This window comes from Salvia splendens, chromosome 18 (genome assembly GCF_004379255.2).
Source record: "Salvia splendens isolate huo1 chromosome 18, SspV2, whole genome shotgun sequence".
Lineage (NCBI taxonomy): Eukaryota > Viridiplantae > Streptophyta > Magnoliopsida > Lamiales > Lamiaceae > Salvia > Salvia splendens.
The window spans coordinates 13,909,372-13,980,691 of NC_056049.1; the positions used below are offsets into that span (position 1 = coordinate 13,909,372).

The 71,320-nt window shown below is 38.8% G+C and overlaps 4 protein-coding genes and 1 long non-coding RNA gene across 13 annotated transcripts in view; 3 read left to right on the forward strand and 2 right to left on the reverse strand.

The window, feature by feature from the left end:
* Window positions 1-1,017: 1,017 nt before the first annotated feature.
* Window positions 1,018-8,706, forward strand: LOC121777130. Of its 3 annotated transcripts, XM_042174274.1 has the most exons (3): window positions 5,654-5,796; window positions 6,795-6,914; window positions 8,291-8,706. In XM_042174274.1, exons 2-3 carry the CDS (start codon window positions 6,812-6,814, stop codon window positions 8,623-8,625), a joined length of 438 nt encoding a protein of 145 aa, XP_042030208.1. In that variant the 5' UTR covers window positions 5,654-5,796; window positions 6,795-6,811; the 3' UTR covers window positions 8,626-8,706. The 3 variants fall into 3 exon arrangements, 1 of the variants encoding a protein (XP_042030208.1); XR_006045375.1 differs by lacking the exons at window positions 5,654-5,796; window positions 6,795-6,914; window positions 8,291-8,706 and adding exons at window positions 1,018-1,176; window positions 2,208-3,291; XR_006045376.1 differs by lacking the exons at window positions 5,654-5,796; window positions 6,795-6,914; window positions 8,291-8,706 and adding exons at window positions 1,018-1,176; window positions 2,379-3,291.
* Window positions 8,707-28,470: 19,764 nt separating this feature from the next.
* Window positions 28,471-29,710, reverse strand: LOC121776764. The gene is made up of 2 exons (XM_042173933.1): window positions 29,056-29,710; window positions 28,471-29,009 (listed from the first exon to the last, which is right to left on the reverse strand). The coding sequence occupies exons 1-2, from the start codon at window positions 29,708-29,710 to the stop codon at window positions 28,471-28,473; spliced, it is 1,194 nt and encodes a 397-aa protein (XP_042029867.1).
* Window positions 29,711-48,643: 18,933 nt separating this feature from the next.
* Window positions 48,644-50,754, forward strand: LOC121776396. Of its 3 annotated transcripts, none has more exons than XR_006045284.1 (3): window positions 48,867-49,156; window positions 50,188-50,367; window positions 50,508-50,754. It is a non-coding gene; the product is annotated as an uncharacterized LOC121776396 (long non-coding RNA). The 3 variants fall into 3 exon arrangements; XR_006045283.1 differs by having other exon boundaries at window positions 48,869-49,589; XR_006045282.1 differs by lacking the exon at window positions 50,188-50,367 and having other exon boundaries at window positions 48,644-49,156.
* Window positions 50,755-50,942: 188 nt separating this feature from the next.
* LOC121776395 lies at window positions 50,943-53,477 on the reverse strand. 4 transcript variants are annotated; one of them, XM_042173571.1, is made up of 11 exons: window positions 53,417-53,477; window positions 52,848-53,103; window positions 52,709-52,783; window positions 52,570-52,628; window positions 52,344-52,479; window positions 52,167-52,263; window positions 51,920-52,085; window positions 51,757-51,846; window positions 51,533-51,687; window positions 51,358-51,459; window positions 50,943-51,292 (listed from the first exon to the last, which is right to left on the reverse strand). In XM_042173571.1, exons 2-11 carry the CDS (start codon window positions 53,098-53,100, stop codon window positions 51,163-51,165), a joined length of 1,263 nt encoding a protein of 420 aa, XP_042029505.1. In that variant the 5' UTR covers window positions 53,101-53,103; window positions 53,417-53,477; the 3' UTR covers window positions 50,943-51,162. The 4 variants fall into 4 exon arrangements, with proteins under 4 accessions (XP_042029505.1, XP_042029504.1, XP_042029506.1 ...); XM_042173570.1 differs by having other exon boundaries at window positions 53,355-53,453; XM_042173572.1 differs by lacking the exon at window positions 53,417-53,477 and adding an exon at window positions 53,261-53,401 and having other exon boundaries at window positions 51,393-51,459.
* A 4,679-nt stretch (window positions 53,478-58,156) lies between these two features.
* LOC121775920 (DNA topoisomerase 3-alpha) overlaps window positions 58,157-71,320 on the forward strand; it is an 18,597-nt gene continuing 5,433 nt past the window's right edge. For both annotated transcript variants that reach the window (XM_042173013.1, XM_042173014.1), the window contains exons 1-14: window positions 58,157-58,463; window positions 59,015-59,193; window positions 59,286-59,358; window positions 59,600-59,722; window positions 59,885-60,006; window positions 60,084-60,156; window positions 60,243-60,359; window positions 60,979-61,062; window positions 61,584-61,763; window positions 61,855-61,983; window positions 63,923-63,997; window positions 68,640-68,729; window positions 68,869-68,973; window positions 70,448-70,482. In XM_042173013.1, coding sequence (XP_042028947.1) covers window positions 58,164-58,463; window positions 59,015-59,193; window positions 59,286-59,358; window positions 59,600-59,722; window positions 59,885-60,006; window positions 60,084-60,156; window positions 60,243-60,359; window positions 60,979-61,062; window positions 61,584-61,763; window positions 61,855-61,983; window positions 63,923-63,997; window positions 68,640-68,729; window positions 68,869-68,973; window positions 70,448-70,482 — 1,685 coding nt within the window. In that variant the 5' untranslated portion in view covers window positions 58,157-58,163. The remainder of the gene's footprint in view (window positions 58,464-59,014; window positions 59,194-59,285; window positions 59,359-59,599; window positions 59,723-59,884; window positions 60,007-60,083; window positions 60,157-60,242; window positions 60,360-60,978; window positions 61,063-61,583; window positions 61,764-61,854; window positions 61,984-63,922; window positions 63,998-68,639; window positions 68,730-68,868; window positions 68,974-70,447; window positions 70,483-71,320) is intronic.

A 71,320-nucleotide genomic window follows, 5' to 3' on the forward strand; every position in this document is an offset into this window, starting at 1 on the left:
ATGAAAAAAGTAAATATGGACATTATTTTGTGGACAGACCAAAATAGCAATTGTGGACATTATTTCGTAGACTTGTTTTATTAATTTTCATGATTTAAAATGCCTACAGGCTTATAATGTAAAACCTCAATTGTTTATTGTTGAGCATTTGTTGTGCCTATGGCAACTCAAGAAATGTAATACCCCACCCTATTAATAACGTTTGACGTTTGTCAATATGTTCATTTATCAAGTAAATGCTATATTAAAGTAAGTAGTACTTCAAACTACTATCTTTTGTTACTTTAAATCCTTTTGGGTTTTATTGATCAAGTGCCAACGTGAGAAAGTATTTATGCTCAACTAGTTTGACGTGCAAGGAAATACTACAAGTTAGTGGAGAATGCTCCAAGTATAGAGCTCAAATAAATGTTAAATGTCCATTTACAAAATAGAGCTATTCCTCTATAAGTGGAGAATGCTCCAAGTATATCTATATTATTACAAAGACGAGTTGTACACAGTTGGTGCTCTATTATTGGAGAAACTCCAATTCTCGAAGCATGCTCCTGCGAATGAAAAGACCCGTCAGCATGTAATAATTTAGACACGGTAAATGGAACAGCGTGAATAATGTCTTGTGTGACATTTTCTTCCTGCATATATCAAAGGGACGAGGTGAAATTCTTTTTCAAACTCTTCATGATGAAATATCCCTAATATCATGCAAAAGACGTGTTCGAGTGGACTTGCTACAATAATGAATAGTGTTGAATAGCATGCATAGTGCCAAATAGTGTCATAAATAGTATGGATAGTGCCAAATAGTGAATGAGTAGTTGTGCGTGCATATCAGCAACATGTTATATTTTTTCCATCATGTTGAAAAATGATTTCAAATCCTATAGTTCCAGCTTCCGAAAGATTGGTCAAGGATTCACAGTAGAATCCTTTAATGCATTCACGACATGTCGGGAGAAATCTTAGTATAAAAAGAGGAGTTATTTTTCTTCACCATCACACAAAAATGTAGTTTCACAACACCTCCAACATACAATCTTTCACCAAATTACTGCACACTCAAAATCTTCCAACCCACTTCAACCTTTTCTCCTTCAAGCAAACCAGAGAAGGAACCGTGAAGATAGTAAAAGGATTCCTTTTCCAATTCATCAAGTTTTGCCATTTTTCCTCTAAGTATGTTTCACGCTAAATTCATTCTTTTTCAAGCGTATCTTTTAGCATGTAGAAAAATCATACAGAACATCGATCAAAGTAAAGCATGCTCCCTTTATTGTCAAATATGCCATATTTTTATTCCAAATTCAAGAAACCTCCTCTCCGATCATTACAAAACCGACATTGCTACTGTTGAAAACGACAGCCACTTCGGAAATTAATAATGGAAGATCTAACTGTTAAAATTAGATCTCCTTCGGTAGGAATGATGTTTTATGATTAATCCACCTTTGGTTAAATTTTTGTGATGATCGGATATTATTTGGACCTCCGAACGTGAAGAAAACCGAGACTATCTATCTCTTGTTTGGCGGAAAAGAAAGAGAAAGAGAGGGAGAGAGAGGGATATGTTGAGAGACAATGAGTAATAAGAAGATGGAAGCGTGAGCGGTTAGTGCACACTCTTTAAAGATAGTGGGCTTGGATGAATTAATTTATTGGACTACAACTATATAAATCTTGGGCTAGAATAAGATATCATGTGAGCCCATATCTTTAATTAATTGTTTGGGCTTAAGTTTCTTTCGACTAATTTAAATAAGTGAGCTTGCATGATTTGATTCAAGTAAATCCTCGGATTCACTAAATAATTAATCTCTCGATTAGTTAATGTCAATAATTAAATCTCCGGATTTAATTAAAGCGATTGAGACCATGAAAGAAAGAAGAAAAATAGGATGCATATCATATGTGAATATCATCCACTTGTATTTATTTCACTGAGCTAAATAGATTATTATCTTTTATTGGACAAGGTCCATCGTAAGGAATTTAACTCCAAGTGAGTTAATATTGTTTTACCGAGTTTGGAAGCATACGAGGTGTACTTTTCTATCCTACATACAAATGTGGATAAAAATATGAAGTATATTTGAGATAATTTATTTATTCAATTGATGTCGTCTTGCCATAAATGATTTGTTTTATGAGATGTGATCCGTTTTGGTTATACCGAATGTGCTATGCCAAAATTTATAAATCGAATTCAGGTCCAGCAAGGGGAGAGTCCCTACTCGGACTAGTTTACACGTGGATTGTGTGTCATCGAAAGGGTTGGCTGGTCTGGTGACCGTGGAAAGTGGCCACTTTCCCGTCACAAGATGTTTCAGATACGATGAATACCTTTGTACTCAACCCTGCATGTATTTCGAAATGTGCAGGTTGAGTTGTGATGGAGTAGAGGGTGATGATTTAAGTGGGGCTTACTCTTGTGTCTATACAGTACTCTCGGAGGTTCATGCCGTCACAATATAATTTTTTTCTTCTTTTAATTATGGTTAAGTTTTTTTTTTTTCCCCTTTTTTCTCACTCACGTCCAAGCCGCCGCCTCCTTCCACCTGCCACCGGCGACGTCTCCACCCCCTACCACACCACACCACACCACACCGCTCCACTTGCACCTTATAGTATATTTTTATTCCACTGTATTTCCATTGTTCATAGATCTACTTTTCATTCTTGATTTTTTTTCTGTATTGATTTCAAAAATTGTTAGAACAATTTTTTCCATTATTTTGTGTATATTGTCAGTAAAGTGTGGGTGACAAATTTTGTGGGACACGAAAATGGAAAATGCGACAAACTAGCTGGGGCGGTGGGAGTTTATTATTTCTAATGGTTTTTATAATTGAATAAATATGCTTGAGTATCTTACATACCTCAGTCGTAGTCCGATGGAGAGTTATGGCTGTTTTATGGAAGCCGTGTAGTGCAGAAAAAGTTTCACCCGGACGCGTGACTTTTGATCACTAAAATTCGCCCGGTCGGGTAGCTACCCGAAAGCACGGTTGAGACATCAAATCCCACCCGGACAGGTGACTTTCGGTCACCAAAATCTACCCGGTCGGGTAGCTATAAATAGCACTTCTCATTTTTCAAAGAGATTTTGATTTGATTGGGCGCCCCGAGCGATGAGGGGGGACCCCGGGGCACGGGCTGATGCGGAGACAGGGCGAGAGACCCACGAATCGGGGCGCCAGAATAGCCAAATGATGATTATATTTGTGTCTCTTTTATAAGTTTGTTGATCTAAATATATCATTACTCCATATTAAAAAAAGATTAGATGAAAAATATAAATTTTTCAACAACATAACTAAATAACTGAATTTTATTATAAAAAATCATCAAAAGTTCCAAAAAAAAGTTGCAAAACATATAATAATTAACTAAATAATATCATCATCACTCAGAGGCAAGTCCTCTTTCTCCTTCATCGGATACAATTAAATTAATATCTTCACTGTCATCTTCATTATCCACAAGAGTACAAGCATGCATAGAGCTTGAGGCTTGTTCTCTTGTGCTTGTGCTACCTCTAGTTCAATCGTTCGTTGTGAAAAAACACTCCAATTTCTTTCACAGCCGGTAGCACTATAAGTTAAGCTCAATACTCTAATTGCAAAACTTTGCAAATTTGGTGCGTCATATTGAAAACTATTCCACCATTCTGCTGAAGTAAATAAAAAATATACATAATTATTATTACCATTTAAATAAATAATATGATGAAAAGATAATGAATAATTACCTGGTGCCATTTGAGTTCTGTTTCGAATAGCCAAAGGATGTGAAAAACAGGAGATAGCCTTCTTATATTTGGGCATTTCTTCCTTATTGATTTTGTCTTGAATGCTTTGGTCGGGGACCAACTTCTCAATACATGCAACCATACCATCCATGACCTCCGAACATTCATAAATACCTTTCACATTGGCATAAAAAACTTTCGGGTTCAAGTAATGACCCGCAGCATGTAACGGTCTGTGCAATTGATCATTCCATCGAGCATCAATGATCTCAAATACTCTCTTGAACTTCTCTTCTCTTCCATTGAATGCGCTGGATATGACTTCTTTGCACCGATCCATAGCCTCGTAAATGTAACCCATTGCAGGCTTACGCTCGACATCAACCATCCTCAACACTTTAATAAGAGGATCGGTCAATTTGAGAGCTTAGACAACATGCCTCCAGTAATTGTCATTGAGGACAGTAGCTGTTGCATTTTTGCTGGGTATCTCTTTATAACATTGGCTATTTCTCCATTCATCACTAGTAAACATCTTTATGAGGTTTTGTCGTTCGTTATGGATGGACCTCTGGGTGATGAAGGAAGTGGCAAATCTAGTGGTGGTCGGCCTAAGCAATTCCCTCTGGCTTGTATACTTTCTCATCATATTCAACACACTGGTTTTACTGTAAATAAAACCAGTCAAAGATATTGATTTTTTGATAGCTTCCTTGACAATTGGTATTTTACCAACATCCTCAAGCATCAAATCGATGCAGTGAGCAGCACAAGGAGTCCAAAACAAATTGGGCTTCTTAACTTTCAGCATCAGCCCAACTTTCTTATAATTTGAGGCATTATCTGTCACAATCTGAATCACATGTTGCTCTCCAATGTAATCAACAATCTCCTCAAACATTGGCACCAATGCATTTGCGTCCTTCACTATATCAAACACATCAGCAGACTTGATAAAAACCGAACCTTTAGGAGAGTTCACCAAGAAGTTGATAATGTCTCTTTGAGAAACTGAATCTCGCCCACTCTTCTCTATGGTTTTTTAGAATATCCTTCATAGCATTGACTTCTTTGTTAAGCAAAGGAACTCTTAACTCATGATAGCTTGGAGGCTTCATGCTCGGACCAAATTGCCCAGTAGATTCGATCGCAATCTTGAAACTATCATACTGTGCAGCATTAAATGGTATACCCGCATCATAAAACCGTTTAGCCCAGTTGATGCAAACCAATTCACGCAAATCTTTTTTGTATGCATCATTTAATGTCTGTTGCTTTTCCTTGCTCAACTTATGTGCTTGGACGACCTTTGCTCGATCAGGGTTGACCCGAGGCCTTTTCTGTTTGGTCGAGCTACTGCCAATAATGTTGTCTTCTTCGTCTTTCCCGTAACCTAAATCTTCAAACTCTTGCCTGCTTTGTGATGCTGCCACTGTAAAAACTTGCAGTATTTTAGCATCCTCTTTTTTCTTCATATAGTTGATCATTTCCTCTCTCACATGTGGTGGGCATTTAGTACATTTCGTGACGTTTTTAAATCCGCCAACGAAATGTTCTTTGAGCCTTCGAATTCCCGATGCAATCACTTTGTCGCAAAAGTTGCATGTAAGTTTATATCTGGTATCCGGATCAGCTCTTGCATATTTCCTAGCTGGGTCTTGAGACATTTTGTATAAAAATGATCTGTTGAAAGAAACAATGATTTATAATTAATCATAATTCACAATGTCTAAATTGCTATTGATGTGTCATGGCTATTCTAAGCATACAGAAAAACATATTTATATGAATTATGCACTGCATGAAATTTATTTGACACCATGTCGTCGGTGGTTATTTAACCTAAATCGGCTCGCTCCACGGCGACCCAGACGACCCAGACGCGCCCCACCGTCGCTCCGCGGATCTCGCACGACCCCGCCGCATCAGGGCGATTACAGTCTCGCTTTGATCGCCGCGCGCCCCGAGCGCGATTTTCACAACACTGGTATACTTTGAGGCTTTGTGGATTCCTTGAAGGTTTAACCATGGATACCTGTTAGCATGGTGTAAGTGCCTTTTACTTATTCCATCAATGACATTTATCTTCCTTTCCACATTATCTATTACTTGATCTTCCTTCTTTTTAGCTTAGATTCAATAGTTGTTGGATCTAGTTTTATCTTTTTACTTGCTTTGAGAAATTGAAAATTACTTCAAAAATAAAGTAAAATCAAACATCAATTTGGGTTTTCCTTGGGAAATAGATCACACAATACTTGGATTCATTTCATTTGGTATCTAGAGCCTAGTACTCACTATGTGTTTGATCTATTGTGCCTTTGAGTTTTTTTCTTTTCTTTTCTTTAGCCTTTGTGTGTTTCCTTTGTGTGTTTCTTTAGGCCTATTTGATCCTTTAAAATAAAACCCAATACTGAAGCTATATACAATGTTTTAGCCATTTTGGGGTTGGGGAACCATACAAAAAAAATTCCTAAAGTGCAGTCCATGTTTACTACATTTTCAGCTCATATATATGGCATGTGTGTGCTTAAGGCCTTGAATCCTACTTGCATCTTTCTATATGTGTTTATGTGTTATGTCGTCTTGGGTTTGTTTGCTAAGGGATATACCTTGATTGATCCACCTCAAACATCTATAACTTCGAGTTGGAGTTAGAGTTGCGAGTGTGAGTGAAACCACCTCTTACTATAATCTAAACCTTTCTTCCGAGAGATATTGGGGAGTGAATTTTGGGGAGTTTGGGACATCTTGGTTAATTTCACCTTCTTAAATCCTATTTTCTTTATTTTTGACTAACCAAACTTGGGTTGTCTTAGAGCCTGATAAAAGACAAAAGGGTGAGGTGCAAAAGTCAGGAGAGGGTGGTGGTGGTGAGAAAAAAGAAAAATACCACATGAGAGAAAATCCACAAGCACAGTGAGTCAATGGTGTTTGTTAGATTCTAAGGTCAATCCAAATGAAAGGCCTCTTGCTCTTAGTGAAGAAAATAAGTTTTTACCCACTAACACTTCTTGTATATCTTCTTGTGTTGATGACTTTGTAGTGAGTAAAATTGAAGACATGGAAGTGAAGCACCAAGTTGTACATGGCTTGGATACTATGCCCCCGGAGAAGGATCAAGAGGAACGAGGGCAAGTGGATGAACTCCTTGCCCAAGGTTCAGGTGCACTATCCTTGTCTCCTTGTGATGCTCCCTTCAATATGATTGTATTGGAGAAGCCCATTTATTTTGATAGATTTACCATTGTTGACATGTATGATACGTGACATCAAGAGCTTAAATTGTTGAAGCCTAAACTCATCTTCGCATTACCGTTCTTGGTAAATACAAACATTGATAAGCATGTTATTTCTCTTGTTGATTATAACTTGAATGATTGAATGACTTCCTTCCATGATAAGATGCCGAAGCTTTCAGTTGCTAGTAATTTTCAGCTTCATGAATATAGTAGGACCAAGAGAAGTGAAATCGTTGATTGCTTTAGAACTTGGTGTTTGCTATGTTTTCATTGCAAAATGGTAAGACCCTCCAATCGGATGGGGATCTTTTATGGTCGTTTTGTGAATAATTTTTCTACTCACATGTCTTTTGTAGAGTGTATTGTGTTTAATGGCATAAGGATACATTGTTCCAATAGTTGTGGCCGTGTTCTAAAATTATTTGAGCAATTGCGTGGGGTTTATGTTGAAAAGTTTTTAATGATACTTGGTGTTGCTTTTTTACAAGTTTCATATGCATGGTGTTGTGCTTTTGTTGTCATGTTGTGCATGAAGGTTTATGGACACATTGCTCCCTTATTTTTGATAAACTTGGTTTGTTGGTTGATACATCTTCTCGCAAATTTGATGTGAATTGTAATGAACCTACTCTATGTATTGAATATGAGCTTGTCAATTTGTGGAGTAGCTCTTATTTGAGCAAGGATGTGTATCAATAGGGATTTTGTTATTATGCCTATCTTGTTTAATTTCAACCTTGCACCATATGAGGACCCTTTCTTGTGTATGCCTAGTCTTGATGAAAATGTCAAATCTTTTGTGAAGATATTCAAGAATTTGGGTATCATTTGTATGGGGATGATCGAGCCAAATAGAAACAAGGTGCTTGGGGCATGTGTGCTTTGGCATGTTAATTGCTTTTATTGCATGTCAATCAAATTATTCAACAAAAATGGGAATGTTTTATGGTCTTTTTGTTAAGAACTTCATATCTGATGGCTTTGTTTGGAACTACATTGTGAAGGAATGCCTATGTTTATTTGCACCCACATCTCGTACTTATACTGTGAGGTTATTTAAGTTTTGGTATGAAGGATATCTTGATGAGTTTGTCTTGATTCCTTATGGGCGGGATTTGGACATGAAAGAATTCATCAATTTGTGTTCTCATATTTATTGTGACTTGGCCTTGAACTTTATGGAACATGAATTTGGAGGTCCACAATGCCTTTGTTGTAGTTTTGCCTCTTAGAGCCGTTAGTGGTCCATACCTTTTTCATCATACTTTGATATTTGATTTGCTCTCGTACTATTTTATAGGTGTGCAGAATCCGGATTTGAGGGCAAATCATTTCCAAGAAGGGTATATGACCACGGGTGTTAGACGTCAAGAGTTTTCACTTTTGCGTGAGCCAAGGATTGATTGGGGTTCAAGGATGAGAAAGAAGACATGCCAAGGATCCAATGAAGCTAAAGGGCCTCTCGAGGATGCGAGGAATAGAGAAGGCTCGGATTTGAGGACAAATCCTTTCCAAGAAGGGGATGATGATACAATCATGGAAGGCGTGCATCAAAGTTTGCAACTGCAGCCAGCTTCAATCAGTATTTTTGCTATTAATATTGTGAGTTTGTGTCCGTGCAATGCACTGATATGAGTCGAGAGTTAGAGCCGTTGAAGCTCGAGGAAGAGATCACGAAAGGTGCTCGGTTTGGTGAGCTGAAACTAGCTGTTGGGATAGGCGGTTATAACTGATTTTTGGTGAAGGAAAATTAGTTAGATTTCTTCTTCTCATTCATATATATAGCTTGATCATTTCAATTGTAAAGTGTAGACAGAAAATCACAATACACACACAATTAGAAGATTACTACTTTAGCTTGTGATTAGTTTGAGTGGGTGAATTCAGGTTCAATTTTTGATTCGAAGCCGATCTTGATTGAGGCACACCAACTGTTTGAGAAATGTCTACAGCCAAGTTTGAGGTGGAGAAGTTCACTGGCAGAAATGATTTTGGCTTGCGGAGGCTGAAGATGAAGGCCATCTTGATGCAGCAGGGGTTATGGGATGTCTTGAAAAGCAGTAGCAACGATGAGGAGAAGTCTGATGCCGATGAGAAGGAAAAAGGAAGGCTATAGGAGATGAAGTACAAGACCTACAGCACCCTGATCTTGAACCTCACCGATAGGGTGTTGAGAGAGGTCTCAAAGAAGGAAACAACAGCTGGTGTATGGTCGAAGTTGGAGTCATTGTACATGACTAAATCTCTTGCAAATCGCCTACGCTTGAAGCAGAAGCTACTGACCTTCATGTTTTCAGATGCAAGGAGTATTGCAGAGCAGCTTGAGGAATTTGGGAAGTACATTGATGATCTTGAGAATATTGATGAGGAAATCAAGGATGAAGACAATGCATTAATGTTGCCGAACTCCATGCCTAAGAGTTATGAGCATTTCAAGGATGCAATGCTTCTTGGAAGAGAATCCAAGATCAGCTATGACGAGGTTCATTCTGCCTTGAAGTTGAATGATTCTCAGAAGTCTATATCTAAACAAACTGATCCAGCGGCTGAGAGCTTGTACTTGAAGAACCATGAGAAGATAGGGTTCAAGAAGAAGTCTTAGAAGAAGCAAGATAAAGAGAAAATTGAAGGGGGAAAAAGACTAGAAGCTGTCACTATTCCAAGAAAGCTGGCCATTTGAAGAAAGCTTGTTTTGCTTGGAAAAGAAAGCAAGAGCAAGAGAAGGAAGGCTGGTAATGTTGAGACTGCTGACTTAGCTCAGGAAGTGGAGGCTCATGAGGCCTTGAATATACACTCGGGAGCTGTTATTGAAGAATCTTGGATTATGGATTTTGGTTGCACTTTCCACATTTGTGCTAGGGTTTGGTGCCCCTTGCACAGCGGAAGTCATGCATAAACATATAAATCATGCATAAAGGTCTATTTGACTGATTATGTGATTAATTGATTCACATGTTAAACACAAAATTGCATACATGAACGCAAATAATTCATGTAGAAGGAATTAAAATCCTAATTCATGAATTCCTACTATTTAGAATTACCGATCTGATTCTCCAAAGAATCGTCGATTGCTTGAGCCTTCTCCATGTGATGTTCTTCGTACTCAACCACGAACATTTGGGTGGGCAAAGCTCAAAAGAATCGAAAAGGGCTTGATTAGAAAGAAGATAGATTTTCAGTTCTGGAGAGAACTGAAAAAATCATTCACTCCAGAGAGAGGAACGAAATTTTAGAGTTAATTATTAATTAATATCCTTTCTAATCTCCTTTTATATAGAGTTATGATGGGCCAGATTAGGGATCCATGGAGGTTGGACTTGGACCAAACCTGTTGGACTTTTACGAATTAAATTGAGCCCCAATTTAATACAAGTCCAACATAATATTATTATCATCCACTATAGTATAATAATATTGACTGCCCATCTAATCTCAAATTACGAGTAATCCGGGCTTTACCTCTTTAATTTATTATTTGTCGTGTTTACGATATAAATATCCATTAATTAATTTAAGTCTGCTATTTGACTTTAATTAATTAATATCTTTTTCCAAGAGTTGTCTAGTTCAAAATCTTTTTTTATTATTCTGGAATAAATTCCAACTTGTCGGGTTTCTGAATAATAAAACCTTTTTCAAACACCTATTGAGGATATTATCAAACTGCACTCACCCAGCACACGATTCATTAAAATAACAATACTAGCACCTCTAGACATAGATCACCACTACCCAAGATATCATGATTCTTGGATTGCGAAAAATCCACACCATTTGATAAATCAAAGTAGTGCATAATCAATATCGTATGCTCAATGTTATGTCAACAATGATTAAGAAATAACAATCACCGAGACCTCGTCTTTCAGTAAATAGCAAGAAAGGCTTATCTCAACCGTTAGCAATGCTATACCACACCAGTGTCGTTTATTTCCTAAGGTAAGGAAACATGCGGACTAACACTCCAACTTTCATGATAGGTAGCCATAGCCTATCTAGGTTATGAAATTCTATTTTTCTTCTATAAAGGACCGACTGCGTCACCTTATATGAAAGTCGTTCACGACCAGTCTACTATGTAGAAGAATTAGACTTGTTTGCTTCTTATACATTTAAATGTTTGAGAAACATCTTATAAATGCATAAGCAAACACGAATGCGATAAAAGAACTTCTTCCTGCTTTTGGTTAAAAGTGGATTGCAGAGTTTATTGTATACAAGCAATTTTATCCGTGCAACATGCTAGAAATATGTTTTTCAGTATACCAATCCTTACAATTTTTTCTCACAGATCTTGGTTCTAGAGTTTAGCAAGCTGTCAGGGTGCATCAAAGAGCTTAAAGAAGTGTGAATCTTGTATTTTAGGAAAGGTAAAGAAGCTGCCATTTGCAAGTGGAAAGCACAGCTCAAGGGTTTAGGGGCCTGCTCACAGTGACTTGTAGGGGCCTGCTCATACTGAGTCCATAGGTGGAGGTAAATATTTCATCTCCATCATTGATGATTTTTTAAGAAAAGTATGGATCTATATTTTGAAAGAAAAATCTCAAGCTTTTGAAAAATTCAAAGAATGGCATGCTAGATATGAGAATGAGAGGGGGACTGTGCTGAAAGGTCTAAGAACTGATAATGGTACGGAGTTTTTATCTGCCGAGTTTGACAATTTTTGCAAATTAAATGGGTATTAGAAGGCATAGAACAACACCAAAGAACTTATAACAGAATGGGGTGGCAGAGAGAATGAATATGAAACTGCTTGAGAGAGTGGGGTGCATGTTGTTCTCTTCTGGTTAGCCTAAGAAATTATGGGCTGAAGCTATGTCTACTGCTGCAACACTCATTAATAAGTGCCCCTCATCTGCAATCTGTAATAAGACCCCAGATCAGAGATGGTATGGAAGTCTAGGAGACTATTCTTTTCTGAAGATATTTGGTTGTGCTGCATATGCACAAGTGAAGAAGAATAAGTTGGAACTAAGAGCAAGAAAATGTGTGATGTTAGGATATCAGGATGGGATGAAGGGCTAGAGATTATGGAGTTTGGAAAAAGAAGGCCAGAATATTATTATGAGCAGAGATGTGTTGTTCAATGAAGAGGAAATGACATTCAAGAAGAAAGAAGCTGCTGATGGAGGCAGTGATCCCAATCAGCAAAGTTTTGAAGTTGGCGAGGGCTTCACCAGATTAGATACCGATGAAGATACATAGATCAATGAAAACCTAGAAGAAGGTGGAGCATCTGATCACCAGCCATCTTAGAACATAAATGATCAGCAGCAAGCAACTGGAAATCAGGAAGCCAGAAGAAATCCAAGAAGAAATGCTAAACTGCCCAGCAGGTTTTCTGACTATGATACGAGTTTTTTTGCTTTATGTGTTGCTGAAGTGTTGATGTATTCATAGCCTTCAACATATAAAGAAGCTATAAACTGCAAGGAAAGTCAGAAGTGGATCAAGGCCATGAGAGAAGAAATGGAGTCTCTGCTCAAGAATGGGACTTGGATTTTGGTGATTGATCCAGGGACTCAGAAGTTGATCAGTTGCAAATGGATTTTCAAGAAAAAGGTAGAAGTGGGAGAAGTTGAAAGCATACGGTTTAAGGCAAGATTAGTGGCTAGAGGCTTCACACAAGTAGAGGGAATAGACTACACAGAGGTGTTCTCTCCTGTGGTGAAGTCTGTTGGCCATGACTGCTTATTTTGATAGGGAGCTGGATCAACATGATGTAAAAACCGCATTCTTACATGGAGAATTAGAGCAAACCATCTACATGGTGCAGCCTAAAGGTTTTGGGAAGCCGGGTGAGGAGCAGAAAGCTTGCTTACTGAAAAAGAGCCTGTATGGGCTCAAGCAAAGTAGTGATAAGGCTCGTTTCACACATTTTTTTGGGATAAAATTCTTTGTTTTTCGGGAGACTAATGTGTAATCTTGAGCCAGGTGTGTAGAGAGTCTGCCAGGTCCATAAGATTGTAAGAGTGACCAGGCTGACAACGGATCAAGGAGAAGTGGAGCAAATTACAACTCGCTGCCAAACTGATCAAGAAAAAATTAAGATGAAAGCAGCGATAGCAACAAAGGAGACAAAGAGAATATTCTAAGGATCATTTTACAAGGACACAACCGACCTTTCAAAGAAGGATTGCCCTAGGGATTAGAGCCTCAAACCTCCATATATAAAGGGAGGGGAATGAAGAAGGAGGCAGCTCTCTCTTAGCTCGGTCTCCGAGCTCACATTACTCTTCGATCCTTAGATTAGTCTCAACACACTTGGAAGATGGGTTAAAAATTCTGGCTATGGTGGTGATTTATTTTCGTTTAGCTGCGCAACACCGTCCTACGTGAGCGAAGAAACAATCTCTTTAATTTCCGTTTGATAAATTCTCATTTTGAAGTATTCTCTAGTTTTAAACTTCGTGGTTGTGAAGCTGATGTTGAATCTGTAATTTAGAATTTGTTCCTGATGCTAATGGAAGTTTTTGTTGCTTTTCCTTACTTGTCTTGCTGATGATGTTTGCGTTTAGCAAGTGACTGGTCGTCAGGAATTTGAATCGGTTGTGTTCGAGCTAGATTTGTTGAATCTTGACCACATCTATTTCGGATTTGTTTTCTATCAATTTTCTGTGGAGATTTCGTTTATGGATGTTGGACCTTAGCTTACGAATGATTCTTGAATGTCGGAGTTATAGGATATTTAGATCTAGCTTATTGATGCCTGATATTGCCGATCTGAGCTTGTTCGCACTTAATGTTGGGAGATTTGTGTTGGATTCGAGTTTAAGCTCGTAGATCTGGAGAGTTCTGTTTTCATTCTGCATGATTATGGTTTGATTCTGCTTTTACGTAATTCCATGTTGTCCGTTAGATTAGATCTGCAGTTTTAAGCTTTATTCTTTGTGTTTATGTGTTTTCTGAATTGTGCTCTGTTCTAATGACGTCTTAAATCCTGTTTATGCTTTGTTTCTCGTCGATCACATGAAGTAGTTATCAAACTTTTACTTTACAGCAGCTTTTGCATGGATTGTTAGTTGAGGGGATTGGTCCCCACCTTACTTTTACCTTTTGTTTAGCTATTTCAGGAAAGTTTCAGTATCACTTTCTCTCAGTTTAATCCAGTTGATCAGTTAGGAGTACAAGTGGTCAACCAGTCTTAGCATAATTTAGTTTAATGGATTAGTGAGTTTAGTTTCCTTAGTCCCCTTAGTCAAGTAGGATAAAACTTATCCCACCCAATATGCGTGGCAGCAGCCACCCTGAAGAGTCCGCAACTCATGTTTAAACCCTCATCTTTGTGGGATTCAACCCTTACTTCCCTTTGCTAATTAATAGTATCGTGGGTTGAGGTCTTGGAAGTCCTGGTTATGGTTCGCGCGCCCAGCGGCACGTAGATTGACTTCGTAGAGTCGTCTTGATCACCTAGAATTGTGCTACTTGTTCCGTGTGTGAGTTTTGCATAACAGTTTAAAGCACTTCTTCTGGATCAGTCGGCGTTTATACTGTTGATCAGTTTGCGTTAATTTTATTTCATTACATAGCGTGTGCGGTCGGAATGAAGAGACGTTTCAAATGGCGCCATTGTCGGGGATGAAGGCGTTTTACAAACATTTGTAGCATAACATTTTGGTGTATAAATTGTAATAATTTTTTCTTTTTCTCAGATTACGAGCATTAGAGACCAACAATCCTTCCACGATGAACTATGTCAAATTGGTCAGGGAGAGGAGTGATAAAGCCAGTCACCACCCATTTTGGATTGTCAACCGCCCTGCTCGTTGGTCTAGAACATAGTGGTGACAAGAATAGAAAAGCACTAGGATGGACGAAGTATCACGGGTTTTGTTATGAAAATTTGGTGTAAATATTGTAGATAAACTGCCAAAGGATAGCGAGTCCAAATAGCCAAAGGAAGAAGGGGCAGAGCCAGTCACCGCCCATTCAGAGCTAACCACTGCCTTACAAGTTGCCTTGAATGCGAGCGGGGAGGAAGATCATGACACAGCCATCGAGGGTTAATCGTGGTCAATATCCGCATCTGAAGAGGAGGAAACCAACAAGGTTGACGACCAGGAAGATGATTCCGAGATAGGCTCACTGTATGCTCATATGGATGGTGAACCACCGCATGCTATCACCGATACACCAGGACAAGAGGCAGTCTACGTGAAGCCCCACCTTTTAGCCATTTTGCCTGAATTCTTGGGGAGGAGCTACGACAATACATACGAATTCCTGCATGAATTTTGCAAAATCTGCAGGGTTCAGAAGAGGCCCACTGGATCAAGTGAGGATGACTTTAGGCTGAAAGCCCTTCCCCTTTCTCTTAAAGAGGAGACAAATACTTGGTTCTGGAGGCTACCATCCAATTCTATCATAACATGGTCCGATTTCAAGAGGATGTTTTTGGAGGAATTCTTTTCAGTAGCTAAGACAAATGCGCTCTGGAGGGAAATCCAAGGAGTTACACAAGGGTGTGATGAGAGTTTGAGTAAGTATTGGTTAAGATACATAGGTTTGTTAGACGCATGCCTAAACCACCATATGTTGGAAGTGGAAATTTACTCCAAATTCTATGAGGGGATGAATAAGGAGAGCAAAGACCTGGTGAACTTATCGAGTGGAAGAAGTTTTGCCAAACTACGGGTTAGTGTGGCCAAGAGAATTATGGGAAGACTTCTTTAAGCGAAAAGGGGCTTCAACGATCCACAAGTTTTCCTGCTCTGGAAAGATATGGTGAAAGCTGCAACGGAGGGAAATGACAATCAATTGGAGAGTCGGGTTGACAAGCTTGAGAATGCACTTTTGCCGGCAATTGAGAAGAATGAACCGCAAGCTCCCCCAGTCAGGGCCAACATGACAATTGATCAAGTGGATCATTACCCAAATACGACTGGACTTTGGAATGCAAATAGGAGCTTAAATCCTGGAAGGCAGGGAAACGTACCTTGGAGAGAACACTTGAACTACAGATGGGAAGAGGGCAATCCTGACCTACCTCATCCGAGCTGGTTAAGAAGAAACCAACCTGATCCGTACCCACCAAATCCATATCTAAATGCCACCTATGTGCCCCCTTATCAAATTAGATACCAAAGATACCAACACCACTCACCCCAGCATTACAAAAATTCCCCAGGTTATAATCCCAACCAGTTCAATCATTATCCTTCATACCAAAATCAACCCAGCCAGTCTTGGAATCATAACTGTGAAGACTACCTCCCAAAATGGTCAAGGCGGAACCACCAAAACTAGACTTTCCAACCTTACCAAAGCCAACCCTATCCCAGTCAGAGTCAATACCACAACTTTAACCAATTCAAACAATGTCTCCTTCATCAAAAGGAGTCAAAACCTTGCCCACTATCGACACCCTAACACTCTGTGCCATCAGCAAAACCTCGGTCGATTCCTATGTCCAAATCAGCATGTAAAATCTATGGAGGAAAAGATTGGAGAATTATTTGCCTCGCAACAAAGCTTCAGGAGTTACCTGCAATCAAACAATGAAGTTGCGCTAGGATTGCAGAATACCCATAAGGAGCACAAGGCAAGCATGTACAAAATGATCAAGTAAGTATCCCAACTAGCTGACTCCATAAGTGAGATGAATGGGAATTTAGTAAGGCTCCCATCGATAGAGCGTGTACATTACCAAGAAGGAAAGAGGGATGGCAATGGAGCAGCAAGGCAAATTATCATTAGAAAGCTGGAACGATGGCCCAAAATTGATTGAGAACAAGGATCCCTCTAACCATAGTCTGTGTCCCATGGAAAAGAGAAAAATTAAGGGGACTTTCAAGAATCATAAGAAAAGAATAGTGACAACCCTTATGACGTATCAACAAAGGAACCCATGGGAAGAAGGAACAAAGGAAGAAGAGGTTATTCCAGATGCTTTTTCCTAAGGAGCAATTGTATTATGTTGTGGCACCTCCCAAACTGATCAGTTTGGCGGGAAACTCAGATCCACATGATCCAGTGGAATTTGAAGAGGAAGCTGATGAGAGGAAAGCTGAGGCTAGTGAGGAGGAACTGCAACTTCATGAACCTAAGATTCAAGGGACTACAAATTGGGCACAAAGTACTACTCTTCCCGTCCAGATAGAAGCTGATGTCAGACAAGCTCAGGTCAAAAGGGATCGGCCCACACACCATTGTACCAGTCGTGATAATGAAATCGCGGAACTTCACGGAAGTGATCTGGATTATAACTCTTCTCTAGTAAATGATCATAGGGTCAAGTTGATAGGAAACGATTCAGGGTTATGCACAGTGGGAGAAATCCCATTGCACGTACCCAGTTTGCTCATTTAGTGGGGCAGTTGATGAATATCCCAGGAGATCCACTTGATCAATCGAATATAAATATGTTGGTTATCTACAAGGTCAAGTGAATCCCCAAGGTATTTACAACTTCTGTGAATAAGTGTAAATATTGTTTTTCGTAACTCCTTTTTAAGAAAATTCGGAACAAAGTGAATTTTAAAATCTAAAAAAATATATATTTTCGAAGTTTCTAGCCGAATATGGGAGAGAATTTTAAATTAGATTAAAAATTTTCGGATCTTAGACCATCTCGACCAGATTGCTTGGGGAATTTCTACTTTTCATTTTTTTACTAAGTGCTTACATAGGGTTAGTTCTTAAAAAGGGAAAGGATACATACCGTGGTGAAGGAAATGCGTTCTTACTCAAAGAGATCAAAACGGGGGGAGATTTTGAAATTCAAAATTCAAAAATTTCGCAGGAAGGCGTACGGTTGCCTACATCATTGTCATTGTTTCCCTTCCCTTTTCTCCTTCTTTGATTCTTTCTTTTCATTTCCTTATCCACAATTTCACTTCCCAAACCTTTCGATACTCTTAAATTCACGATGCCTAACTTTCTCTCTCTCAGTTTCCGGTGCAACCGAGCTCTGCTATCGTCAGATACCGACCAACATACCATGGATAAATCACTGGAGGGAAACCCTTCTCAGAGAGAGAACACGCAACAATCATCCACAAGACCCAGAGTCAAGAAAATTCCATCTACTCCGCGACCAGATGTCGCGGCACCGTCAACATCACATGCAGCGGTGTCGCTGACAACCTCCACAACTCGCCCACCAGAAGCATTCGTGAACGAGTCTTATCTGCAAATTTTGGAGGACTTGAAGGGGAGATTCTGATCAACGGGAAAAGTAAGTGAATTCCTCACCCATATGGCCGACGAACTCAATAAGGAGGAGGCCTATCCTAGCCCAATCCCTCCAGAATTTCCTCCCAAAACCGCAACCGAAGCTGAGACGCCCACTGCACAATCCCTCTTTGCACAGAGAGAAATTTCTGAAAACCTAACTACCTCTCATACCTCACTCACAAGAGAACCTATTGAGGAGGACGACAATGTCCAACAGAATAAGGAGATGGATACAAGAACATATGGTGAAGAGGGTAGCTAAGCGGAGAATGCAGAGGAGGGTAACGAAGATAGTGAGGTAAAGGGTGTGGAAGAGGAGAATCTAGAAGGGAGTGAGGAGGTGGAAGAAGAGGGTCATGAAAGAAGTGACGAGGCAGGGGAGACTGAGAAGGACGTGGAGAAGAAAGCCAAGAGTGAGAGCAATTCTATTGAGAAAGCAAAGGATGTTGTGGTTTTAGAGGAAGAAAAGTCAAGTGATGATGAGAGGACCTTGAACGAGAGGGTTGTGCGGAGAAGTATGAGTACACCCAGAAGACAAGAAATGGAGGAGACCAGGGGTACGCTTGAAGAGGCCGCTTCTATAGCAAGTGAGGAGAGGCATGCTACATAGAGAAGGAGGAAGGGGAAACAATTTGCAGTCCCTGACAAGAAGAGGAAGCCGCGACAAGCCTCTTTGAGTGTGGTGATCCAGGAACCCTCCAAGGATCCTATCTAATACCCTATGACCAGTCTGTTAGAGTTTGTATACTAGATATCACCTTTCAAGTGATTGAATACTGTAAAACTCTTTATTTTATTTTCCAATGGATGAAACAGATTATTTTTGTCATAATGTTGTTATATTTTATATTTAATGGATGTTTATTGCATGTTTAAATGTATAAGTAACTTAACAAAGTCTAAGTCTTTGTTTTAGTAGACCGGTTATGGGCGTCGTCCACTTTAAGGTAACACGGTCAGTTCTGAACAAAGAAAAATAAGAATTTCACAGCCCACATAGGCCTAGACTACCTATCGTGAAAGGTTGCAACGCCAGTCCGCATATTTCTAAGCCTTACTGAAATAAGATGACATTGGTGTGGTAGAGCACTGAATTGGATCTAACAGCGAGACAAGTCTTTATGCTATCTACTGAAAGACGAGGTCTTGATAAATTATTTATTTCTTAATCAATGTACGTTAGCATTGAGCATACGGTATTGATTATGCACTACTTTGACTTACCAAATGGTGCGGGTTTTTCGCAACCCAATAATCCTGGTATGTTGGGTAGTGATAATTAATATCTAGCAGTGCTAGGATTGCTATTATATTGAATCGTGCGCGAGGTGAGTCTCGTTTGATAACGTCCTCAAGAGGTGCTCGAAACAAAGCTTTATTATTCGGAACCTAGCTAGTTGGAGTTTGATTACTCTATAAATAATAAATAAGCGTTTCTTGCTAAGTCCACTCTTGGAATTAATAAGATGTTAATTAATTAAGTTCATAGCAGACACTATTTAATTAATGGACGTTTCTATCTTAGGCGCGAGAAATGAACGACAAACAAATGGAAACCCGGATTACTTATAATTTCAGATTTGGTGGGTGGTGCAATGCTTTTGTAGTGGTTGCTCGTAATATTCCAATATAAACTTGTGTGGGTTCAATTTAATTAGTAAAAGACTAATTGGGGGAGACCATATCCAAAATCTTCCATAGATCCCTGACTGGGCCCAATATGTGACTTAATATAAATAGGAGAATAAAGGAGATAGAAAATACACTTAAATATACTCATAATTTTCGTCCCTCTCTCATTCTCTGTTAGAGACGATTTTTTTCCTTAACTCTCCTCCGTGAGATAGAATTTTTGTCTTCTTTATTTAAGTCATAGTATTCTGGTGAGATCAGCCCACACTGATATCAGCATACAGTCTGGGAACCAGTCAGAAGATCTGTGGTTTAGTACTCAAGATCTTCACGTGGAAAAGGCGCTAGCTATCTTCAATTCTTTGGAGAATCCCCAAGGTAAAATGGCTAGTTCGTAGAAGCATGTTTTAGGTTTCAATTACGCTAAAGCATGATGAAATTCAAGTTATGAGCATGATACATGAGATAATTGCGTAAATAGATTTTGTCTAAATAATCTGCTAAATAAATCAGAATTATTATGCAAGTGATTTATGTACGCTTCCGTTGCCAACCCCTTCAATTGGTATCAGAGTCAGTCTTTGGCTCTGCTTATTTGGATTTAAATTTTGCAAAATTCATGTATGCATATGTTATTTGATTGTGAAGCATGTTCTAGGTGTTGTTATTATTTTATTCATGTTGAACTCAAGAACAATCGAATCAAAGATCTTAAATTATTCAAGCCCACGAGACATGCACACGAAGCGGGGATGCCGAAACAGTGGGAGCAACGGGCGGCGATCACGGGGCGACGCGCAGACGAGCGAGGGCTCGTTCGTGCCCTCGACCGAGACCGCACAAGCCCTTGTGGATGCCGAAATAGATTCGACAAACAGGTAGGCGCGGTGCGGCTGTTCGACCGAGAACTTGCCGAGACACCGCGAGCTACCGGCCTAAGCCCCAGGCAGAAGACCCGGCAGCAGCTTCCAGCGCTGGCCGAGAGCACCGTGCCCTGGCGCGGGTGCTGGCTGGTGCAGTGGGTGCGGCTAGGGACCGAGATAGGCGAGACGTGCAGCGGCTCACTGGCCGAGAGGATTCACGCCATCGTGCGTGCTCCTTGCCGAGAGCAGGCGCCGCCTGAAGTGCCGAGACGACGAGCCAGCTGAAACGAAATGGGGCCGAGAGCAGCAGCACCCTATGCGCAGGCCGCTGGCCGAGACGCGCCTGCGGCTGGGCTCGTCGGATACCGACGACGTGTTCGTAGGAGTTTTCATCGTCGTCGATTCGTGCGAACCTCGATCGACGAGATAACGAAGAAATATTAATTTATGATTATTCAATTCTTGAAATTAAAAGAAATCATTAAAATAATATTATTTAATTGAAATAAAATAATTTGGGAAGATTTCCCTAGATTTTAGGAACATTTTGATTATTGACTTTATCTGTGGAAATAAATATATTTTATTTACTCCTAGATGATATAGACAAGAATAATTAAATAGTTTCCTAATTATTATATATCTAGAATCCTAATAAGGATAGATATGTAGGAGTACCTTAAATAAAATAATTATTCTCTTCCTAATCTTGAACTAGGAATTAATTTAAGTTTAATTATTCATGTCAGTCCAAGATATAAATAATTCTATTTATTTTAAATAAATCTTATAGAAGACATGAATAAGAATTGAACATTAGTAAATTAATACAACTTCCTTAAATAAGATATTAAAAGATTATAAAAGTTTTAATTATCCAGTCAATTAAATCCCAACAGAATTTAATTAAGCCTTTTCTGCCTTAAGACTAAGGATAATTAATGAAAAACCATAACTAAAATATCTAAATAATTACGAACTATGTTTGTATATGGTCTTCATCGATTGGTCTGCAATTTGTGAAGCTAATTTCTAATATTACCGCCTCTCATTATGTGGGGACAATAATCCTACGAAATAGTAAGTTCATGAGGGTGGACTTCTCAAATATAAATAGTGTGAACTAGAATGTGGTTTCTAATATTATCGCCACAATAATCCTAAGAAATTACGAGCTTCAGGTGTTCACGCAGAATTTATGAGATAGCTTGATTTTGTTAGCACCACATGAGCATTGTAATGGGAGTGTGTTGTAGAAATAAACTTGCTTATGCAACATTAGGCGGGCCATGCCATTATGTGGTCTCTGGACTATTCGTCGGTGTTGTGACTAGTAAAAATGCTAAAATTTTAATGTGTATTGACCTCTTATGGGGGGTACAAAATTTTAATTTTACAGTTGTAAGTTTTTTAAAAGTTTTATGGTTAACCTATTCAAATTTATTACATAAGTTTTATGGTTAACCTATTCAAATTCATTACATAAGTATTGACCACTTCAAGGAACCAAAGAAAAGGAATGATTGTCCCAGGCGTGTGTCGAAGGGAAAGAGGTTGCACCTCCCATTCCTGCGAGGACTGGAGTCCGAGGATAAATTCCACTCTTATATCAAGGCAATCGGTTTCGAGTGGCTCATAGTGCACTGTATGGTGGAGGTCCTCGTGGACCTGGCGATGGAATTCTTCACCTCCTTCCAGTTCAAACCCACCACCGATCTTGATGCGGACTCTAAACGCTTCAGAGTATTTAATCAGGAGATGGTAATGAACCTACGAGAGTGGTCTTTAAGCATAGGGTTGTGATAAGGCTCATTTCATGCATTTGTTATGGGGTAAATTTGTGCGTTTTCGGGGAGCTAACATATTCTGAGTTCAGGTGCGTAGAATCTGTCAGGTCCAGGAAAAATATGCAAGTAGACCAGGCGGACGCAAAAGTGGCAAAATTTGAAGTGAAATACCACATGCCGCCAAACTGACCTAGAAGAATCATGAGGACAACGGCAGGAGCTTATGGGAGCAAATGAGTATATTTTGAAGATCCTTTTCGAGGGCATCATTGTCAAACCAGCAAGAAGGCGCCCTAGGGATCAGAGCCTCACCTATATAAAGGGACGAACATCCAAAAGAGAGGCAGCTCCATCCATTCTTAGCTTACCCTCCCGAAAGTTCACTTCAAAGTCTCATTTAGTTTCTACGTGCTTGGTGATGGGTGAAGTTCCGGTGCCGTGGTGGTGTTTTATCGTTTGTTTAGCTATTTTCCATCGTCCCAAGAGGGCGAAGAAACAATCATTTACTTTCCGTTTTGGATAATCTTTTGTTTTAACTCCATAGTTTTGGTTTCCGGCATTAGATCGTGTGTTTTGGAACTTATATCTATCTGATATGGAATTTTTGTTGCTGTTTCTTAGGATCTCATGGAGTTGATGTTTGGTTTTTACTATTTTGGATGCGTTTAGCAATTGTGGGTTGTTTGGAGCTTGAATCGGTGGATTCAAGTTGGTGTTGTGGATCTGAGTTGAGGAGGATGGATCGGTGGATTCAATTGTGTTGGGTCGAGTAGATTAGATCTGATAGTTTCATGCTTGATTTTTATGTTTATGTCTTAATCTGTGGTTCGATCTGTTCTACGCTCTGTTTGATGCTCTGTTCCACTCTGTTTTTGTGTTGATCTCGCGAAGAAGATGAAGTTTATTGGTAGTTAGAATCAAGATCTTCATCTACCATTGTTCTTTTCTGCTTTTCGCAGCTTTTCCTGTTACTAGGTTAGTTACAGAAACTGGTCCACACTTACTTTTGAACATTGTTTGGCTATTTCGGGAAAAACTCAAAATGAACATTTTGTTGCAAATGTTTTATGTTGCTAGTTTAGATTAGATCGTTCGTTTACGTTTGATACTCATGCATGCGTTCGTACAGTTTTTCGTCTGCTAGATCAGTTAGATAGAATATTCTTTCAATTTCTGCCTAGTCTAGGTGTTTTAAAACTTAAGCCCACAGAGTTGCGTGGCAGCAGCCGAAAAACCCTTTCCAAAACATCCAAAACACTTTTGTAACACATTCGTCCTCGTGGGATCAATCCTTGCTTCTCTATACTAGCCAATTGTATAGTGGGTTAGGGTTTTGATAGCAGTTCTGAAAGTGCACCCAACGACGCTCGAATAGGTTTAGAATCTGCTAGACCCGTTGGTTTAGTGAATTTCCCATATCTGTTTGCTTGCTTTAAATTAAGTGTGCGCACGTAGAAATATCTCCGAACAGTTCAGCTCATCAGCTCATCTGGCACACCGACAATCCTCCCCCGGAGTGGGGGCTAATCCCTTACTAGTTCCGTCACCGAAAAAAAGTTAGTGGAAAGAAGGTCCACTTTATAAATCGGTTTTATAATAAAATGTGAGTGTAATGAGTTAGTAATCCACTTACCAAAAATGAAAAAAGTAAATATGGACATTATTTTATGGACAGACCAAAATAGCAATTGTGGACATTATTTCGTGGACTTGTTTTATTAATTTTCTTGATTTAAAATGCCTACAGGCTTATAATGTAAAACCTCAATTGTTTATTGTTGAGCATTTGTTGTGCCTATGGCAACTCATGAAATGTAATACCCCACCCTATTAATAACGTTTGATGTTTGTCAATATGTTCATTTATCAAGTAAATGCTATATTAAAGTAAGTAGTACTTCAAACTACTATCTTTTGTTACTTTAAATCCTTTTGGGTTTTATTGATCAAGTGCCAACGTGAGAAAGTATTTATGCTCAACTAGTTTGACGTGCAAGGAAATACTACAAGTTAGTGAATAATTGTCTGAGTACAATTATAGCTCAAATAAATGTTAAATGTCCATTTACAAAATAGAGCCATTCCTCTATAAGTGGAGAATGCTCCAAGTATATCTATATTATTACAAAGACGAGTTGTACACAGTTGGTGCTCTATTATTGGAGAAACTCCAATTCTCGAAGCATGCTCCTGCGAATGAAAAGACCCCGTCAGCATGTAATAATTTAGACACGGTAAATGGAACAGCGAGAATAATGTCTTGTGTGACATTTTCTTCCTGCATATATCAAAGGGACGAGGTGAAATTCTTTTTCAAACTCTTCATGATGAAATATCCCTAATATCATGCAAAAGACGTGTTCGAGTGGACTTGCTACAATAATGAATAGTGTTGAATAGCATGCATAGTGCCAAATAGTGTCATAAATAGTATGGATAGTGCCAAATAGTGAATGAGTAGTTGTGCGTGCATATCAGAAACATGTTATATTTTTTCCATCATGTTGAAAAATGATTTCAAATCCTATAGTTCCAGCTTCCGAAAGATTGGTCAAGGATTCACAGTAGAATCCTTTAATGCATTCACGACATGTCAGGAGAAATCTTAGTATAAAAAGAGTTATTTTTCTTCACCATCACACAAAAATGTAGTTTCACAACACCTCCAACATACAATCTTTCACCAAATTACTGCACACTCAAAATCTTCCAACCCACTTCAACCTTTTCTCCTTCAAGCAAACCAGAGAAGGAACCGTGAAGATAGTAAAAGGATTCCTTTTCCAATTCATCAAGTTTTGCCATTTTTCCTCTAAGTATGTTTCACGCTAAATTCATTCTTTTTCAAGCGTATCTTTTAGCATGTAGAAAAATCATACAGAACATCGATCAAAGTAAAGCATGCTCCCTTTATTGTCAAATATGCCATATTTTTATTCCAAATTCAAGAAACCTCCTCTCCGATCATTACAAAACCGACATTGCTACTGTTGAAAACGACAGCCACTTCGGAAATTAATAATGGAAGATCTAACTGTTAAAATTAGATCTCCTTCGGTAGGAATGATGCTTTATGATTAATCCACCTTTGGTTAAATTTTTGTGATGATCGGATATTATTTGGACCTCCGAACGTGAAGGAAACCGAGACTATCTATCTCTTGTTTGGCGGAAAAGAAAGAGAAAGAGAGGGAGAGAGAGGGATATGTTGAGAGACAATGAGTAATAAGAAGATGGAAGCGTGAGCGGTTAGTGCACACTCTTTAAAGATAGTGGGCTTGGATGAATTAATTTATTGGACTACAACTATATAAATCTTGGGCTAGAATAAGATATCATGTGAGCCCATATCTTTAATTAATTGTTTGGGCTTAAGTTTCTTTCGACTAATTTAAATAAGTGAGCTTGCATGATTTGATTCAAGTAAATCCTCGGATTCACTAAATAATTAATCTCTCGATTGATTAATGTCAATAATTAAATCTCCGGATTTAATTAAAGCGATTGAGACCATGAAAGAAAGAAGAAAAATAGGATGCATATCATATGTGAATATCATCCACTTGTATTTATTTCATGGAGCTAAATAGATTATTATCTTTTATTGGACAAGGTCCATCGTAAGGAATTTAACTCCAAGTGAGTTAATATTGTTTTACCGAGTTTGGAAGCTTACGAGGTGTACTTTTCTATCCTACATACAAATGTGGATAAAAATATGAAGTATATTTGAGATAATTTATTTATGCAATTGATGTTGTCTTGCCATAAATGATTTGTTTTATGAGATGTGATCCGTTTTGGTTATACCGAATGTGCTATGCCAAAATTTATAAATCGAATTCAGGTCCAGCAAGGGAGAGTCCCTACTCGGACTAGTTTACACGTGGACTGTATGTCATCGAAAGGGTTGGCTGGTCTGGTGACCGTGGAAAGTGGCCACTTTCCCGTCACAAGATGTTTCAGATACGACGAATTACTAAAAGAACTTAGATCGCGCAATCGAACTTTTAAGTATGAGATTTTGGTAAGCTCGGGATTTTATGAAAAACCCTGAGTATTGTGATTGATGGCTTGACAATATTTTAAATGTATAATTGTATCTTTTGGCAATGTGTTAACTGAGTACCTTTGTACTCAACCCTGCATGTATTTCGAAATGTGCAGGTTGAGTTGTGATGGAGTAGAGGGTGATGATCCAAGTGGGGCTTACTCTTGTGTCTATGCAGTACTCTCGGAGGTTCATGCCATCACAATATAATTTTTTTCTTCTTTTAATTATGGTTAAGTTTTTTTTTTAATTTTTTCCCCTTTTTTCTCACTCACGTCCAAGCCGCCGCCTCCTTCCACCTGCCACCGGCGACGTCTCCACCCCCTACCACACCACACCACACCACACCACTCCACTTGCACCTTATAGTATATTTTTATTCCACTGTATTTCCATTGTCCATAGATCTACTTTTCATTCTTGATTTTTTTTCTATATTGATTACAAAAATTGTTAGAACAATTTTTTCCATTATTTTGTGTATATTGTCAGTAAAGTGTGGGTGACAAATTTTGTGGGACCCGAAAATGGAAAATGTGACAAACTAGCTGGGACGGTGGGAGTTTATTATTTCTAATGGTTTTTATAATTGAATAAATATGCTTGAGTATCTTACATACCTCAGTCATAGTCCGATGGAGAGTTATGGTTGTTTTATGGAAGCCGTGTAGTGCAGAAAAAGTTTCGCCCGGACGCGTGACTTTCGGTCACTAAAATTTGCCCGGTCGGGTGGCTACCCGAAAGCACGGTTGAGACATCAAATCTTACCCGGACAGGTGACTTTCGGTCACCAAAATCTACCCGGGTGGGTGGCTCATGCAGAGGCTAGATTTTGTGGGCCTTTTCTTGGAATTTTGATCAAAGCTATAAATAGCACTTCTCATTTTTCAAAGAGATTTTGATTTGATTGGGCGCCCCGAGAGATGAGGGGGGACCCCGGGGCACAGGCCGATGCGGCGACAGGGCGAGAGACCCACGAATCGGGGCGCCAGAATAGCCAAATGATGATTATATTTGTGTCTCTTTTATAAGTTTGTTGATCTAAATATATCATTACTCCATATTAAAAAAAGATTAGATGAAAAATATAAATTTTTCAACAACATAACTAAATAACTGAATTTTATTATAAAAAATCATCAAATGTTCCAAAAAAAAGTTGCAAAACATAAAATAATTAACTAAATAATATCATCATCACTCAGAGGCAAGTCCTCTTTCTCCTTCATCGGATACAATTAAATTAATATCTTCACTGTCATCTTCATTATCCACAAGAGTACAAGCATGCATAGAGCTTGAGGCTTGTTCTCTTGTGCTTGTGCTACCTCTAGTTCAATCGTTCGTTGTGAAAAAACACTCCAATTTCTTTCACAGTCGGTAGCACTATAAGTTAAGCTCAATACTCTAATTGCAAAACTTTGCAAATTTGGTGCGTCATATCGAAAACTATCCACCATTCTGCTGAAGTAAATAAAAAATATACATAATTATTATTACCATTTAAATAAATAATATGATGAAAAGATAATGAATAATTACCTGGTGCCATTTGAGTTCTGTTTCGAATAGCCAAAGGATGTGAAAAACAGGAGATAGCCTTCTTATATTTGGGCATTTCTTCCTTATTGAAATTGTCTTGAATGCTTTGGTCGGGGACCAACTTCTCAATACATGCAACCATACCATCCATGACCTCCGGACATTCATAAATACCTTTCACATTGGCATAAAAAACTTTCGGGTTCAAGTAATGACCCGCAACATGTAACGGTCTGTGCAATTGATCATTCCATCGAGCATCAATGATCTCAAATACTCTCTTGAACTTCTCTTCTCTTCCATTGAATGCGCTGGATATGACTTCTTTGCACCGATCCATAGCCTCGTAACTGTAACCCATTGCAGGCTTACGCTCGGCATCAACCATCCTCAACACTTTAATAAGAGGATCGGTCAATTTGAGAGCTTAGACAACATGCCTCCAGTAATTGTCATTGAGGACAGTAGTTGTTGCATTTTTGCTGGGTATTTCTTTATACCATTGGCTATTTCTCCATTCATCACTAGTAAACATCTTTATGAGGTTTTGTCGTTCGTTATGGATGGACCTCAGGGTGATGAAGGAAGTGGCAAATCTAGTGGTGGCCGGCCTAAGCAATTCCCTCTGGCTTGTATACTTTCTCATCATATTCAGCACACCGGTTTTACTGTAAATAAAACCAGTCAAAGATATTGATTTTTTGATAGCTTCCTTGACCATTGGTATTTTACCAACATCCTCAAGCATCAAATCGATGCAGTGAGCAGCACAAGGAGTCCAAAACAAATTGGGCTTCTTAACTTGCAGCATCAGCCCAACTTTCTTATAATTTGAGGCATTATCTGTCACAATCTGAATCACATGTTGCTCTCCGGTGTAATCAACAATCACCTCAAACATTGGCACCAATGCATTTGCGTCCTTCACTATATCAAACACATCAGCAGACTTGATAAAAACCAAACCTTTAGGAGAGTTCACCAAGAAGTTGATAATGTCTCTTTGAGAAACTGAATCTCGCCCACTCTTCTCTATGGTTTTTTAGAATATCCTTCATAGCATTGACTTCTTTGTTAAGCAAAGGAACTCTTAACTCATGATAGCTTGGAGGCTTCATGCCCGGACCAAATTGCCCAGTAGATTCGATCGCAATCTTGAAACTATCAAACTGTGCAGCATTAAATGGTATACCCGCATCATAAAACCATTTAGCCCAGTTGATGCAAACCAATTCACGCAAATCTTTTTTGTATGCATCATTTAATGTCTGTTGCTTTTCCTTGCTCAACTTCTGTGCTTGGACGGCCTTTGCTCGATCAGGGTTGACCCGAGGCCTTTTCTGTTTGGTCGAGCTACTGCCAATAATGTTGTCTTCTTCGTCTTCCCCGTAACCCAAATCTTCAAACTCTTGCCTGCTTTGTGATGCTGCCACTGTAAAAACTTGCAGTATTTTAGCATCCTCTTTTTTCTTCATATAGTTGATCATCTCCTCTCTCACATGTGGTGGGCATTTAGTACATTTCGTGACGTTTTTAAATCCGCCAACGAAATGTTCTTTGAGCCTTCGAATTCCCGATGCAATCACTTTGTCGCAAAAGTTGCATGTAAGTTTATATCTGGTATCCGGATCAGCCCTTGCATATTTCCTAGCTGGGTCTTGAGACATTTTGTATAAAAATGATCTGTAGAAAGAACAATGATTTATAATTAATCATAATTCACAATGTCTAAAATAGCTATTGATGTGTCATGGCTATTCTAAGCATATAGAAAAACATATTTATATGAATTATGCACCGCATGAAATTTATTTGACACCATGTCGTCGGTGGTTATTTAACCTAAATCGGCTCGCTCCACGGCGACCCAGACGACCCAGGCGCGCCCCACCGTCGCTCCGCGGATCTCGCACGACCCCGCCGCATCAGGGCGATTACAGTCTCGCTTTGATCACCCCGCGCCCCGAGCGCGATTTTCACAACACTGGTATACTTTGAGGCTTTGTGGATTCCTTGAAGATTTAACCATGGATACTTGTTAGCATGGTGTAAGTGCCTTTTACTTATTCCATCAATGACATTTATCTTCCTTTCCGCATTATCTATTACTTGATCTTCCTTCTTTTTAGCTTAGATTCAATAGTTGTTGGATCTAGTTTTATCTTTTTACTTGCTTTGAGAAATTGAAAATTACTTCAAAAATAAAGTAAAATCAAACATCAATTTGGGTTTTCCTTGGGAAATAGATCACACAATACTTGGATTCATATCATTTGGTATATCTAGAGCCTAGTACCCACTATGTGTTTGATCTATTGTGCCTTTGAGTTTTTTTCTTTTCTTTTCTTTAGCCTTTGTGTGTTTCCTTTGTGTGTTTCTTTAGGCCTATTTGATCCTTTAAAATAAAACCCAATACTGAAGCTATATACAATGTTTTAGCCATTTTGGGGTTGGGGAACCATACAAAAAAAATTCCTAAAGTGCAGTCCATGTTTACTACATTTTCAGCTCATATATATGGCATGTGTGTGCTTAAGGCCTTGAATCCTACTTGCATCTTGCTATATGTGTTTATGTGTTATGTCGTCTTGGGTTTGTTTGCTAAGGGGTATACCTTGATTGATCCACCTCAAACATCTATAACTTCGAGTTGGAGTTAGAGTTGCGAGTGTGAGTGAAACCACCTCTTAATATAATCTGAACCTTTCTTCCGAGAGATATTGGGAGTGAATTTTGGGGAGTTTGGGACATCTTGGTTAATATCACCTTCTTAAATCCTATTTTCTTTATTTTTGACTAACCAAACTTGGGTTGTCTTAGAGCCTGATAAAAGACAAGAGGGTGAGGTGCAAAAGTCAGGAGAGGGTGGTGGTGGTGAGAAAAAAGAAAAATACCACATGAGAGAAAATCCACAAGCACAAGTGAGTCAATGGTGTTTGTTAGATTCTAAGGTCAATCCAAATGAAAGGCCTCTTGCTCTTAGTGAAGAAAATAAGTTTTTACCCACTAACACTTCTTGTATATCTTCTTGTGTTGATGACTTTGTAGTGAGTAAAATTGAAGACATGGAAGTGAAGCACCAAGTTGTACATGGCTTGGAAACTATGCCCCCGGAGAAGGATCAAGAGGAACGAGGGCAAGTGGATGAACTCCTTGCCCAAGGTTCAAGTGCACTATCCTTGTCTCCTTGTGATGCTCCCTTCAATATGATTGTATTGGAGAAGCCCATTTATTTTGATAGATTTACCATTGTTGACATGTGTGATACGTGACATCAAGAGCTTAAATTGTTGAAGCCTAAACTCATCTTCGCATTACCGTTCTTGGTAAATACAAACATTGATAAGTGTGTTATTTCTCTTGTGGATTATAACTTGAATGATGGAATGACTTCCTTCCATGATAAGATGCCGAAGCTTTCAGTTGCTAGTAATTTTTAGCTTCATGAATATAGTAGGACCAAGAGAAGTGAAATCGTTGATTGCTTTAGAACTTGGTGTTTGCTATGTTTTCATTGCAAAATGGTAAGACCCTCCAATAGGATGGGGATCTTTTATGGTCGTTGTGTGAATAATTTTTCTACTCACATGTCTTTTGTAGAGTGTATTGTGTTTAATGGCATAAGGATACATTGTTCCAATAGTTGTGGCCGTGTTCTAAAATTGTTTGAGCATTGAAAAGTTTTTAATGATACTTGGTGTTGCTTTTTTACAAGTTTCATATGCATGGTGTTGTGCTTTTGTTGTCATGTTGTGCATGAAGGTTTATGGACACATTGCTCCCTTATTTTTGATAAACTTGGTTTGTTGGTTGATACATCTTCTCGCAAATTTGATGTGAATTGTAATGAACCTACTCTATGTATTGAATATGAGCTTGTCAATTTGTGGAGTAGCTCTTATTTGAGCAAGGATGTGTATCAATAGGGATTTTGTTATTATGCCTATCTTGTTTAATTTCAACCTTGCACCATATGAGGACCCTTCTTGTGTATGCCTAGTCTTGATGAAAATGTCAAATCTTTTGTGAAGATATTCAAGAATTTGGGTATCATTTGTATGGGGATGATCGAGCCAAATAGAAACAAGGTGCTTGGGGCATGTGTGCTTTGGCATGTTAATTGCTTTTATTGCATGTCAATCAAATTATTCAACAAAATTGGGATGTTTTATGGTCTTTTTGTTAAGAACTTCATATCTAATGGCTTTGTTTGGAACTACATTGTGAAGGAATGCCTATGTTTATTTGCACCCACATCTTGTACTTATATTGTGATGTTATTTAAGTTTTGGTATGAAGGATATCTTGATGAGTTTGTCTTGATTCCTTATGGGCGGGATTTGGACATGAAAGAATTCATCAATTTGTGTTCTCTTGTTTATTGTGACTTGGCCTTGAACTTTATGGAACATGAATTTGGAGGTCCACAATGCCTTTGTTGTAGTTTTGCCTCTTAGAGCCATTAGTGGTCCATACCTTTTTCATCATACTTTGATATTTGATTTGCTCTCGTACTATTTTATAGGTGTGCGGAATCCGGATTTGAGGGCAAATCATTTCCAAGAAGGGTATATGACCACGGGTCTTAGACGTCAAGAGTCTTCACTTTCGCGTGAGCCATGGATTGATTGGGGTTCAAGGATGAGAAAGAAGACATGCCAAGGATCCAATGAAGCTAAAGGGCCTCCCGATGATGCGAGGAATAGAGAAGGCTCGGATTTGAGGACAAATCCTTTCCAAGAAGGGGATGATGATACAATCATGGAAGGCGTGCATCAAAGTTTGCAACTGCAGCCAGCTTCAATCAGTATTTTTGCTATTAATATTGTGAGTTTGTGTCCCTGCAATGCACTGATATGAGCCGAGAGTTAGAGCCGTTGAAGCTCGAGGAAGAGATCACGAAAGGAGCTCGGTTTGGTGAGCTGAAACTAGCTGTTGGGATAGGCGGTTATAACTGATTTTTGGTGAAGGAAAATTAGTTAGATTTCTTCTTCTCATTCATATATATAGCTTGATCATTTCAATTGTAAAGAGTAGACAGAAAATCACAATACACACACAATTAGGGGATTACTACTTTAGCTTGTGATTAGTTTGAGTGGGTGAATTGAGGTTCAATTTTTTATTCGAAGCCGATCATGATTGAGGCACACCAACTGTTTGAGAAATGTCTACAGCCAAGTTTGAGGTGGAGAAGTTCACTGGCAGAAATGATTTTGGCTTGCGGAGGCTGAAGATGAAGGCCATCTTGATGCAGCAGGGGTTATGGGATGTCTTGAAAAGCAGTAGCAACGATGAGGAGAAGTCTGATGCCGATGAGAAGAAAAAAGGAAGGCTATAGGAGATGAAGTACAAGACCTACAGCACCCTGATCTTGAACCTCACTGATAGGGTGTTGAGAGAGGTCTCAAAGAAGGAAACAACAGCTGGTGTATGGTCGAAGTTGGAGTCATTGTACATGACTAAATCTCTTGCAAATCGCCTACGCTTGAAGCAGAAGCTACTGACCTTCATGTTTTCAGATGCAAGGAGTATTGCAGAGTAGCTTGAGGAATTTGGGAAGTACATTGATGATCTTGAGAATATTGATGAGGAAATCAAGGATGAAGACAATGCATTAATGTTGCCGAACTCCATGCCTAAGAGTTATGAGCATTTCAAGGATGCAATGCTTCTTGGAAGAGAATCCAAGATCAGCTATGACGAGGTTCATTCTGCCTTGAAGTTGAATGATTCTCAGAAGTCTATATCTAAACAAACTGATCCAGCGGCTGAGAGCTTGTACTTGAAGAACCATGAGAAGATAGGGTTCAAGAAGAAGTCTCAGAAGAAGCAAGATAAAGAGAAAATTGAAGGGGGAAAAAGACTAGAAGCTGTCACTATTCCAAGAAAGCTGGCCATTTGAAGAAAGCTTGTTTTGCTTGGAAAAGAAAGCAAGAGCAAGAGAAGGAAGGCTGGTAATGTTGAGACTGCTGACTTAGCTCAGGAAGTGGAGGCTCATGAGGCCTTGAATATACACTCGGGAGCTGTTATTGAAGAATCTTGGATTATGGATTTTGGTTGCACTTTCCACATTTGTGCTAGGGTTTGGTGCCCCTTGCACAGCGGAAGTCATGCATAAACATATAAATCATGCATAAAGGTCTATTTGACTGATTATGTGATTAATTGATTCACATGTTAAACACAAAATTGCATACATGAACGCAAATAATTCATGTAGAAGGAATTAAAATCCTAATTCATGAATTCCTACGGTTTAGAATTACCGATCTGATTCTCCAAAGAATCGTCGATTGCTTGAGCCTTCTCCATGTGATGTTCTTCGTACTCAACCATGAACATTTGGGTGGGCAAAGCTCGAAAGAATCGAAAAGGGCTTGATTAGAAAGAAGATAGATTTTCAGTTCTGCAGAGAACTGAAAAAATCGTTCACTCCAGAGAGAGGAACGAAATTTTAGAGTTAATTATTAATTAATATCCTTTCTAATCTCCTTTTATATAGAGTTATGATGGGCCAGATTAAGGATCCATGGAGGTTGGACTTGGACCAAACCTGTTGGACTTTTACCAATTAAATTGAGCCCCAATTTAATACAAGTCCAACATAATATTATTATCATCTACTATAGTATAATAATATTGACTGCCCATCTAATCTCAAATTACGAGTAATCCGGGCTTTACCTCTTTAATTTATTATTTGTCGTGTTTACGATATAAATATCCATTAATTAATTTAAGTCTGCTATTTGACTTTAATTAATTAATATCTTTTTCCAAGAGTTGTCTAGTTCAAAATCTTTTTTTATTATTCTGGAATAAATTCCAACTTGCCGGGTTTCTGAATAATAAAACCTTTTTCGAACACCTATTGAGGATATTATCAAACTGCACTCACCCAGCACACGATTCATTAAAATAACAATACTAGCACCTCTAGACATAGATCACCACTACCCAAGATACCAGGATTCTTGGATTGCGAAAAATCAACACCATTTGATAAATCAAAGTAGTGCATAATCAATATCGTATGCTCAATGTTATGTCAACAATGATTAAGAAATAACAATCACCGAAACCTCGTCTTTTAGTAAATAGCAAGAAAGGCTTATCTCAACCGTTAGCAATGCTATACCACACCAGTGTCGTTTATTTCCTAAGGTAAGGAAACATGCGGACTAACACTCCAACCTTTCATGATAGGTAGCCAAAGCCTATCTAGGTTGTGAAATTCTATTTCTCTTCTATAAAGGACCGACTGCGTCACCTTATGTGAAAGTCATTCACGACCAGTCTACTATGTAGAAGAATTAGACTTGTTTGCTTCTTATACATTTAAATATTTGAGAAATATCTTATAAATGCATAAGCAAACACGAATGCGATAAAAGAACTTCCTCTTGCTTTTGGTTAAAATTGGATTGCAGAGTTTATTGCATACAAGCAATTTTATCCGTGCAACATGCTAGAAATATGTTTTTCAGTATACCAATCCTTACAATTTGTTCTCACAGATCTTGGTTCTAGAGTTTAGCAAGCTGTCATGGTGCATCAAAGAGCTTAAAGAAGTGTGAATCTTGTATTTTAGGAAAGGTAAAGAAGCTGTCATTTGCAAGTGGAAAGCACAGCTCAAGGGTTTAGGGGCCTGCTCACAGTGACTTGTAGGGGCCTGCTCATACTGAGTCTATAGGAGGAGGTAAATATTTCATCTCCATCATTGATGATTTTTTAAGAAAAGTATGGATCTATATTTTGAAAGAAAAATCTCAAGCTTTTGAAAAATTCAAAGAATGGCATGCTAGATATGAGAATGAGAGGGGGACTGTGCTGAAAGGTCTAAGAACTGATAATGGTACGGAGTTTTTATCTGCCGAGTTTGACAATTTTTGCAAATTAAATGGGTATTAGAAGGCATAGAACAACACCAAAGAACCCATAACAGAATGGGGTGGCAGAGAGAATGAATAGGAAACTGCTTGAGAGAGTGGGGTGCGTGTTGTTCTCTTCTGGTTTGCCTAAGAAATTATGGGCTGAAGCTATGTCTACTGTTGCAACACTCATTAATAAGTGCCCCTCATCTGCAATCTGTAATAAGACCCCAGATCAGAGATGGTATGGAAGTCTAGGAGACTATTCTTTTCTGAAGATATTTGGTTGTGCTGCATATGCACAAGTGAAGAAGAATAAGTTGGAACTAAGAGCAAGAAAATGTGCGATGTTAGGATATCAGGATGGGATGAAGGGCTAGAGATTATGGAGTTTGGAAAAAGAAGGCCAGAATATTATTGTGAGCAGAGATGTGTTGTTCAATGAAGAGGAAATGACATTCAAGAACAAAGAAGCTGCTGATGGAGGCAGTGTTCCCAATCAGCAAAGTTTTGAAGTTGGCGAGGGCTTCACCAGATTAGATACCGATGAAGATACATAGATCAATGAAAACCTAGAAGAAGGTGGAGCATCTGATCACCAGCCATCTTAGAACATAAATGATCAGCAGCAAGCAACTGGAAATCAGGAAGCCAGAAGAAATCCAAGAAGAAATGCTAAACTGCCCAGCAGGTTTTCTGACTATGATACGAGTTTTTTTGCTTTATGTGTTGCTGAAGTGCAGATGTATTCATAGCCTTCAACATATAAAGAAGCTATAAGCTGCAAGGAAAGTCAGAAGTGGATCAAGGCCATGAGAGAAGAAATGGAGTCTCTGCTCAAGAATGGGACTTGGATTTTGGTGATTGATCCAGGGACTCAGAAGTTGATCAGTTGCAAATGGATTTTCAAGAAAAAGGTAGAAGTGGGAGAAGTTGAAAGCATACGGTTTAAGGCAAGATTAGTGGCTAGAGGCTTCACACAAGTAGAGGGAATAGACTACACAGAGGTGTTCTCTCCTGTGGTGAAGTCTGTTGGCCATGACTGCTTATTTTGATTGGGAGCTGGATCAACTTGATGTAAAAACCGCATTCTTACATGGAGAATTAGAGCAAACCATCTACATGGTGCAGCCTAAAGGTTTTGGGAAGCCGGGTGAGGAGCAGAAAGTTTGCTTACTGAAAAAGAGCCTGTATGGGCTCAAGCAAAGTAGTGATAAGGCTCGTTTCACACATTTTTTGGGATAAAATTCTTTGTTTTTCGGGAGACTAATGTGTAATCTTGAGCCAGGCGTGTAGAGAATCTGCCAGGTCCATAAGATTGTATGAGTGACCAGACAGACAATGGATCAAGGAGAAGTGGAGCAAATTACAACTCGCTGCCAAACTGATCAAGAAAAAATTAAGATGAAAGCAGCGAGAGCAACAAAGGAGACAAAGAGCATATTCTAAGGATCATTTTACAAGGACACAACCGACCTTTCAAAGAAGGATTGCCCTAGGGATTAGAACCGTTAGATTCTGCTTTTACATAATTCCATGTTGATCCGTTAGATTAGATCTGCAGTTTTAAGCTTTATTCTTTGTGTTTATGTGTTTTCTGAATTGTGCTCTGTTCTAATGACGTCTTAAATCCTGTTTATGCTTTGTTTCTCGTTGATCACATGAAGTAGTTATCAAACTTTTACTTTACAGCAGCTTTTGCATGGATTGTTAGTTGAGGGGATTGGTCCCCACCTTACTTTTACCTTTTGTTTATTATTTCAGGAAAGTTTATGACTTTCTCTCAGTTTAATCCAGTTGATCAGTTAGGAGTTGCAAGTGGTCAACCAGTCTTAGCATAATTTAGTTTAATGGATTAGTGAGTTTAGTTTCCTTAGTCCCCTTAGTCAAGTAGGATAAAACTTATCCCACCCAATATGCGTGGGAGCAGCCACCCTGAAGAGTCCGCAACTCATGTTTAAACCCTCATCTTTGTGGGATTCAACCCTTCCTTTTGCTAATTAATAGTATCGTGGGTTGAGGTCTTGGAAGTCCTGGTTATGGTTCGCGCGCCCAGCGGCACGTAGATTGACTTCGTAGAGTCGTCTTGATCAGCTAGAATTCTGCTACTTGTTCCGTGTGTGAGTTCTTGCATAACAGTTTAAAGCACTTCTTCTGGATCAGTCGGCGTTTATACTGGTGATCAGTCTGCGTTAATTTTATTTCATTACATAGCGTGTGCGGTCGGAATGAAGAGACGTTTCAAATGGCGCCATTGTCGGGGATGAAGGCGTTTTACAAACATTTGTAGCATAACATTTTGGTGTATAAATTGTAATACTTTTTTCTTTTTCTTTTGATTTTCAGTTGATGAGAAGAGGCTCATATTACGAGCATTAGAGACCAACAATCCTTCCACGATGAACTATGTCAAATTGGTCAGGGAGAGGAATGATAAAGCCAGTCACCACCCATTTTGGATTGTCAACCGCCCTGCTCGTTGGTCTAGAACATAGTGGTGACAAGAATAAAAAAGCACTAGGATGGACGAAGTATCACGGGTTTTGTTATGAAAATTTGGTGTAAATATTGTAGATAAACTGCCAAAGGATAGCGAGTCCAAATGGCCAAAGGAAGAAGGGGCAGAGCCAGTCACCGCCCATTCAGAGCTAACCACTGCCTTACTAGTTGCCTTGAATGCGAGCGGGGAGGAAGATCATGACACAGCCATCGAGGGTTAATCGTGGTCAATATCCGCATCTGAAGAGGAGGAAACCAACAAGGTTGACGACCAGGAAGATGATTTCGAGATAGGCTCACTGTATGCTCATATGGATGGTGAACCACCGCATGCTATCACCGATACACCAGGACAAGAGGCAGTCTACGTGAAGCCCCACCTTTTAGCCATTTTGCCTGAATTCTTGGGGAGGAGCTACGACAATAAATACGAATTCCTGCATGAATTTTGCAAAATCTGCGGGGTTTAGAAGAGGCCCACTGGATCAAGTGAGGATGACTTTAGGCTGAAAGCCCTTCCCCTTTCTCTTAAAGAGAAGACAAATACTTGGTTCTGGAGGCTGCCATCCAATTCTATCATAACATGGTCCGATTTCAAGAGGATGTTTTTGGAGGAATTCTTTCCAGTAGCTAAGACAAATGCGCTCTGGAGGGAAATCCAAGGAGTTACACAAGGGTGTGATGAGAGTTTGAGTAAGTATTGGTCAAGATACATAGGTTTGTTAGACGCATGCCTAAACCACCATATGTTGGAAGTGGAAATTTACTCGAAATTCTATGAGGGGATGAATAAGGAGAGCAAAGACCTGGTGAACTTATTTAGCGGAAGAAGTTTTGCCAAACTACGGGTTAGTGTGGCCAAGAGAATTATGGGAAGACTTCTTTACGCGAAAAGGGGCTACAACGATCCACAAGTTTTCCTGCTCTGGAAAGATATGGTGAAAGCTGCAACGGAGGGAAATGACAATCAATTGGAGAGTCGGGTTGACAAGCTTGAGAATGCACTTTTGCCGGCAATTGAGAAGAATGAACCGCAAGCTCCCCCAGTCAGGGCCAACACGGCAATTGATCAAGTGGATCATTACCCAAATACGACTGGACTTTGGAATGCAAATAGGAGCTCAAATCCTGGAAGGCAGGGAAACGTACCTTGGAGAGAACACTCGAACTACAGATGGGAAGAGGGCAATCCTGACCTACCTCATCCGAGCTGGTTAAGAAGAAACCAGCCTGATCCGTACCCACCAAATCCATATCCAAATGCCACCTATGTGCCCCCTTATCAAATTGGATACCAAAGCTACCAACACCACTCACCCCAGCATTACAAAAATTCCCCAGGTTATAATCCCAACCAGTTCAATCATTATCCTTCATACCAAAATCAACCCAGCCAGTCTTGGAATCATAACTGTGAAGACTACCTCCCAAAATGGTCAAGGCGGAACCACCAAAACTAGGCTTTCCAACCTTACCAAAGCCAACCATATCCCAGTCAGAGTCAATACCACAACTTTAACCAATTCAAACAATGCCCCCCTCGTCAAAAGGAGTCAAAACCTTGCCCACTATCGACACCCTAACACTCTGTGCGACCCTCACCATTAGCAAAACCTCGGTCGATTCCTACGTCCAAATCAGCATGTAAAATCTATGGAGGAAAAGATTGGAGAATTATTTGCCTCGCAACAAAGCTTCAGGAGTTACCTGCAATCAAACAATGAAGTTACGCTAGGAGTGCAAAATACCCACAAGGAGCACAAGGCAAGCATGGACAAAATGATCAAGCAAGTATCCCAACTAGCTGACTCCATAAGTGAGATGAATGGGAATTTAGTAAGGCTCCCATCGGTAGAGCGTGTACATTACCGAGAAGGAAAGAGGGATGACAATGGAGCAGCAAGGCAAATTATCATTAGAAAGCTGGAACGATGGCCCAAATTGATTGAGAGCAAGGATCCCTCTAACCATAGTCTGTGTCCCATGGACAAGAGAAAAATAAAGGGGACTTTCAAGAATCATAAGAAAAGAATAGTGACAACCCTTATGACGTATCAACAAAGGAACCCATGGGAAGAAGGAACAAAGGAAGAAGAGGTTATTCCAGATGCTTTTTCCTAAGGAGCAATTGTATTATGTTGTGGCACCTCCCAAACTGATCAGTTTGGCGGGAAACTCAGATCCACATGATCCAGTGGAATTTGAAGAGGAAGCTGATGAGAGGAAAGCTGAGGCTAGTGAGGAGGAACTGCAACTTCATGAACCTAAGATTCAAGGGACTACAAATTGGGCACAAAGTACTACTCTTCCCGTCCAGATAGAAACTGATGTCAGACAAGCTCAGGTCAAAAGGGATCGGCCCACACACCATTGTACCAGTCGTGATAATGAAATCGCGGAACTTCAGGGAAGTGATGTGGATTATAACTCTTCTCTAGTAAATGATCATAGGGTCAAGTTGATAGGAAACGATTCAGGGTTATGCACAGTGGGAGAAATCCCATTGCACGTACCCAGTTTGCTCATTTAGTGGGGCAGTTGATGAATATCCCAGGAGATCCACTTGATCAATCGAATATAAATATGTTGGTTATCTACAAGGTCAAGTGAATCCCCAAGGTATTTACAACTTCTGTGAATAAGTGTAAATATTGTTTTTCGTAACTCCTTTTTAAGAAAATTCGGAACAAAGTGAATTTTAAAATCTAAAAAAATATATATTTTCGAAGTTTCTAGCCGAATATGGGAGAGAATTTTAAATTAGATTAAAAATTTTCGGATCTTAGACCATCTCGACCAGATTGCTTGGGAATTTCTACTTTTCATTTTTTTACTAAGTGCTTACATAGGGTTAGTTCTTAAAAAGGGAAAGGATACATACCGTGGTGAAGGAAATGCGTTTTTACTCAAAGAGATCAAAACGGGGGGAGATTTTGAAATTCAAAATTCAAAAATTTCGCAGGAAGGCGTACGGTTGCCTACATCATTGCAACTATTTCCCTTCCCTTTTCTCCTTCTTTAATTCTTTCTTTTCATTTCCTTCTCCACAATTTCACTTCCCAAACCTTTCGATACTCTTAAATTCACGATGCCTAACTTTCTCTCTCTCAGTTTCCGGCGCAACCGAGTTCTGCTATCGTCAGATACCGACCAACATACCATGGATAAATCACTGGAGGGAAACCCTTCTCAGAGAGAGAACACACAACAATCATCCACAAGACCCAGAGTCAAGAAAATTCCATCTACTCCGCGACCAGATGTCGCGGCACCGTCAACATCACATGCAGCGGTGTCGCTGACAACCTCCACAACTCGCCCACCAGAAGCATTCGTGAACGAGTCTTATCTGCAAATTTTGGAGGACTTGAAGGGGAGATTCTGATCAGCGGGAAAAGTAAGTGAATTCCTCACCCATATGGCCGACGAACTCAATAAGGAGGAGGCCTATCCTAGCCCAATCCCTCCAGAATTTCCTCCCAAAACCGCAATCGAAGCTGAGACGCCCACTGCACAATCCCTCTTTGCACAGAGAGAAATTTCTGAAAACCTAACAACCTCTCATACCCCCTCACTCACAAGAGAACCTATTGAGGAGGACGACAACGTCCAACAGAATAAGGAGATGGATACAAGAACATATGGTGAAGAGGGTAGCTAAGCGGAAAATGCAGAGGAGGGTAACGAAGATAGTGAGGTAGAGGGTGTGGAAGAGGAGAATCTAGAAGGGAGTGAGGAGGTGGAAGAAGAAGGTCATGAAAGAAGTGACGAGGCAGGGGAGACTGAGAAGGACGTGGAGAAGAAAGCCAAGAGTGAGAGCAATTCTATTGAGAAAGCAAAGGATGTTGTGGTTTTAGAGGAAAAAAAGTCAAGTGATGATGAGAGGACCTTGAACGAGAGGGTTGTGCGGAGAAGTATGAGGACACCCAGAAGACAAGAAATGGAGGAGACCAGGGGTACGCTTGAGGAGGCCGCTTCTATAGCAAGTGAGGAGAGGCATGCTACATAGAGAAGGAGGAAGGGGAAACAATTTGCAGTCCCTAACAAGAAGAGGAAGCCGCGACAAGCCTCTTTGAGTGTGGTGATCCAGGAACCCTCCAAGGATCCTATCTAAGTACCCTATGACCAGTCTGTTAGAGTTTGTATACTAGAAATCACTTTTCAAGTGATTGAATACTGTAAAACTCTTTATTTTATTTTCCAATGGATGAAACAGATTATTTTTGTCATAATGTTGTTATATTTTACATTTAATGGATGTTTATTGCATGTTTAAATGTATAAGTAACTTAACAAAGTCTAAGTCTTTGTTTTAGTAGACCGGTTGTGGGCGTCGTCCACTTTAAGGTAACACGGTCAGTTCTGAACAAAGAAAAATAAGAATTTCACAGCCCACATAGGCCTAGACTACCTATCGTGAAAGGTTGCAACGTCAGTCCGTATATTTCTAAGCCTTACTGAAATAAGATGACATTGGTGTGGTAGAGCATTGAATTGGATCTAACAGCGAGACAAGTCTTTATGCTATCTACTGAAAGACGAGGTCTTGATAAATTATTTATTTCTTAATCAATGTACGTTAGCATTGAGCATACAGTATTGATTATGCACTACTTTGACTTACCAAATGGTGCGGATTTTTCGCAACCCAATAATCCTGGTATATTGGGTAGTGATAATTAATATCTAGCGGTGCTAGGATTGCTATTATATTGAATCGTGCGCGAGGTGAGTCTCGTTTGATAACGTCCTCAAGAGGTGCTCGAAACAAAGCTTTATTATTCGGAACCTAGCTAGTTGGAGTTTGATTACTCTATAAATAATAAATAAGCGTTTCTTGCTAAGTCCACTCTTGAAATTAATAAGATGTTAATTAATTAAGTTCATAGCAGACACTATGTAATTAATGGACGTTTCTATCTTAGGCGCGAGAAATGAACGACAAACAAATGGAAACCCGGATTACTTATAATTTCAGATTTGGATGGGCGGTGCAATGCTTTTGTAGTGGTTGCTCGTAATATTCCAATATAAACTTGTGTGGGTTCAATTTAATTAGTAAAAGACTAATTGGGGGAGACCATATCCAAAACCTTCCATAGATCCCTGACTGGGCCCAATATGTGACTTAATATAAATAGGAGAATAAAGGAGATAGAAAATACACTTAAATATACTCATAATTTTCGTCCCTCTCTCCTTCTCTGTTAGAGACGATTTTTTTCCTTAACTCTCCTCCGTGAGATAGAATTTTTGTCTTCTTTATTTAAGTCATAGTATTCTGGTGAGATCAGCCCACACTGATATCAGCATACAGTCTGGGAACCAGTCAGAAGATCTGTGGTTTAGTACTCAAGATCTTCACGTGGAAAAGGCGCTAGCTATCTTCGATTCTTTGGAGAATCCCCAAGGTAAAATGGCTAGTTCGTAGAAAGCATGTTTTAGGTTTCAATTACGCTAAAGCATGATGTAATTCAAGTTATGAGCATGATACATGAGATAATTGCGCAAATAGATTTTGTCTAAATAATCTGCTAAATAAATCAGAATTATTATGCAAGTGATTTATGTACGCTTTCGCTGCCAACCCCTTCAATTGGTATCAGAGTCAGTCTTTGGCTCTGCTTATTTGGATTTGAATTTCGCAAAATTCATGTATGCATGTGTTATTTGATTGCGAAGCATGTTCTAGGTGTTGTTATTATTTTATGCATGTTGAACTCAAGAACAATCGAATCAAAGAACTTAAATTATTCAAGCCCACGAGACATGCGCACGAAGCGGGGATGCCGAAACAGTGGGAGCAACGGGCGGCGATCACGGGGCGACGCGCAGACGAGTGAGGGCTCGTTCGTGCCCTCGACCGAGACCGCACAAGCCCTTGCGGATGCCGGAATAGATTCGACAAACAGGTAGACGCGGTGCGGCTGTTCGACCGAGAACTTGCCGAGACACCGCGAGCTACCAGCCCAAGCCCCAGGCAGAAGACCCGGCAGCAGCTTCCAGCGCTGGCCGAGAGCACCGTGCACTGGCGCGGGTGCTGGCTGGTGCAGTGGGTGCGGCTAGGGACCGAGATAGGCGAGACGTGCAGCGGATCACTGGCCGAGAGGATTCACGCCATCGTGCGTGCTCCTTGCCGAGAGCAGGCGCCGCCTGAAGTGCCGAGACGACGAGCCAGCTGAAACGAAGTTGGGCCGAGAGCAGCGGCACCCTATGCGCAGGCCGCTGGCCGAGACGTGCGTGCGGCTGGGCTCGTCGGATACCGACGACGTGTTCGTAGGAGTTTTCATCGTCGTCGATTCGTGTGAACCTCGATCGACGAGATAACGAAGAAATATTAATTTATGATTATTTAATTCTTGAAATTAAAAGAAATCATTAAAATAATATTATTTAATGGAAATAAAATAATTTGGGAAGATTTCCCTAGATTTTAGGAACATTTTGATTATTGACTTTATCTGTGGAAATAAATATATATTATTTACTCCTAGATGATATAGACAAGAATAATTAAATAGTTTCCTAATTATTATATATCTAGAATCCTAATAAGGATAGATATGTAGGAGTACATTAAATAAAATAATTATTCTCTTCCTAATCTTGAATTAGGAATTAATTTAAGTTTAATTATTCATGTCAGTCCAAGATATAAATAATTCTATTTATTTTAAATAAATCTTATAGAAGACATGAATAAGAATTGAACATTAGTAAATTAATACAACTTCCTTAAATAAGATATTAAAAGATTATAAAAGTTTTAATTTTCCAGTCAATTAAATCCCAACAGAATTTAATTAAGCCTTTTCTGCCTTAAGACTAAGGATAATTAATGAAAAACCATAACTAAAATATCTAAATAATTACGAACTATGTTTGTATATGGTCTTCATCGATTGGTCTGCAATTTGTGAAGCTAATTTCTAATATTATCGCCTCTCATTATGTGGGGACAATAATCCTACGAAATAGTAAGTTCATGAGGGTGGACTTCTCAAATATAAATAGTGTGAACTAGAATGTGGTTTCTAATATTATCGCCACAATAATCCTAAGAAATTACGAGCTTCAGGTGTTCACGCAGAATTTATGAGATAGCTTGATTTTGTTAGCACCACATGAGCATTGTAATGGGAGTGTGTTGTAGAAATAAACTTGCTTATGCAACATTAGGCGGGTCATGCCATTATGTGGTCTCTGGACTATTCATCGGTGTTGTGACTAGTAAAAATGCTAAAATTTTAATGTGTATTGACCTCTTATGGGGGGTACAAAATTTTAATTTTACAGTTGTAAGTTTTTAAATGTTTTATGGTTAACATATTCAAATTTATTACATAAGTTTTATGGTTAACCTATTCAAATTCATTACATAAGTATTGACCACTTCAAGGAACCAAAGAAAAGGAATGATTGTCCCAGGCGTGTGTCGAAGGGAAAGAGGTTGCACCTCCCATTCTTGCGAGGACTGGAGTCCGAGGATAAATTCCACTCTTATAGCAAGGCAATCGGTTTCGAGTGGCTCATAGAGCACTGTATGGTGGAGGTCCTCGTGGACCTGGCGAAGGAATTCTTCACCTTCTTCCAGTTCAAACCCACCACCGATCTTGATGCGGACTCTAAACGCTTCAGAGTATTTAATCAGGAGGTGGTAATGAACCTACGAGAGTGGTCTTTAAGCATAGGGTTGTGATAAGGCTCATTTCATGCATTTGTTATGGGGTAAATATGTGCGTTTTCGGGGAGCTAACATATTCTGAGTTCAGGTGCGTAGAATCTGTCAGGTCCAGGAAAAATATGCAAGTAGACCAGGCGGACGCAAAAGTGGCAAAATTTGAAGTGAAATACCGCATGCCGCCAAACTAACATAGAAGAATCATGAGGACAACGGCAGGAGCTTATGGGAGCAAATGAGTATATTTTGAAGATCCTTTTCGAGGGCATCATTGTCAAACCAGCAAGAAGGCGCCCTAGGGATCAGAGCCTCACCTATATAAAAGGACGAACATCCAAAAGAGAGGCAGCTCCATCCATTCTTAGCTTACCCTCCCGAAAGTTCACTTCAAAGTCTCATTTAGTTTCTACGTGCTTGGTGATGGGTGAAGTTCAGGTGCCGTGGTGGTGTTTTATTGTTTGTTTAGCTATGTCCCACCGTCCCAAGAGGGCGAAGAAACAATCATTTACTTTCCGTTTTGGATAATCTTTTGTTTTAACTCCATAGTTTTGGTTTCCGGCATTAGATCGTGTGTTTTGGAACTTATATCTATCTGATATGGAATTTTTGTTGCTGTTTCTTAGGATCTCATGGAGTTGATGTTTGGTTTTTACTATTTTGGATGCGTTTAGCAATTGTGGGTTGTTTGGAGCTTGAATCGGTGGATTCAAGTTGGTGTTGTGGATCTGAGTTGAGGAGGATGGATCTGAACATGTTGAAGTTGGGATCTGGTTGATCTGTGTTGAATCAAAGTTTGAGTTTGTGGATCTGATGTAATCTGTTCAGCATCTGCATGGTTTTGCTCGTTACTGTTTGTTTTCAATTCTGTTGGGTCGAGTAGATTAGATCTGATAGTTTCATGCTTGATTTTTATGTTTATGTCTTAATCCGTGGTTCGATCTGTTCTACGCTCTGTTTGATGCTCTGTTCCACTCTGTTTTTGTGTTGATCTCGCGAAGAAGATGAAGTTTATTGGTAGTTAGAATCAAGATCTTCACTACCATTGTTCTTTTCTGCTTTTCGCAGCTTTTCCTATTACTAGGTTAGTTAGAGAAACTGGTCCACACTTACTTTTGAACATTGTTTGGCTATTTCGGGAAAAACTCAAAATGAACATTTTGTTGCAAATGTTTTATGTTGCTAGTTTAGATTAGATCGTTCGTTTACGTTTGATACTCATGCATGCGTTCGTACAGTTTTTCGTCTGCTAGATCAGTTAGATAGAATATTCTTTCAATTTCTGCCTAGTCTAGGTGTTTTAAAACTTAAGCCCACAGAGTTGCGTGGCAGCAGCCGAAAAACCCTTTTCCAAAACATCCAAAATGCTTTTGTAACACATTCGTCCTCGTGGGAACAATCCTTGCTTCTCTATACTAGCCAATAGTATAGTGGGTTAGGGTTTTGATAGCAGTTCTGAAAGTGCACCCAACGACGCTCGAATAGGTTTAGAATCTGCTAGACCCGTTGGTTTAGTGAATTTCCCATATCTGTTTGCTTGCTTTAAATTAAGTGTGCGCACGTAGAAATATCTCCGAACAGTTCAGCTCATCAGGCTGATGAGCCAAGAAGAGGATGATGAGGGGGCGTGGGCTGAGAGGGAGATTGATCACCCGCAAGGGTACCCTCCAAAGAACACTGATGGCTTTGATCTCTTCAATTTCCGTCCCCAGCACGCAACATTCATATAGCGTCTGGCACACCGGCAATCCTCCCCCGGAGCGGGGGCTAATCCCTTACTAGTTCCGTCACCGAAAAAAAGTTAGTGGAAAGAAGGTCCACTTTATAAATTGGTTTTATAATAAAATGTGAGTGTAATGAGTTAGTAATCCACTTACCAAAAATGAAAAAAGTAAATATGGACATTATTTTGTGGACAGACCAAAATAGCAATTGTGGACATTATTTCGTGGACTTGTTTTATTAATTTTCATGATTTAAAATGCCTACATGCTTATAATGTAAAACCTCAATTGTTTATTGTTGAGCATTTGTTGTGCCTATGGCAACTCATGAAATGTAATACCCCACCCTATTAATAACGTTTGACGTTTGTCAATATGTTCATTTATCAAGTAAATGCTATATTAAAGTAAGTAGTACTTCAAACTACTATCTTTCGTTACTTTAAATCCTTTTGGGTTTTATTGATCAAGTGCCAACGTGAGAAAGTATTTATGCTCAACTAGTTTGACGTGCAAGGAAATACTACAAGTTAGTGAATAATTGTCTGAGTACAATTATAGCTCAAATAAATGTTAAATGTCCATTTACAAAATAGAGCCATTCCTCTATAAGTGGAGAATGCTCCAAGTATATCTATATTATTACAAAGACGAGTTGTACACAGTTGGTGCTCTATTATTGGAGAAACTCCAATTCTCGAAGCATGCTCCTGCGAATGAAAAGACCCGTCAGCATGTAATAATTTAGACACGGTAAATGGAACAGCGTGAATAATGTCTTGTGTGACATTTTCTTCCTGCATATATCAAAGGGACGAGGTGAAATTCTTTTTCAAACTCTTCATGATGAAATATCCCTAATATCATGCAAAAGACGTGTTCGAGTGGACTTGCTACAATAATGAATAGTGTTGAATAGCATGCATAGTGCCAAATAGTGTCATAAATAGTATGGATAGTGCCAAATAGTGAATGAGTAGTTGTGCGTGCATATCATAAACATGTTATATTTTTTCCATCATGATGAAAAATGATTTCAAATCCTATGGTTCCAGCTTCCGAAAGATTGGTCGAGGATTCACAGTAGAATCCTTTAATGCATTCACGACATGTCGGGAGAAATCTTAGTATAAAAAGAGGAGTTATTTTTCTTCACCATCACACAAAAATGTAGTTTCACAACACCTCCGACATACAATCTTTCACCAAATTACTACACACTCAAAATCTTCCAACCCACTTCAACCTTTTCTCCTTCAAGCAAACAAGAGAAGGAACCGTGAAGATAGTAAAAGGATTCCTTTTCCAATTCATCAAGTTTTGCCATTTTTCCTCTAAGTATGTTTTCACGCTAAATTCATTCTTTTTCAAGCGTATCTTTTAGCATGTAGAAAAATCATACAGAACATCGATCAAAGTAAAGCATGCTCCCTTTATTGTCAAATATGCCATATTTTTATTCCAAATTCAAGAAACCTCCTCTCCGATCATTACAAAACCGACATTGCTACTGTTGAAAACGACAGCCACTTCAGAAATTAATAATGGAAGATCTAACTGTTAAAATTAGATCTCCTTCGGTAGGAATGATGCTTTATGATTAATCCACCTTTGGTTAAATTTTTGTGATGATCGGATATTATTTGGACCTCCGAACGTGAAGGAAACCGAGACTATCTATCTCTTGTTTGGCGGAAAAGAAAGAGAAAGAGAGGGAGAGAGAGGGATATGTTGAGAGACAATGAGTAATAAGAAGATGGAAGCGTGAGCGGTTAGTGCCACTCTTTAAAGATAGTGGGCTTGGATGAATTAATTTATTGGACTACGACTACATAAATCTTGGGCTAGAATAAGATATCATGTGAGCCCATATCTTTAATTAATTGTTTGGGCTTAAGTTTCTTTCGACTAATTTAAATAAGTGAGCTTGCATGATTTGATTCAAGTAAATCCTCGGATTCACTAAATAATTAATCTCTCGATTAATTAATGTCAATAATTAAATCTCCGGATTTAATTAAAGCGATTGAGACCATGAAAGAAAGAAGAAAAATAGGATGCATATCATATGTGAATATCATCCACTTGTATTTATTTCACGGAGCTAAATAGATTATTATCTTTTATTGGACAAGGTCCATCGTAAGGAATTTAACTCCAAGTGAGTTAATATTGTTTTACCAAGTTTGGAAGCATACGAGGTGTACTTTTCTATCCTACATACAAATGTGGATAAAAATATGAAGTATATTTGAGATAATTTATTTATGCAATTGATGTTGTCTTGCCATAAATGATTTGTTTTATGAGATGTGATCCGTTTTGGTTATACCGAATGTGCTATGCCAAAATTTATAAATCGAATTCAGGTCCAGCAAGGGAGAGTCCCTACTCGGACTAGTTTACACGTGGACTGTGGGTCATCGAAAGGGTTGGCTGGTCTGGTGACCGTGGAAAGTGGCCACTTTCCCGTCACAAGATGTTTCAAATACGACGAATTACTAAAAGAACTTAGATCGCGCAATCGAACTTTTAAGTATGAGATTTTGGTAAGCTCGGGATTTTATGAAAAACCCTGAGTATTGTGATTGATGGCTTGACAATATTTTAAATGTATAATTGTATCTTTTGGCAATGTGTTCACTGAGTACCTTTGTATTCAACCCTGCATGTATTTCGAAATGTGCAGGTTGAGTTGTGATGGAGTAGAGGGTGATGATCCAAGTGGGGCTTACTCTTGTGTCTATACAGTACTCTCGGAGGTTCTGTCTTCATACGTGGAACCGCGTTTAATTGTTTCCGTTGTGCTATTTAAGCAAGTTAAATCATGCTTTCTCCTTATGACTCACAATTGATAAACAGTATTGTATGAACCTTTAACTCGAATCTTTATGATTGAGCGTATCCTATTCAAGTATTCCATTTGAGATGCTTCATGATCATATGAATTGTCCATATACCTCTTCTTAATTTCCACCCCTAATCACGGTTAACCGAGTTTTACTATTCTTAGTAAAATGCGGTCGTGACTAGAAACTTTCCTTTATCACATCCGATCATATCACTTGAGAACTGCATGTTTATGCTCGCTATTAATCGTGCCTTGTGCAGAAGGGGAGGAAGCAAAACGAAGGTTAGACGAATTAGAAAATGGAGGAGAAGATTGATGTAGTGACACCATTATCCTTGGTTTTTTTGGAATGTACTATTTGACAACTTAAATAGTCTGATGTAATAGACATTTGATTATCAGAAGGGAAAAAAATTGTAACTTGATTCCAGTGTGGTGGATCACGCTTGCATGCTTGCTTCTGCTGAAAGAAGGATGCATGCGAATATAAGCTCTACCCTTTGTGCTTGCTGAACTTGTTAAGTGGTTCTTCCTCCCAAGAGACATCGATGAGAGGAAGCAGGTATTCGTTGGGTTTGAGGGCCAAAGCAAAGTCTGGCAACGTTGGAGCTGTCTCCATTAATCTACAACATCCAAGAAACAATCAATCTTGTGCGCTATAGTATAAAGGTATGCGAGTTGAGCTTACTTTTCGTGAGAGAAGAGATCCCTGTTGATTCGCACCTTGCTCGAAGTATCCTTGGGAATCTTTTCAGTCAGAAACTTGATGGTTCCCCAAAGGGGAGGGTTCCTGAGAGATTGAATTGAGGAGAAATGTAGTCCATAGATTTAAGAAGAGGGGAATTAGTTAAGTAATCAAGTACCTAGATACAGGAACAGATAAGTTAAAAGCTTCAGCAGTTCTCTTGCTCTCTCTGAGATACTCGTCTGCTGCTTGTAGAGCAGCAACAGCCATTCCATGAGACTTCTCAGTATTTCCCTCATCAAGAATCAAGCCATGATAGTAGTAAGCAGCAGCCTACATGGATCCCAGATTATAACTTTGTTGAACATGGCTTACAATAAAAAAGCACAAGAAAAGAGATACCTTAGCTTCAATATATTTCCACTTGACGAATAGCCTATGCTTTTCTCCCCAACCATTTGCTAGTGGAAGGTTCATGATGTTATCTTGGGCCTATATACATGATACAGTAATTAATTAATGGAGTAGTAACACAAATGAAACTGGTAATGAAAAGATAAAACACCTGCTGCCAGTACTTGACCATCTCACATGCCAGTCTCCTTTTGACTGCCAATGTTGCCTTGCTATTCTCAATTGCAAGCCCAAGTTGGATGTCCACACCCTGGCCAAGTGCTTGTAGGCAAAGTGCTCGTAGAACTCCTTCAGCTAGGTCCACGGGAAGATTTCTCCTTGGAACATAAATAATTACGAGAGTGTGAGTGCGACTCCCCAACACTCGTGATGATTTTAATAGCCAACTTACAAGTTACCTCAGTTCAATCGGCAAATGTGGAAGAACATGTCTAACACCACAATCAAGATATCCTGCTGCCTTCAAGAATATATCAACAGCAGATCTTCTGTTCTCTGTTGGAAAATTGATAGAAATTTCATTTCTTCTTAATAACAATGTTAATAAGTCTGTCGGTATTCATTGAAAGACTAACCTTCTGATACCTTTGGCTGAAATCCATCGGTGGAAGTTCGTGGAAGAAGCAACAAATTGGCTTGCGATAATAATAGCGTCGCCATAAAGTGAAGAACCGATAATACTTCGTACCAAGCACTATACATTGCTGTTTCCTGGAGATATGGTAATGGATAATGAGAAGGAAATAATTAACCTTGCAAATTCTAATTATGGATGGATACAAGTAAAAGGTGCAGATGGACCTCCAATTCATCCTCTTGATTAACCCACGAAAATTGTACTTTGTGTTGCAATGGACTGCCTGCATAGCATAGTTGAACAAATTAGTAGGGTAAGAAATACTACTACAAGTTAAGAGGATTTGTCAATATGAACACTTACCATCTTTAACCAACCCCAAAAGGACTGGCAGATATTCTTCGAGCGCCTTAAGAAGATCACGTAATATGGATCTTCCTGCAAGCAACATTAACTTGAGCTAGAGAGAATGATATCAATGAAACAAGAATACGAAAAATACCATGCTGACTGGCTGTTCTTCTTCTGGTTCTTGTAATAGTTGGAGCTTCATGCCCTGCCATAACTACTATTCTGTTTCTAAGAGCTGAGAGGCGTTCGACTGAACTTTTAGTTACGCTATTTCCCAATGACTGAGCAAAGTTCACGGCTTTAGGGATGCGTAGGCCTGGAACAAACACAGAAACCTCCCCGATGTTTGCTGGTCGCCTCCTGTTCTCACCTATTTCTTTCGATGTTGATACAAAGCATCCCATTTCCTAATTACAAACCAACAAATATATGTGAAGCTTGTGCTAGTATTCTGTTAAACTTTGTATATGGAGAGGAAAGAAACATCAAAATGAAAGGAGAAGTCAAAAAAGAGAGCCTAACTCAATAAATGACTACAACAAGCAAAGCAGTTGGAAAACTCACGTGTAGAGCCAGCTGATAATGCCAAACGGTAAAATTAATGACGCCAGATAAAAATCATACATACATAGCTTAGTCAACTACTGAAATTTCATACCCAAATTGAGGTCAGAGCAGGAGAAAAGTACTGACAAGAAAAGCATGAACTCTCGTGCTTACTTTTTTTTCATTATATCTTACACCTGCATTTGCTTACAACTCTTAAACACCACGGTTCTTACTTTTTGCAATTTTTCTCATTGTCCTAATATTTTTAATTGGAAGACAAAAATATCACGCTGCTTGATGGCTTGATGCTACAAGATACTCCTACGATTTTTGGGAATAAATAAAAGAGTTAACTTCATAAATGGTTCATGGATTAATAAAAATATTAGTAGTGCGTGGTCCATAACTTAAAGTATCATTATATATAGATCGGATACTTTTTCATCTTTTTTAAAAACTTTTTTTAGAACCAAAATGCCCCTATATCCTTTAACGGTATTCTAGTCTTTATACAATTTCTCAGGTACCCTATTTATAATTATTGGCATATTTAAATTTACTTCTATTCTTTTAAAATTCTTTTCTCAAAGTGATTTAATTAATATAAACATATACTTTCTCTACTAAATCTACTTTTTAGAAATTCTTAATTCATATTTACTATGTCAATATTTTAATTTTGCGATTAAAAGTCGGACATGATAATCAATTAATCTACTTTAATTTTTAATGAGAAATTGGTAAAATAAGAGAAAAAGAAAAAAAAAATGGTAAAGTAAGAAATATAAGGAAAAAAAGTAGATAAAGTAGGGGAGATAGGGGGAAAAAGTGGATATAGTATGAAAAAGAAATTTTTTATTTTTAGAAATTAGACTATTTTTTGTTTACATCTCAAAATATCAAAATAAGACTATTCTATGTAGACGGAAGGAGTATATAAAAAAGTAATTAAATATAGTCCAAACATGCATAATCCTCGGAAGGGAAATATATCCAATAATAGCACTATATTTAAACGATATATATTAGTTTTACCCCAAAAACTATTCAAATAATGATTTAATTATATTCAAATAATAGCACTATATTTCTAATAATAATTCTAATGCAGTAATTTTTCAAAGTATAGTATTATATAATTAATTAACGTTAACTAATTATATTGTTTAATTATAGTACTATTATTAAATAATTAATTGTCTCTAAACTTCATAAATCATGTTGCTTGATATGCTTTGAGAATAATAAATAAAAGAAGTAAATTCAAATATCTAAAAAAACTTAAACATCGTAAGGCCATCCGCAATGGCGCCTATCGCACAGCCTAGCCGAGCGCCGGCGCTAGGCGGTGCGCTAGGCGGTCCATTGCAACCGCCTAGCCAATTTCGGAATAAAAAACCTCCTAGCGCTAGGCGATTTCTGGGCGCTGGGCGATCCGCTCGGCGCTATTGCAGCGTCCGGATCGCCTAGCGCATCGCCTAGCTGATTTTTAAATTTTTTTTAATTTTCGAAACACTATATATACGCGCTTTGCACGTCAATTTCATTCGCACCACTTATTTTAACGAGTACTCTCTCTATATTAATTTCTGTACAAGATCAACACCGATAAATGAGTAACGCCGGTGGTAGTAGTGGTGGTAGTGGTGGGATGCTGAGGAGTACGTTCGTATAATGAACGAAGCGCTAGAGACCTATACGAACCGTGAGATTGATCGATGGATGCAGAGGGCCTTGCAGCCGGCGGTACCTCGACCTCGCCCAGTGGTCCACCGCCGAGAAGTGATTGATCGTGATCACGTAGCTGCACATCAGCGCCTATATGAAGACTACTTCGCACAGGAGTCACGGTTCAACGCCAACCATTTCAGGCGCCGTTTTAGGATGAGCAGGGCCCTGTTTATGCGTATTGTTAACGCTTTGGAGCATTGATATCTGTATTTCCGCTTCAGGCACGATGCGGCTGGCAGACCCGGCTACACCCCTATCCAAAAGTGCACTGCGGAAATCCGGCAGTTGGCCTATGGAGGCGCGGCAGACATGTGGGACGAGTACCTCCACATCGGTGAGACGACTGCCCTTGAATGTATAAAGTATTTTTGTCTGGGCGTGATTGAAATATTCAGTGATCAGTACCTTCGAAGCCCTACCCCCGAAGACTGCCAGGATCTTTTGCGGATGCACGGGGAACAGCATGGGTTCCCGGGGATGTTAGGCAGCATAGATTGTATGCATTGGGAGTGGAAGAACTGTCCCGCTTCCTGGAAGGGGTTCTACACTACCGGCTACAAGGGAAAGAATCCCACGATGATCCTCGAGGCCGTAGCTGATTACCGACTGCGGATTTGGCATGCGTATTTTGGGATAGCCGGTTCTAACAACGATCTCAACGTCCTCAACTCGTCGCCACTTTTCAACGAGCAGTGCCAGGGTGTCGGTCCGGCCATCAGTTTTGTCGCCAACGGCAACCGGCATGATATGGGCTACTACTTGGCGGATGGGATATACCGTAGGTGGCCCGTCTTTGTGAAGACGATCCGATGCGCATCAGATGAGAGGAAGGCCTACTTTGCGGCACGGCAGGAGTCGGCGCGCAAGGACGTGGAGCGCGCATTTGGTGTGCTCCAGTCTCGATGGGCGGCAGTTATGGGTCCAACGCGTTTGTGGCATGTCGACTGCATTGCTGACATAATGTACGCATGTATTATCATGCACAACATGATTGTCGAAGATGAAGGTGTACAACTGACTAGTTGGACCAACGACGATAATGAAGCCGGTCCAAGCCACGGCGTGGCCGCCCCCAACGTACGGAGTGGGGTACCTCACGATGAAGCCGACCGCCTCCAAGCACATGCCGACATGCGCCAAACGGAGGCTCATATTCGACTCCAAAAGGATTTAATTGAAGAGTTATGGGCGCAGAGGACTGCACGACGTTAGTTTTTTTTTAATTATGTATTTTTTTTAATTAATGTACTTTTTAAATTTTAATAATATTATTGAATTTTCTCGTATCTGTGTCGTAAATTTAATTCCGTATTTTGTGTGATTGTTAATTATTTGTTTTATATAATTTTGAGTGATGTGGCTAGGCTATGGCTAGGCTATGGCTAGGTTATTTACTTGTTTTGATGACGTGGCAGGAGGATGTTTAGTGTTGATGATGTGGCAGGAGGAGTTTGTGGCTAGGCTATGGCTGGGTTATTGTTGGGCTATTCCTATTGTGGATGGCCTAACAGGCACTAATATAAACACAATCACAAATCCGGTACACAAGACATTACATATAGAGTGAACTAAAAAATGATTCCCGAACTATATATTTATCTCGCCAATAGTCTCTTAACTTTAAAATTAGAGTAAACTATAAAAAAAATGGTTCATGGATTATGGGCGAGATAAACTCATAGTCAAAGAACCATTTTTGTAGTTCACTCTTAAAAATATCTACAGTAGTCCATAAACTAAGAGTTTATTTCAAAATCGGTCTCTTTGGCATTTTTCCACCCGAAAATGCCCTTTTTGGCTGATGGGTCGTATTTCCACAATTTTTACTTTTTCAATTTAATATTATTTTAAAATTATCTTCTTCTCCCATTTGTCATCTTTCACTTTGTTTCTTTATTTCAATACGAAATGCCAAAATGATAGATTTTGAAATAAACCCTTAATTTAGGGACTACTATAGATATTTTTAAAGTTCAGAAACTATTTGGGAGATAAACCCATAATTCAGAGATCATTATGTAGTTCATGACTCACTCTTACGTATAAATTGCCTTAGGGGTATGGGGTATTTTCATCATATAAAAGTTAAAAAAAATTCTGATAAATGACCTCTTATATTGATGATATTTTTGAAGTCCATGGATCACGTATGTACACAAGTATAATTCGTAGAATTTTTATGAAGTTCATTCCAAATAAAAATATGAATTGCATAGCAATTTATTGATTTATTGTGCCGCATAGATAAATTAGAAAAGACGGTGTAATGCTGCATGGTTTTCAAAGCTGCAACCTAAAATGAAAAGTTTTGATCTTGAATTTGTGCATAGATGAGGATAGACATAAGCTCAATTACTAACAAATTCCTTTAAATTTGAATACTATGGTTGGGGTTCGCCTAAATGATTTTTATGTTAAAATGACAACACCTGTTAAAGTAATACCATACCATCATAGCTAGCCAATCATTTGTACATGTGGACGAATAATCAACTGCCATGTGACAATCATAAAAAACGCTCAGCAAATTTTCTCGGACTGCAATATCAAACACGCTAGACTGCAATTTTTTACGTTTATAATATTGCAGGATACGTGGTATCACAGTGTCACTTTAAGAGGTGTTGTCATTTTAACGCACCCCTCGCCTAAATCCCCACCCACACTGGATGCTTTTGGTTTAAAAAAACGAATTTAATTTATAATATAGCATAGCTATTTAAAAGGATTAAGTAAATTTTAATAATCAATCCTTTTCGGAATCAGTAAAAATTTAACTTTTTCAGCATTTTTATGAAAAGAATTAAATCAATTATTTAAATTAAAACAGTACTCCCTCCGTCTCTTCTATCTGTCTCCAAAGAATATGCACTTTGGATTTGACACGGATTTTAATATAAAATTAGTAAAATAAGAGCGAGATAGAGAGAAAAAGTAATTAAAGTGTTAGTGACGAATGAGCCCCACCTGTAAAATTAGAAAGTGTATATTTTCATGGGACGAAGAAAAAATTGCATATTCTCGTGGGATATGGAGTAGTAATGAAAAAAATAAAAAAAATGAAGATAAAATGAAAGAAAGTATATTGGAAATAGCTGTTTACGCTGTCCTTTTCAACAAAAAAGCGGGAAATCCCTTCCATTAATATAACAAAAAAATAGCAGAGAATAGAATCGAGCATTTTGGGATGGCAGGCGGCGGCGGAGGGAGGTCAATAAGGGCGCTGAACGTGGCAGAGAAGCCTTCAGTGGCTAAACAGGTGGCTGGTATACTGTCGAAGGGCGGGATGAGAGCAAGAGACGGGCGGTCCAGATACAATAGGATATTCGAATTCGACTGCGTGGTTAGGAGCCAGTTAATTCAAATGTCCTTCACCTCAGTCACTGGCCACCTAATGGAGCTCGAATTCGACGACAGGTATCGCAAGTGGCATTCCTGTGACCCCCTCGATCTCTACCACGCCCCAGTTAAGAAATATGTGCCTCAGGTAACCTGCTAAACACTAGATGTAGCGTTAATTCTCGTTCCTATTTAGTGAATTAGCAGCCTCCGAAACATAAGCGGTTTGGGGAGGGGCGCTGTGATTATTCGTTTCAAGGATATGAAATGTTTTGCTTGGGATTGAGTGAAATACTCGTGGTGAAGTAGAGATGTATAAATTCAATTTGTTTTAATTGGAAATAAAAAAACTAGGCATTGAATTCAGCGGTTGATGGTTCATAACCTCTCACATTGTAAATGTTCAGACCAATATCCAAGAGTTGACAAGGGATGCATAATTTATGCTGAGATATCAATTTCTAAATTCCTTTCTTTCATGCTGAAATGTTATTTCCATTTGCCTTTAACAAAGTTTAAATTTTCAATTATTTTAAGACCTTTTCCCAAACGGTTTTCCTTTCAAAATTTTCGTTTTTGGAGGAACAAGAAATGAAACTGTAGAGGAATGTCTATGGCTATAATTGGTGCAATGAGTTTTGAGTTTCAGCTGATGCCGATTAAACAAAAAATATGTTGGTTGTCTTTTGTTTCATCTAGGATAAACTGGACATCCAGAAAACACTGGAGGAAGAAGCTAGGAAGTGTCAGTGGCTTATCTTGTGGCTTGATTGTGACAGAGAAGGAGAAAATATAGCATTTGAGGTGGTTGATATTTGCACAAGAGCAAATCGAAATATTAACATTTGGAGAGCACGTTTTTCTGCCCTGACTGATAGGTTCTGATCCCTTTTATATATATTTACCGCTGTTTATTTGTGTTCCTCTTTCACAAATACATGCTATTGAAAGTATTTTTTGGGATGCTCAGGGACATCTATGATGCAATCACGAGGCTTTCTCCGCCTAATCAATTGCAGGCAGAAGCTGTTGATCTTCGACAAGTGAGTCACTGAGAGTTCATATGTTTTGTACCTGATTATTAACTGATGTTAACGAAAGTTTTCTTTAACCTTCTACTTGAAGATTTTTGGTTCTTTAGTGCTCAATTTTCCTGTTTTTTTTTTCATTGTCAGTATACTTTATTACCTGTGAATGGGGCCGGTAAGACAAATTCAAAGTGCCTACTTCTGGTAATCATGTAAGAATTCCAAAGCAAGTTATGAATCTGATAATGTGATGCAGGAAATAGATCTGCGAATTGGAGCGTCTTTCACACGGTTTCAGACTATGCTATTGAGAGATGCATTCATCATTGATTCCACTACAGATGATACAAATGTTGTTTTAAGTTATGGTCCTTGCCAGGTGAGGCACACCCTTTGTTCCTCCTTCAAGCAACAGAAGATAAATACAGAATTCCTTTTTATCAGTGGATATTACAATAATTAATTTCTACATTCATCTCCTTTACCTGCAGAAGTTTGCTGTTTATTATGTTTACACTTTGTACTTCTATGTTTTCTGCAGTTCCCTACCCTTGGTTTTGTTGTGGAAAGGTTCTGGGAAATCCAAGCTCATCAACCTGAAGAGTTCTGGACTATTAACTGTACTCATAATTCAGAAGAAGGCACTGCTACCTTTAATTGGATGTAATTTTCATCCTACTTGAAATAATATTGAAACCAAATTATTTAATATACTATCTTATAATTCTTTCACATGGCAGGCGAGGTCATTTATTTGAATACACTTGTGCAGCAATAATATATGAAATGTGTGTCCAGGAACCCACTGCAACTGTGAGTCTCTTTGAAGAAATACTACTTCCTACAAATGGATCCGTTCATATGGATTGGGTTTATTTACTTGTGATATTTACCTTCAGGTAACAAATGTTAGACACCAGGAGAAGCCTAAGTATCCTCCTTATCCTTTGAGTACAATAGAGCTGGAAAAACGTGCTTCGCGTTACTTCCATATGAGTTCAGAAAAGACCATGAAAGTGAGTTCGATGAAAATATGCTGTATTAGTCTCATCTCATTTAACCATATACTATTGATTCCACTGGCCTGTAAGGATGGAATTGCATCCAGTAAACGGTTTTTTTAATCCATATTCATTTAGTTTGAAATTCTAATGACAAAGATGTATGTAAATCTGGGAAGCTTTAATGAGTATAATTTTTGATAAATGGTAGTAATATAATTATAGCAGTCTTTGAGAACCTAGCTTTAGTTAATTGGCGAACAATGGGAAATTCAACTGAATTGGATTTCAGGTTATTCCTTGTCTTATATGCTATTCCTGAATATCTAATATTCTGGCTGAAAAGGTAACACTATCACCGAAGCACCATTTCATCACAATGCATAAAAATATTTCAGGGGCCTAATGCAAAATGATTATTTCATGTTGCATGTCCTTAAATATGTTATGCTTTTTATTTGTAACTTGTGTAGGTAGCACCAGGTTCTATGTGCTAAATTTGTTATAAATGATGAAATTATTTTATTGGTTCTTGAGAACTACTTGTTAAGCTTATATAACAGGCTTTAGGTCATAATTATCTCTTAAATTATTAAATTAGATTACAGTTTTGCACATCTGTTTTTGTGACTAGGTGGCTGAAGATCTGTATCAAGCTGGTTTCATCAGTTATCCCCGCACAGAGACTGATAGCTTTTCATCGACAACAGATTTGCAAGTGAGTAATGGTTTTTACCAGTGACTTTAGTAGTTTATTTAGTTAGCAATGCAAGTGTGCAACTATGTTAAGAACAATAAGAAAAGTCATGAAAAGAAAAATCTGGGTGGCTATAATTGTTGGCTGGCTTACAAGATTAAAGTTCCAGTAAATTGAACAGAATGGCTCAATGTTAGAATGATAACTAACTCTCTAACCTGGTCAAAATGCAGTTGACCATCAACTTTGATGGGACTCTTAATTACGGCCCAAAACATACTGTTTAGGAGTTAGGACCATAAAACTAACACACTTAATGCGTAGAACAAAAAAGTTTACTTGGCAAATGTAGTGGACCAATATTGGACTTTAGTCTATGTAAAATATACTCATGGCATGTGCTATACCAAGAATTTAGAATGACAACTAATATTTTTCAGAAATTCTCCCATAATAACCAAGCCAGTTAAAAACTTAAGCATGTTTCTTTTTATTTCATGTTTTGATGTTTTGATTTGTTTTGTTCTCTGGGTCTGGTGCAGACTATGGTGCAAGAGCAGCAAGAACACCCAGTATGGGGTACTTATGCTCAGCGGTTACTGGATCCTGAAGCACGTCTTTGGAGAAATCCTAGTAGCGGAGGACATGATGACAAAGCTCACCCTCCCATTCACCCAACAAAATATTCAGCCGGAGAGTCTGGGTGGAGTCAGGATCACCATGTTTGTATCAGTTTTTGATAAATTCATTTATTCATTTTAACTTTGATTGGATGGTTTTCTGAATTTTCAGTAAAATATTAATGTGCAACAGAAGGTTTATGAATTGGTTGTCCGACATTTCCTGGCTTGTGTTTCTCAACCAGCCATTGGTGCTGAAACTACCGTTGAAATTGATATTGCGGGTGAACAATTTGCTGCATCTGGAAGAGTGATAATTGCTGTGAGTTTCCTAATTTTTAAATTCCTCAGTAATGTGATTTTTGGTTGTTTTCTAATGGGAAAACAAGGACTTAGACTGTTACACCTGATTAGTTCAGCACAACAGAATATACAAATACGCCATCATAATTAAATGGCTGCAATAAGTAGTATTTTCTTGATTCCAAGGGTTAGCTTAGAATTTTTTTGGTGGATACGCTTCATGTACAGTTTTGTCACTATCCCTGATGCTATTAAGCTAATTATAAGTTCACATTTCACAATCTAGTCAATCATTATTAAATGAGAGTCTCCTCCTCTTCTTAATGCTCAACTTAACAGGAAGTAGATGTGGTTTTCAAAGTTATTTAAAATATATGTACATGTCTTGCAATATACTCCCTCCGTCCCATTAGAAATGAAACATTTGGTTTTCGGCACGAGATTTTATGTAGTGTTGTTTTGTGAGTTAATGAGGAGAGAATAAACTAAGAGAGATGAAAAAGTAGAGATGATGTTGTTTCCATTTAAGGAAACGTTTCATTTTTAACGGGACAACCCAAAGAGGAAAACGTTTTATTTTTAATGGGAAAGAGAGAGTATAATTAAGTTGCAGAGATTATACTTTTTGGTTCAGATGACATAAAAGTGTTAAGGGTTTTGATCATAAAAAACGCTAAAGACATGCCAGACTTTTTTACCACCAACTAAACGTCACTTTCATCAAGTTTCCCAAGTTTCAGCTTTGCCTCTCTATCCTTATCGGGCCCCTAGCTTTGTCCGTAGTCTCCCCTGTTTTATCACAGTTATTTGATATACATGTATGAAATGCATAAATTGATTATAATTTGCATAATCAATGTATATGTTAATTTGTGGAAATGCATTATTCTCCCTCCGTCCCTGAATAATACGAACATTTGGTAGGGCACAAGTTTTAATGCATAATTGGTAAAGTAATAGAGAGAGGATAGTCGAAGTAGTGTTAGTGGAGAGTGGGACGCCGGTCGGACGTCGCGACGGGCGACCGGGACGTCCGCCATTGTGGCGTTTAGGGTCGGATACGGACGTCCCGTGAGGACGTCGGGTGTCCTCGGACGTCGGCGCGACGGGCGGGCGGACGTCCGCCATTGTGGCGTCCAGTCGGACGTTCCGTTTTTAATTTTTTTTTTTTAAACTCTATATATATCGAATTTTTCCGATGAAGTTGTTAATTTTTCCCATAATTTTTTCGAATAATGTATGAGGTTTGGACTCGGAGGGGTTGACGTCAAATTTTATTTCCGTAAATGTAAATTGTTTTATTTGTAAATGTATGATTTTTTTTATTGCGGGATGTCCTAGTGGGAAGGGCGATGGGAAGGGCGGACATAGGAGGGGATGTCCTAGTGACGTGGCAGTGGGATGGGAAGTCCTAGTGACGTGACAGGAGGTGTTTTTGGGATGTCCCACTGGAGATGCTCTAAATTAGTGTAGTTTGATTTTCAAAATTAGAAAGTTAATAATTTTCAGGGACGGACTAAAAAGGAAATACTTCATACTTTTTAGGGACAGAGGGAGTATTGAATTAGCATGCATTATTTACATAGAGATGACAAGATCCATACATTTTAAAGGAGTTTCAAATATAATTGGAAATGCATTTGCTAAAACTGAAAGTGTTAGATAAAAGAGTTTGAAAGCATTAATTTAGTCCATTATTTGGTGTGAAAAGTGCTAAGAATATGCGTATCTTACAAGAATAATTATGCATTGCATAGATTTTGTGGTTTTGTGAGATTTGAAACGTGATTCGTTCTAAATTCATGAGTCTATCCTTTAATTTAATTTCAATATATATGTGAAATGCATACAATGACAACTATTGATAGATTTTTTAAATGAGATGATACATTAATTGTTTTTTCTTATTTTCTGTTGGGTGTTGCTAAATGTATATTTCTGATGCTGCATATTTCCAGAAAAATTATTTGGATGTATATCGATTTGAATCATGGGGAGGCTCTATTATCCCGACGTATCGGTATGGGCAACAGGTCCTTTTCTGTTCCTTTTGTTCAACTTTAATCTTGAATTTTTACTCTTTATTTTGTTTATGGTACATTTGAAGTACTTTGTAGAGGAATTATATGCGAAGTGACAAAAACTTGACTCAGACTTATTTTAGACTAGATCTAACCGCAAGTATATGGCGCAATTATATTCCTAAGCAAGTAAGAGTATCGTATCAAGAGAGACCAATGATTTAATTCTAAGTACTACGAACCATCTCAAGAGTTATTAAGCCATTACAAAGATAAAATTATGCCTTCTCTCGAAGTACACCACTAGTAGATTGTAAGTTAAAACTGAAGTATCTTTCTAGACATAAACTAACAACTCCTAAAAGTTCCTAAGATTCAATTCTTCACTCAAAAGCTCAAGACTCTTGACTTTATTGATTAAGGTGTCAATTTCTCTTCTTTCAGATTAAACTACCCATCTCCCGATTATTGTAGTAAAATCTACGTGCATCCAGTCAAATAAATGTAGAAGGACAAGAGAAATCGAAATAACTACATGATCCAAGCCTAGAAAATAAAATCAACTATGCATAGAAATCACTATATTTTCTCCGTAGAATTCTATGGAAGATTTTGCCAATTTTGTTCAAAATGAAAGTTGAATGACTAACGGAAGAAAACATGATAAAACCAAACTAACTACACCCTTGATCGAAGAAAACTTGATTGGAAGCTCCGTCTGCGCTCCGATGAATGGTTGAGAAAGTCCTTTCTTGAATTCTTCAATCTTTGCATCTATTTCTCTCTTTCAGTTATGTGTGTATGGTGAGGAATGGTCAGAATTCGTCCGGAATCATGTATATATCATGCCATAGGTCTCCCAATATGAGTAGGATTGAAATGCCCGAAAATAGGGTGAATTTAACATATCGCGCATGTTTCACCCGACCAGGGTAGAGTTTTGGAAACGACACGTTCGCTTCTTCTGACCCGGGCCGTTTACTACTCGAATGTTGGCCACCCGGTCCACTTGGCGGGCCTTATCTCTTCCCTACTTCATGCTTTCACCATTTTCCATCCCCTTTCACCTATTTCTCAACATATACTCTAAAAACTCATCATATAATCAATTGGTGCATGATTGACACTTCAAGTAATTAAACTTAGATAATATGCATGTCAAGCAACTTTTCAAAAACTACAAAATCACGAGTTTATCAGAGTGCTCTGTTAGGAGTAAAGGTGGATGAGATGGATAATTGGCTGCACTGGATAAGGAATACAACAATACTACTGAGACAGGAGAAAAGACCCATAATATTATACTATAAGTGAACGGAAAATACGATAAATAGATAACGCCTTTGAAGGAGGGCAATTCCTAACTAGCGTTGGTTGCTTCAAGACTCTACTAAACTTTTGCACACTTTAAACTGGGGTTTTTTCTATTTTTGTTCTAGAATGAAACTTAGATTCCGTGTTTGTACTGAACTTTTTTTTATTCCGTGTTTGGGAGAGACGCATGACCCTCATGCATCTCCTTTTAATGAAAAGCATGACGATTATGCGTCTTTGTGAGAGACGCACGACCGGGTGATTTGCCACTTGCAAATCACCCGACCGGGTGATTTGCACAAAGACGCATAATCGTCATGCGTTTCATTAAAAGGAGATGCATGAGGGTCATGCGTCTCTCCCAAACACGGAATTAAAAAAAAGGTCAGTACAAACACGAAATCTAAGTTTCATTCTAGAACAAAAATAGAAAAAACACCTTTAAACTGAGAAACATAAACCCATTTATAAACTTTAAACATGTGCAATGTGTGGAAATATGTCTATGACATCCTCACTTGAATTAGCCAATGCCATTTGCGATGTTTTGCGGGGCAATAGTCCGTTGTGTTGTATTTAAGGCCATAGTACGAAAACAATGAAGCGGTGGCGGCGATGAAGACCGTGGCTCAAAAGAAGTTGATTAGTAATACGTGCTTGAAGACTGCAGTGGATTAGAACTGGACAGAATGGCGCTATTGGCAGTATCTGATTTAGTGGACGGGTCACATGTGTTAAGGTTCCTTGGCACACACCCCAACTCTTCGGTGGATTGTCACATAAGAAATCAAAGACAACGGACTCCAACTGATTGAAATAATAATTGAACAAATACTTTTATGAAAACAGAACGAATGGAGTACCAACGAACTACCTCTTGAGAGGTCCTTGGCCAGGGCCAATACTAACAAAAGTTCCTAAACGAGGCTTCCCTTTTAACAACAAGGGTATTTAAAGCCAAACTTAATCCTAAAATCATAAGGAAGCAATAAATCATAAGATAAACCAACCACTATTATTGATTGTGAGTGCACATCGAGGCCGACTGAGGTGAAGGAGGTGGGGTTGGGCGATGATGCACCATTGACCAGAGAAACCAACCACTATTATCAGTTGTGAGTGCACGGAACTCAGTGGGGAAGCAAGCTTTATGGGGGAACACAATGTATAGGGGTCACCTTGAAGTCTAACCTTGTGGTTGTGGTATGTGAACTCCGTAAAGAGTTGCTTCTCATTTTTCTTAATGTCCCCAACTGGTGTGAGTTAAGATATGCCTAATATCAATATGAAATCAACCTTATTGAGAGAAAAGACATAAACCAATCAAAAACACAATGGAAGTGATGTATAGGGGAATCGTGTGGCACATTCCCACGGCTTGTATCTTGAAGCCGTTTCCAAGCATGACCCAGGATGTAGCCATAGGCGTGACGGTCAAGTTAGGGAACTGGACAGTTTCTTGGCCATAAAGTGTGGTTGATACCAAGATAGACCAAACGGTGTAGAGAGGAGCAGACCTTGGAATTTCACGGTTTGGAAACTATCCAATTCGTCAGAGGAGAGGTCGGATAATGCCGTGGTAGTGAACTGAGCCGGATCCGAGGATGTGTCGGCATCTAAACCTCGCGGTCAAGATTTATGTCCTGCATCCAACTCGTCATCCTCGACGATCAGTACTTATATTTTAACCCACACTTGCAACATGTACCTGCAGCGAGATGTTTACGGAACTTGTCGTTTGGCATTGAGCGAAAACTATGAGGAAAATGGTTTCGGGTGGGCGGTGGAGTGTGTTGGCATGTGGCATTGACGTGTTTGGCCGCGATTGTGGGTGCTGATTGTGAATTCGATCGAGCTGAGTAGGGCGACGAATATATTGGACAAACACTCTGCCAAAGGACTTAGACAACACTATATCGATGCGTTTGAAAAGGGAGCTTTTGAAAATTCCCAAGAATTATTGGTATTGTAGCGGGTAAGCAATTGGAACCCAAGGGAGGCCCGGACCCGAAAAGGCGATCAAGGCCATAGGGAACCTTTGATCCACCAGAGTGTGGTGGACTAGAAAGAACTAAGCGGATTGAGCGAGCCATGCTAGAGGCCAGTATCGTCAAAGGATGGAAGGGATGGTGGCAGTTGGCGATAGGTTCTGCATGGGGCACAGGTTCTTCGGTAGGAGTAGGGGGTTGTGAGGAGCCCTGCCGGGCGTCAAGCTTTGCCATCCATTTATTGAAAGTAGCATCTGATGTATGGCGTTCAAACTTTTCGGAAGGTGGCAAGAGTTGATCATATATCAGCATACGAGGCTTCCGCGGATGCCACGGCTTTCTTGATGGGTCATGTGGAGTGCCTTGAGCTATCTAGAGCTGCATTCAGGCCGAAACGTATCATTAATTCCTGGGATTCAGGAGCAGAACCAGATAGGGCGATGAGTGTTAAATCAACACTCTGCATGAGGGAACCAACCTAGAGCATCAGTGCCTCAAATGGGGTAAGGAGCATGGTGGGCTGTATGCCGATGTATGGAATCGTGATGCCTGGAGAGGTGCAACCAGGGGGTTTGTCTTGGTGTGCAAAGTGGAAGCATGAGACATGCTGCTAGGATGGCGGTTGGATCAGTATTGTTGGATGCGGCAAGTTCCTGCAACATAGTGTGTATGCTCTAATATCCGCGGAATGACTGTCGAATTTAGCGTCCTGGGCTGTGAATCTTGCCTCAAACGCATCTACCGCCTTCTCCCGACTATCGCCTTGTGATTCAGTGCCACAGGTGGAAATCATATTTCACCAAACCATTTTTAGGAGAAAAGCTGGAGGAGATGAATAATTAGCTAGAAGAATAAGTAACACTACAAAACACTGATCAACGACAGAAAAAGACCCAAAATAATATACTATAACTGAACGAAAAATACAATTACAATATAAAGCCTCTGAAAATGCGACATCTCTAAGACTGCTGATTTTCTGAAATATATGCTCTACTAATGACTCCAATTTGAAATAAAACACTAAGTATCTAAAATCTCCTAAACATACTCAACTTGGGAAGATAAACTAACATACATAGGGATAAACTTGAACAAATCTTGCAGGAAAAGGCAGGGCCACGGTGCGCATCATGATCAATCTGTTCAACTATATTGATTGATTCCATACTTTGTCAATGTCATTCCGATTTATTCTTCATGTTCACTGATATTATTTTTGATGCATTTTTGTATGGAGTGGGGTGGGATGGGGTGACACTCCTGATTTAATGGGGAATCCTCCCTGTAAAGTGGCTGATGCATTTTTAACAAACAATGATTAATATGTAATACTGGCTGACTTATTGCAGTTTATACCAACTACATTGACTCTTGATTCTGGAGTGACCAGACCTCCTCCTCTTCTAAGTGAGGCTGATTTACTAAGTTGTATGGACAAGGTAAGGAATGTGTAAGTTGTAGTGGAAGATTTTTGTTTTTTTTCCCCATTTGTCTTAACTTGCGGGAGACACATGGAAATCTATGTACAATTTACAAAATAGATTGACTATTAACTTATAATTCATTTAATTTTTGCAGGCACAAATTGGAACAGATGCGACTATGCATGATCATATAAAAAAGCTTATAGATCGATTTTATGCCACTAAAGACTGTAGCATGCGTTTCTCACCTACAAAACTTGTAATTGTACTTTCATAGATTTTTTTTTGAAATTGCATCACTCTTTCCTACTCCCTCCGTTCCATAGTAGTGGAGGCGTTTCTTTTCGGCATGCTATTTAAGAAAAATTGTGTTAAGTGAGTTAAGTAAAGGAAGAATAAAGTAGGAAATGAAAAAGGTAGAAAGATGAAGAAAGAAAAAAGTAAGAGAGAGTAAAGTAAGTGAGAAGAAATGGGTTGACTTTTACTAACTAGGGAAATGACTCCACTACTATGGAATGTAAAATGGCAAAATAACTCCACTAATATGGAACGGAGGGAGTACATCTCTAGGAAAAGCTGCTATTGTTCAATGTGTTAATCGCGTACTATGTACTACCTCCGCCCACAAAACATAGATAAAGTTGTAAATGACGCGGGTTTTAATGCGCAATTGGTAAAGTATTATTTATGTAACGTATACTTAAGGAATAAGCTTGATAAGGTTGTTTATGGAATTAAGTGCTATGTGCAAAATTGCTACATGACATAGAACTTATTTGTATAAGGTAATCCACATGTATGTGCAGCCCATAAAGAAACAGAATGAGGGTATAAACTTATGAAGGAAATCAAGTTTCTATATTTGGTTACACTTTTATGGGTTAAGTGAGCATCCAGATAATTTAATCGAAGAACTAAAGATAAGGACAATCTGATGATTCTGGCAATCATAGTACCTATCACCCAGTTCATCTAGGCCCACCACAAAGAAGTTAACATGATGAATTCTATATCTTTCAAATGTAGTGGATGCCAACTTGTTGGCTAAAATGATTACAGTGGAGCAAGATCATTCCTTGTGATCAAATAGGTTGGGGGAAGGAGGGAGGCATAAGTATAGTTATGGTTGCAATAGATTTTTATGTTACATAGTATTTCACATATGTGTGGTTAATATCTACAAAGATTTATGTGCATCTGATGTCTTATAGTCTCATTTCGGGATGGTGTTATTTTCACAGACATCAGTTAGCAATTAGATAGGTTGCATTTAGAATGCCAAAACTGATTCTGCTCTTTAAAAGTCTGTATGAAAGCCATGCTTATGAAATTCCGCTTAGATGGTCCCTTAGCAGCAGCCTATTTTACTTTCTGTTTCTCTGGTAGCTGAGATATGAATCTTTGTTTGATCAAGCTTCTTAAAATGTTAGTTTGGAAGATACAGCCAGATTATTAGATGTATCACTTGCTAAAGAACTTATGAAGGAAATCAAGTTTCTATATCTGGTTATATGCATCAAAACTTTAGAGATTCCATGGCATCATCTGCCTCTTGTTTAACTTCAAATATTCAAGCAACTGTTTTTTACATTCTTATTGAAGCCCGTAAGTATGTATTAAAGTTATCCATTTACTTCTCACACTTTAACAATTTTTTAGCTTAAAGAATGCATTATACTAGTACACTTTAATCATGTGCCACATACTTCTAATGTTAGCTTTATTCATTACAGGGTGAGGCGCTAGTCATGGGATATGATGAGATGGGGTGAGTTAACTGTGCTATTATCACGTCTCAGAGCATGACACTTTTGCACCCATTATGCATTCAATTCCTATTAATTCCACAACGTGCAAAATGATTTTATGGAATGGAGCATTATGATCCAAGAATAATAAAATATTTATCTTCAAATTTTAAAGAAGATATCAGTTCTCTTTAATGCTACAACTTAATTGGATCTCTGTTACCCCCTTTATAATTACGTTGGAATCTTTTATTTCTGTTGCGTCCGATGGGTTTCTACTGGCGTCTCTTTCTCCCAAGGGTGGGTGGGTGATTGAGTGGAGTTAAGCCATCCTGGTTATCAGTCTGATGCAAGATCATCTGGTAAATAATTGGGATTTGTGTATTTCCAGACTATAGAAACTGTTGCTTGCCACCAAGATATTTCGTCATTGCAAAAGGCCAATTGAACTCTAATGTTGGCAAATAGTAAGAATTAATAGTATATCATGCCATATATAAACTGTTTTTGTTACATGGAGTCTTTAGCAACAAATGGGCGAAATAACATGGGGTAAGTATATTCCAGCCAAATGTTGGACCTTCCCGCTTAAAAAAACAGAAGCATCGTTGAGTATTGTGAGGAATTTACATAAGGTTCTGCTTAGAGTTGCATTTTTGGTTTTAATTCTTAAAGAGTGAAAATCCCTTACTGCATCAGAAGTAGCTATAAAATGGAGTTGTATGTTGTAATTAAGATGCTATTAACTGTGATTCATTATTTTTGTTCACTTTTCATCTGAAATTACATTTTTTTTCATTCAATAAACAAAATGTATCATGATATAAAAACAAACACATGCTCACTTACAAACACTAT

Coding starts and splice junctions, on each gene's coding strand:
- LOC121776764 (XM_042173933.1), bottom strand. CDS start 29,710: ATGTCTCAAGACCCAGCTAGGAAATATGCAAGGGCTGATCCGGATACC. Junction 29,010..29,055: donor AGAAGAGTGGGCGAGATTCA/GTTTCTCAAAGA, acceptor ACTCTCCTAAAG/GTTTGGTTTTTATCAAGTCT.
- LOC121776395 (XM_042173571.1), bottom strand. CDS start 53,100: ATGGGATGCTTTGTATCAACATCGAAAGAAATAGGTGAGAACAGGAGG. Junction 51,688..51,756: donor GGAAATATATTGAAGCTAAG/GTATCTCTTTTC, acceptor GGATCCATGTAG/GCTGCTGCTTACTACTATCA. Junction 51,460..51,532: donor TTATCTGTTCCTGTATCTAG/GTACTTGATTAC, acceptor TCAATCTCTCAG/GAACCCTCCCCTTTGGGGAA.
- LOC121777130 (XM_042174274.1), top strand. CDS start 6,812: ATGGAAGTGAAGCACCAAGTTGTACATGGCTTGGATACTATGCCCCCG. Junction 6,915..8,290: donor ACTCCTTGCCCAAGGTTCAG/GTGCACTATCCT, acceptor ACTATTTTATAG/GTGTGCAGAATCCGGATTTG.